Genomic DNA, 72089 nt, shown 5'->3' on the forward strand with positions numbered 1-72089 from the left:
CAGATACAGCTGCAGCATATCAGCAAGAAAGCTGTGAACACACACATACACACACAATTCCCTCTGGGAGTTTAGAGAAGCACAGGGAATCAGTGAATGTTAATACCTCCCATGTAGCAGCTTTACTAGACAGATTTTGGATAGTTGGCCTTTTTCATAGCTAATAGCCATATAAGTTCTTTCAATGGTCCTTCTGCTTGCGGTATTAGAGCTGTCTCATTGATAGGCTCTCAATTCTCAGAGAATAGAGGACTTTTGAATCTTGTTTTTTTATTAGAAGGTACAGTTGATTTATGACATCATCAGTTAATTCTCGTCTCTCAATATTTAAAGTAAGAACTTTCTTAGCTGGTTGATATTTGACAAGACCACACATTCCTTTAATGACACTGGTTGAAGACCAGTGAAAGACCTCAGTACTTCCTTCAGTCGAGATAGATGTATTATTACTTGTGTTAAGAAATTCCTCAAATTGCATCTCACAAAGTGATTATGTTTCTACTAAGGTGATAACCCTAGAAATACTGAAATATAATGGTGGGAAAGCACTATGTTGTAAATTGCTTGGTGCAAATATCACCGTAACATTTTTAACAATTATTTAAAGTCACCTTTATAGTTCTGCTCACCATAGTTCTGCTTGTTCATAAATTCACCTCACCATAGTTCTGCTTGTTCGTAAATAAGGGCAAGAGCACAGGAGACAGCTAGTTAAAAAGATGTTTTCCTCCCCACCCCCAGAGGCCTCCTAGGATTCAGGAGGAGTGACATATTCTTAGAATTGAGCAGAACTAATAAGATTATGTGGAAAGGATTGAAGATGTGAGAGGGAACTTGCCTACTGATTCCATATGCTTCCATCCTGACTTGCCTGACAGATTTGATCAAGCAAAGTTCAGGAACTCCTGAAGCTAAACTAAAGAATGTCTCCAGGGATCTGTTAGTTAAGTTAAAGTGTAGTCAACCAATACAGGAACAGTCCCCTATAAGGAGGAAGCAATTACTCTGCCATTAAACAATCCTGATACCAAATGATAACTCTACTACTTACTAATAATTTAAGACATCTAAGCCTCAGATTATCATTAGAGAGGAGCTGCTGAGAAGACTGAGAGGTATTTCATCAGGTCAGAAGACCAAACTGTTCTTCAACGAATAATTATAGGGCATTTACTGTACTTCATGGATGACACAAGGGCTGTGAAGATGCAGATAAAAGGGCAAAGCCTGCACTCAAGGGGACTATCGGGTGGTAGGGATACAGACTTATAAATCATTATAATAGAATGTGGTAATCAGTGTCATTATAATGTGTAGTGGGAAGACAGGGGGAAGAAGTCCAGAAATGCCTAGAAGAATCAAGGAACTCCTCACAAGGAAGATAACCTTGGGCTTGGGCTGAGACTTGAAGGATTCAAATAGGCATTTATTAGAGATACTAACTTAAGGATCACATTCTAGGCAAAAAGAACAATTGTGTAAATGACAGGAAGGTGTAAGAGTGCTCTTGGGCAAGAGGTTTGTAAGAGGATATTAAAGAGCAGTTATAGAAAATTTGGTTGATCAGGTAGGCAAGGGCCAGAGGATGAAGAGACTGTATGTCATGCCAAGGAACTGTTGTTTGTTTGGTTTTTTTCCCTAAAGATGATGAGAAGCCAATGACATATTTTGAGCAAAGAGCTGACGTCATATTTGTTCTCAAAAGATCATTCTCAAGAGATGTTAGAGGATGGATTGGAGAAGGGTAAAATTAAGGAGGAGAGCACAGTGAACAGGACATTCAATACTGTGGGTAGGATGCGGTGAGAGGAGTGGCAGAAGGGATGGAGACAAATACATCAAGAATTTATTATGGAGCAGAGTGAATAACTATGCAGAAAAATTGGGTATGGAAGATGAGGAGATCTAGAAGGAGATTTAGGATTGGGACTTGGACAACTGAATGGATGGTAGTTGTTCCTCACCAATATAAGAAATTTCAAAAGAAGCATATAGAAATGGGAAGATGGTGAGTTTGTTGATAAGCCTCTGGAATATGAGGGGTTCATAAGACATTCATTTAGAAACGTAAAACATCAAGAAAAGAGCCTGGCCTATAGTAGACGGTCAGTAAATTGTAGTTCACCTTCCTTTTGAACCAAGAAGAAGTCTCACTAAGCTACTGAATATATGCAAATAAAACCTAAAGAGAGGGACTTCCACAGAGGCGCAGTGGTTAAGAATCCGCCTGCCAATACAGGGGACATGGGTTCGAGCCCTGGTCCGGGAAGATCCCACATGCAGCAGAGCAACTAAGCCTGTGCGCCACAACTACTGAGCCTGTGCTCTAGAGCCCGCGAGCCGCAACTACTGAAGCCTGCGTGACACAACTACTGAAGTCCACGCACCTAGAGCCCATGCTCCGCAGCAAGAGAAGCCACTGCAATGAGGCCGGTACACCGCAACAAAGAGTAGCCCCCGCTCGCCACAACTAGAGAAAGCCCGTGCGCAGCAACAAAGACACAACGCAGCCAAAAATAAATCTTAAAAATTTTTTAAAAACCTAAAGAGAAATATTTGATCTCCTTTCAGTTTCAAAATTGATTCTTCCTATATGTTTTGCACATGCTCTTCCCTTCACCTAGATGATCCTGCCTGCACAGTCCTCCTTCAGCCTCTTTTCATCCTTCCAGTCTTGGTTTGAAGATCTTCTAAGTCAGGCCTTTTGTAATCATGTTCAGAAACAGTTACCTCCCAACTCAGTACACATCACATCTTCCTACTGATGACCTTCACAGAAAATTTCTCAATTTTCAAATAAATGATTTGTATTAGTTTATTTGCTTATTAGTTTACCTGCCTTTCCCTTTAGGTTCTATTTTAAGGTGAAGAAAGAAAGAAAAAAAGAAAGGGAGGGAGGGAGGGAAGGAAGGAAGGAAGGAAGGGAAGGAAGGAGGAAGGAAGGACGAAGGGAGGGAGGAAGGAATCAGTAGACTCTGTTTAACTTTGAAATTAATTATCCAATCTGTGGATATAAAAACTCCGTCACCTGTTCTTATGACAAATGTATGCAAAACCCACATTGTTTTCAGTTTTTGCATATTTCACTCCTTAACATCTCAGAGTAAGACAGGGAAGGAAGAGAAAGTATAAAACACAAATAAAATTGTGCAGGTCTCTTTCACAGATAATAATGATCTCCTGCGGTTGGTGCCCCACACCATGGCAAGTGTACAGATGATTAGAATTCTAACAAAAAGTATGATCCAGCAAGGAAATGGCTCCACAATACCATCAGCCAGCTGAATGTATCTACAGCAAAACAAGTCAAGAAAATCCTACTCAAGCATCTATTATAGGCAAACCAGTGTGCCATTTTTGGCAGGTGATAAAAAAATGATTTAAAGCACAGTATCTTCCTTAAATGAATTTACAATTTAGTAATGAGGATGAGAAAATTACGAATAACTAAACCATATGGCAGAATGTGAAACAAGCCATGAGAGATGTTCAAACACAACACCGATAGAAGCCATAAAATTCCTTTTCCAAGTCAGCAGTGTGCTTTCTTAAATGGCAGTGGCTTCATTTTTAATTCAAGAATAGAGGAGGGAACAAACCAGAGAGCAGGGGAGTAATGCAGGTGTTGGGAATTTGATATTCTTCTCGGAAATATAAACTACAGAATGGAATGCAATCACAGGATCAGAAACCATACAGTAGGTGCATGGCAGTTAGGACGTATTTGAAATCCATCTCTTCATCAAATTTTTGTGACTTTTTACAGCGTCTATATGAAAGTGGTTTTAATAAAATGTAACAGGGACTTAAGAACACATTGGTAAAGAATTTCATATTCTACCTATGTGGTGCTAAGTTACTGCATCTGGTACAGAGCTCTGCTTGTTTTTCTTCCATGTCAGTTTTGACTCTCAAATACACATAAAAGACCCATAATGTCTGTAGCCTGAGATATTACATTTGAGATTTGTATACTCTGTAGTCTTTTTACTGCTGACCTTATCACTTAAAGAAACAGAACCTGAAATCAATGGCCAATTCATTTTCCTTAAGGATGTAAGAGCAAATAAAATCCACACCAATTGTCCTGGTTCGTAAGCAATGGGAAAGAGTTTTGTCAAAGTAAATAGGATGTGAATACATTGAATGATGAAATAAGATTCCAATAATATAGTCATCTTTCGGACTAATTTCACAATATTAAATATCTCCCTTGAATTTTATCATGTTGAATTAATACACCAGAAAAAAATTGTAAAACCTAAGAAAGAAATTCTACAGTAAAATATTAAATCTTACTTCTTTAAAAACCTAGCAATTCTCAGGCCCAAAATTATTTTTCCACATCTTTATTGGAGTATAAATGCTTTACAATGTTGTGTTAGTTTCTACTGTACAACAAAGTGAATCAGCTATATGTATACATATATCCCCATATCACCTCCCTCTTGAGTCTGCCTTCCACCCTCCCTATCCCATCCCTCTAGGTGGTCACACAGCACCGAGCTGATCTCCCTGTGCTATGTGGCTGCTTCCCACTAGCCATCCATTTTACATTTGGTAGTGTACAGATGTCAGTGCTACTCTCTCACTTCATCCCAGCTTACCCTTCCACCTCCCCATGTCCTCAAGTCTGTTCTCTATGTCTGCATCTTAATTCCTGTCCAGCCCCTAGGTTCTTCAGAACCTTTTATTTTTTTACATTCCATATATATGTGTTAGCATACAGTATTTGCTTTTCTCTTTATAACTTACTTCTCTCTGTAGAACAGACTCTAGGTCCATCCACCTCACTACAAATAACTCAATTTCACTTCTTTTTATGGCTGAGTAATATTCCATTGTATATATGTGCCACATCTTCTTTATCCATTCATCTTCTGATGGACACTTAGGTTGCCTCCATGTCCTGGCTATTGTAAATAGAGCTGCAATGAACACAGTGGAACGTGACTCTGTTGTGTTTTTTTTGCTTTTTCCTTTTTGCGGTATGCGGGCGTCTCACTGTCACAGCCTATCCCATCGTGGAGCACAGACTCCGGACGTGCAGGCCCAGCAGCCATGGCTCACGGGCCGAGCCGCTCCATGGCATGTCGGATCTTCCCGGACTAGGGCACGAACCCATGTCCCCTGCATCGGCAGGCGGACTCTCAACCACTGCACCACCAGGGAAGCCCCATGACTCTTTTTGAATTATGGTTGTCTCCAGGTATATGCCCAATAGTGGGACTGCTGGGTCGTATGGTAGTTCTATTTTCAGTTTTTTTAAGGAACCTCCATACTGTTCTCCATAGTGGCTGTACCAATTCACATTCCCACCAACAGTGCAAGAGGTTTCCCTTTTCTCCACGCCCTCTCCAGCATTTATTGTGTCTAGATTTTTGATGATGGCCATGCTGACTGGTGTGAGGTGATACCTCACTGTAGTTTTGATTTGCATTTCTCTAATGATTAGTGATGTTGAGCATCCTTTCAAATGTTTCTTGGCAATTTGTATATCTTCTTTGGAGAAATGTCTATTTAGGTCTTCTGCCCATTTTAGGACTGGATTGTTTGTTTTTCTGATATTGAGCTGCATGAGCTGCTTGTAAATTTTGGAGATTAATCCTTTGTCAGTTGCTTCATTTGCAAATACTTTCTCCCATTCGGAGGGTTGTCTTTTCATCTTGTATAGGGTTTCCTTTGCTGTGCAAAAGCTTTGAAGTTTCATTAGGTCCCATTTGTTTATTTTTGTTTTTATTTCCATTTCTCTAGGAGGTGGGTCAAAAAGGAACTTGCTGTGATGTATGTCATAGAGTGTTCGGCCTATGTTTTCCTTTAAGAGTTTAATAGTATCTGGCCTTACATTTAGGTCTTTAAGCCATTTTGAGTTTATTTTTGTGTATGGTGTTAGGGAGTGTTCTAATTTCATTCTTTTACATGTAGCTGTCCAGCTTTCCTAGCACCACTTATTGAAGAGGCTGTCTTTTCTCCATTGTATATTCTTACCTCCTTTATCAAAAATAAGATGTCCATATGTGCGTGGGTTTAAGTCTGGGCTTTCTGTCCTGTTCCACTGATCTGTCTTTCTGTTTTTGTGCCAGTACCATATTGTCTTGATTACTGTAGCTTTGTAGTATAGTCTGAAGTCAGGGAGCCTGATTCCTCCAGCTCCCTTCTTCTTTATCAAGATTGCTTTGGCTATTCGGGGTCTTTTGTGTTTCCATACAAATTGTGAAATTTTTTGTTCTAGTTCTGTGAAAAATGCCATTGGTACTTTGATAGGGATTGCACTGAATCTGTAGATTGCTTTGGGTAGTAGAGTCATTTTCACAATGTTGATTCTTCCAATCCAAGAACATGGTATATCTTTCCATCTATTTGTATCATCTTTAATTTCTTTCATCAGTGTCTTATAATTTTCTGCATACAGGTCTTTTGTCTCCTTAGGTAGGTTGATTCCTAGATATTTTATTCTTTTTGTTGCAATGGTGAATGGGAGTGTTTTCTTAACTTCACTTTCAGATTTTTCATCATTAGTGTATAGGAATGCAAGAGATTTCTGTGCATTAATTTTGTATCCTGCTACTTTACCAAATTCATTGATTAGCTCTAGTAGTTTTCTGGTAGCATCTTTAAGATTCTCTATGTATAGTATCATGTCATCTGCAAACAGTGACAGCTTTACTTCTTCTTTTCTAATTTGGATTCCTTTTATTTCTTTTTCTTCTCTGACTGCTGTGGCTAAAACTCCCAATACTATGTTGAATAACAGTAGTGAGAGTAGACAACCTTGTCTTGTTCCTGATCTTAGTGGAAATGGTTTCCGTTTTTCACCATTGAGAACAATGTTGGCTCTGGGCTTGTCATATATGGCCTTTATTATGTTGAGGTAAATTCCCTCTATGCCTACTTTCTGGAGGGATTTTATCATAAATGGGTGTTGAATTTTGTCAAAAACTTTTTCGGCATCTATTGAGATGAATATATGGTTTTTCTCCTCTAATTTGTTAATATGGTGTATCACATTGATTGATTTGCGTCTATTGAAGAATCCTTGCATTCCTGGGAAAAACCCCACTTGATCATGGTGTATGATCCTTCCAGTGTGCTGTTGGATTCTGTTTGCTAGTATTTTGTTGAGGATTTTTGCATCTATGTTCATCAGTGATACTGCCCTACAGTTTTTCTTTTTTGTGACATCTTTGTCTGGTTTTGGTATCAGGGTGATGGTGGGCTCATAGAATTGAGTTTGGGAGTGTTCCTCCCTCTGCTCTATTTTGGAAGAGTTTGAGAAGGATAGGTGTTAGCTCTTCTCTAAATGTTTGATAGAATTCATCTGTGAAGCCATCTGGTCCTGAGCGTTTGTTTGTTGGAAGAGTTTTAATCACAGTCTCAATTTCAGTGCTTGTGATTGGTTTGTTTATATTTTCTATTTCTTCCAGGTTCAGCCTTGGAAGGTTGTGCATTTCTAAGAATTTGTCCATTTCTTCCAGGCTGTCCATTTCATTGGCATATAGTTGCTTGTAGTAATTTCTCATGATCCTTTGTGTTTCTGCAGTGTCAGTTGTTACTTCTCATTTTTCATTTCTAATTCTGTTGATTTGAGTCTTCTCCCTTTTTTTCTTGATGAGTCAGGCTAATGGTTTATCGATTTTGTTCAACTTCTCAAAGAACCAGCTTTTAGTTTTATTGACCTTTGCTACTGTTTCCTTCATTTCTTTTTCATTTATTTCTGATCTGATCTTTATGATTTCTTTCCTTCTGCTAACTTTGGGGTTTTTTGGTTCTTCTTTCTCTAATTGCTTTAGGTGTAAGGTTAGTTTGTTTATTTGAGATGTTTCTTGTTTCTTGAGATAGGGTTGTATTGCTATAAACTTCCCTCTTAGAACTGCTTGCTGCATCCCATAGAGGTTTTGGGTCGTCGTGTTTTCATTGTCATTTATTTCTAGGTATTTTTTTTATCTCCTCTTTGATTTCTTCAGTGATCTCTTGACTATTCAGCAGCGCACTGTTTAGTCTCCATGCACTGTTTAGTCTCCATGTACTGTTTTTTTTTTCCCTGTAACTGGTTTCTCATCTCACAGTGTTGTGGTCGGAAAAGATGCTTGATATGATTTCAATGTTCTTAAATTTTCCAAGGCTTGATTTGTGACCCAACATGTGATCTATTCTGGAGAACATGCCATGTGCACTTGAGAAGAAAGTGTATTCTTCCGCTTTCACGTGTAATGTCCTAAAATTATCAATTAAGTCTATCTGGTCTATTGTGTCATTTAAAGCTTGTGTTTCCTTAGTTATTTTTTGTCTGGATGAACTATTGGTGTAAGTGGGGTGTTAAAGTCCCCCACTATTATTGTTTACTGTCGATTTCTCCTTTTATGGCTGTTAGCATTTGCTTTATGTATTGAGGTGCTCCTATGGTGGGTATGTAAATATTTATAATTGTTATGTTTTCTTCTTGGATTGATCCCTGATCATTATGTAGTGTCCTTCCTTATCTCTTGTAACTGTCTTTATTTTAAAGTCTATTTTATCTGATACGAGTATTGCTACTCCAGCTTTCTTGTGATTTCCACTTGCATGGAATATCTTTTTCCATCCCCTCACTTTCAGTCTGTATGTGTCCCTAGGTCTGGAGTGGGTCTCTTGCAGGCAGCGTATATACAGGTCTTGTTTTTGTATCCATTCAGCCAGTCTGTGTCTTTTGGTTGGAGCATTTAATCCATTTACATTTAAGGTAATTCTTGGTATGTATGTTCCTATTACGATTTTCTTAATTGTTTTCGGTTTGTTATTTTAAGTCTTTTCCTTCTCTTGTGTTTCCTGCCTAGAGAAGTTCCTTTAGCATTTGTTGGAAAGCTGGTTTGGTGGTGCTGAATTCTCTTAACTTTTGCTTGTCTGTAAAGTTTTTAATTTCTCCATTGAATCTGAATGAGATCCCTGCTGGGTAGAGTAATCTTGGCTGTAGCTTTTTCCCTTTCATCATTTTTTTTAAATTTATTTTTTATTCTTGGCTGTGTTGAGTCTTCATTGCTGGGCACTGGCTTACTCTAGTTGTGGTGAGCAGGGGCTACTCTTCATTGCCGTGCACGGGCTTCTCATTGTGGTGGCTTCTCCTGTTGCAGAGCACAGGCTCTAGGCGCGTGGGCTTCAGTAGTTGCAGCGTGCAAGCTTCAATAGCTGTGGCACGAGGGCTCGGTAGTTGTGGCTCATGGGCTCTAGAGCACAGGCTCAGTAGTTGTGGCACACAGGCTTAGCTGCTCCACGGAATGTGGGACCTCCCCGGACCAGGGCTCGAACCCATGTCCCCTGCATTGGCAGGCGGATTCTTAACCACTGCGCCACCACGGAAGCCCCCTTTCATCATTTTAAATATGTCCTCCCACTCCCTTCTGGCTTGCAGAGTTTCTGCTGAAAGATCAGCTGTTAACCTTATGGGGATTCCCTTGTATGTTATTTGTTGCTTTTCCCTAGCTGCTTTTAATATTTTTTTTTTGTATTTAATTTTTGATAGTTTGATTACTATGTGTCTCAGCATGTTTCTCCTTGGGTTTATGCTGTATGGGACTGTCTGCACTTCTTGGACTTGATTGGCTATTTCCTTTTCCATGTTAGGGAAGTTTTTGACTCTAATCTGTTCAAATTTTTTCTCAGACCGTTTGTTTTTCTCTTCTTCTTCTGGGACCCCTATAATTCGAATGTTGGTGCATTTAATGTTGTCCCAGAGGTCTCTGAGACTGTCCTCAATTCTTTTCATTCTTTTCTCTTTATTCTGCTCTGTGGCAGATATTTCCACTATTTTATCTTCCAGGTCACTGATCCGTTCTCCTGCCTCAGTTATTCTGCTATTGATTCCTTCTAGAGTATTTTTAATTTCAGTTATTGTGTTGGTCATCACTGTTTGTTTGCTCTTTAGTTCTTCTAGATCCTTGTTAACTGTTTCTTGTATTTTTTCCATTCTGTTTCTGAGATTTTGGATCATGTTTACTATCATTACTCTGAATTCTTTTTCAGGTAGGTTGCCTATTTTGTCTTCATTTATTTGGTCTTGTAGGTTTTTACCTTGCTCCTTCGTCTGTAAGTAATTTTTTTTGTCATTTCTTTTTTTTTTTTTGATGGGTGGTGGTGTATTCCTGTCTTACTGGTTGTTTGGCCTGAGGCGTCCAGCACTGGAGTTTGCAGGCAGTTGGCCCAAGAGGGCAGGGGAAACCTGGCCACTCTCCCTTTTGATCCTCTGCCCTCCCAGTGGCCCCCCAGTTTCCCCCTTCGGTCATGGGATCCGTTCCCCTCCCCCAGCCTCCCCTCAGGGGCGCCAGTCCCATCCTGCTTCCGCTTCTCCTCCCCCCTCACTCCTCCCCATGCCCCACATCCTACCTGGTCACTGGGGGTTCCTCCTATCCCCTTAGGTGTCTGTGATCCCCCACCGGTGCCTGATAGGTGCCCTAGTTGTGTGGAGACACGAATTCCGCCTCCTCCTAGTCTGCCATCTTGACCTTCTCCTCCCAAAATTTTAATAATGCTTGTAACTCCCATAACCATTACTTTTAAATTAAGTTCAATGCCTGCATTCTTCCACATCTGCTAATTTCTGAGTTAACCATTTAGTGCTGTCATTTGATCACAAAACAATTTCATTTGTACAATATTAATTGTACTTACTATTTATATCAATAATATTTCTTTATTTCTATGATCTTATTACTATTTTACATTAACTGGAAGCACTTACTGGTACCAGTGTCTCCATTCTGTCAATAGATAGTAGCAATGTATCTAGAAATCTAGATAGTGTTTAGAAGTCCACTCACCAGTTTTCTTCACACTATTATTAGTGCATATAGTCCTCAAAAATCGTACATCACTGATGTAGGATATAATAGTTGCCAATGAAAGGAAATTGCCTATTCATTTGTAAAATATACAGCATAAAGAAATAATTTACCTAATAAAACTGAATACTATACTACACTGAGTTAAGATAATGAAACAGATTGAAGATACAGGAATGAGTTTTGTAGACGTGTCAATTTTTAAATGACTTTGCTCTTTAATATCACTTCTTTCCCCTCAATTCATTTTATGTCATTAAAATAATCTTTATAAATTTTAGGGGTTTTCCAGATAACATTGATTTATAATTGTATAATAAATGACTTAAAAATTGTCCTGTCTAAAGTTACAAATTTTGGAGCTTTCAACAGACTGCAATTTACCAATTCTTTTCCACTAATGATTACACATTAGTTCTGACTTGTGTTGGACCCTAATGGATATTATTTTCTAAATTTGGGGAAAGTATCAGTTTGCTGGTATTTAAAGTCATTTCCTTTTGTTCCCATACCAGCTCTAGATTCTCCTTAATAGAAAATGGGAAACTTTTTTCAATGTATTTTAGTTTTTCTTGTCTTCATTCCAAACATAGAGGCGGAACATCAAAGGTGTTTCATTTGTGAAACAAAATTTAAGGTGAAGCAGAATTAAAGGCAAAGCTAGCTCCTACCTTGGGCAAGTTCTGTGTAGAAATGTGGACCCCCTGCTCCCCAGATTTGTGCCTCATTGAAAATAAAATTTAAAAGTCCAACTATGCCAGGGAAAATTCTGTCTTTAAAAATAAAATGGCTTGCTTCAAATGGGTTGGCCTTCATTTAAGTCAATAAGTATGTTAGTTTCTTGTTCACTGCTGACAAACGCTCCATAATACTCATTGGTCCTACAACTAAGCAAAAATACCAGTAGCCTATTAAGAAAGGTAGGCGGGGGCTTCCCTGGTGGTGCAGTGGTTAAGAATCTGCCTGCCATGCAGGGGACATGGGTTTGAGCCCTGGTCCTGGAAGATCCCACATGCCGCGGAGCGAATAAGCCCATGAGCCACAACTACTGATCCTGTGCTCTAGAGCCCACGAGCCACAACTACTGAGCCCGTGTACCACAACTACTGAAGCCCACGTGCCTAGAGCCCATGCTCTGCATGCAACGAGAAGCCACCCCAATGAGAAGCCCGTGCACCACAACAAAGAGTAGCCCCCCACTCGCCGCAACTAGAGAAAGCCCATGCACAGCAATAAAGACCCAATGCAGCCAAAAATAAATAAAATAAATTTATATTAAAGAAAAAGGTAGGCAGAAGATGTGAACAAGCAGTTCAGAGAAAAAGAAATTCAAATGGATATTCAATACATAAAGTATGCTGAACGTCACTCAAAATAGAAGAAATACAAATTTAAATGACACTGAAATACCATTTTTCATCTTTCAAATGGCAAAAATCCAAAATTTTGTAAGCCTCTCTGTTTTGAAGATATAGTAAAATGGGCATTCTCACACACTGTGAGTAAGAATTTCAACTGGGAGAACCCCTATGCAGGGCAATTCGGCAATACCTACCTAATTGAGAAATACATAGGCCGCTTTACTGAACATTTCCACCTCTGGGCATTGATCCTACACATATACGTGTGCTCAGGCAAAATGAGATACAGACCTGATATTTCAGATCATCACTCATCCCAACCCTTGTTGCAGTTAGGTATGACCATGCCACTAAATTCTTCCCAGTGAAATATGGACAGAAGTCATAGGAACTTGTACCAAAGAAGATATAAGTTTGCTCTATTCGTTCATCCTCCCTCCTCACTGGAATGGCCATGACCAGAGCTACCTCGGAAGCCATACTCCTTGATTCTGTTAATGTATTTTATGAGTTTTGAAATTTGTTTTAATCAGAATCAACCCATAGCATGAAGCACTTAACCAGAAGGTACATATCATATACCTTGACAATATAAAAGTAATATTATGACTGACAAAGTGAGAGGTGAAAGAGGGAAGTAGAGCTGGAGGGAAACAGAGGGTCTAAGTTCCTTGTATTACGTGGTGGGAAGTCAAGAGATACTTTCTCAAGTTGATGAAGAAGGAGACATATGCTTATGGAGATTAGTAAAAGTATAATATCAGTAATCAAACAATTGATTTTTAACAAACCCAAACATAGGAGAGTGATGTATGGCATACGGAAGCTAATCCTCTTTCATAACTTGGAGCCAATGCATATTGCCTAATGATGATGAACCCCAAAGCAAAGAGATAAGCAAATGCATCCTTTAGAGGTAGTAGGCAATATCCCGAAGTATTAAAAACAGTCAAGAGTCATTACCTCTGGTTTGGGACAACATGGATGGACCTTTAGGGCATTATGCTAAGTGAAATAAGTCAGACAGAGAAAGACAAATACCGTATGATATCACTTATATGTGGAATCTAAGGAAGCCGAACTCATAGAAACAGAGAGTAGATTGGTGATTACCAGGGGTGGGGTGGGGGAAATGAAGAGATGTTGGTCAAAGGGGTACAAACTTCCAGTTATAAGATGAATAAGTTCTTGGGATCTAATATTACAACAGGGTGATTATAGTTAATAATACTGTAGTATGTACTTGAAAGTTGCTAATCTCCTAAATCTTAAATGTTCTAACCTTAAAAAATAAACGGTAATTATGTGACATCATGCAGGTGTTAGATAACCTATCATGGTAATCATTTTGCAATACACAAGTGCATCAAATCAACATGTTGTACATCCTAAACTTACACAATGTTATATGTCAATTATATCTAAATAAAGTTGGTGGGGGGAAGTCATTATCTCTGAGGAATGAAGTTTAGCAAACACCTGCACCTCTCTTATTCCTCCTGTTGAATTCAAATAAAATTTAATGATTTTATTTGAAATTTGCATGCACAGTATAATCCTATTTTTGTAAGAATTTTCGCTATTCTTCCAGATATCCTTCTCTCCATATCTATTAATAAGATATTTGGAATGAAAAAATTAATTATACTATAGTTTCATTCCATTTATTAAGAAAATTTTTATTTCTTCTTTGTATTTTGGATGAGTTCATTTCTTTTTTGTACTTCTCTAATTTTGACCATGTATAATTTATTAAAAAATTAACATCATTAACATAAGAGGCACAGATAACATTTTATTTTAAACAATTATTTTCATGCTTGAACATTTATCTCAATGAGGTTTTAAGTTGTTTTTGCTCTCCTGCATGTTTTAAGGGAGTTTTACTTTGTTGTTACTTTTCTACATTTACTTTTAATTTTACACCATTAATTTAAAAAGAAAGTGATTATTGTTAAAAAGGGAGATGTATAATATAATGTGTAGTACAGAAAATATTTTCATTCTTGAAATTGATGAGGAATCTAATGGTGCCTAAACATTTCTAAATATAACTTCCATTTTATCATATAATACTATAATTTTCTAATAGCTACTAATTTCTTTGCAAAAGTAATCTAGGTTATTGGTCACAATGACTATTTTAATTCACTGGGATACTTATGATTTGTGAAGGAAATATCTTAGTATTCCTTAGAACACTGACAGGATATACATTTATTATTTGAAAATAAGAATAAGATAACATCAGAAGAAAATGGAAAATCCTGAAGTTAAAACAAGATGAAACAGACTTTGACATCTGAAAGTGATCAGTGCGAGAGAAATAAAGTAAAATAGATATTCTTTTCACTGTCATCCATACTGTTATGTGAGAAAGACCAGAGAGTGTACAGATTTTTTAAAAAGAAAAGTAGAAGAAAATTCCCCTTCTACTGACTTCTGAGTAGCTCTGTGAGCTTCAGGCTAACCAGTGAATCCAAATCTAAACAGCATGGCAGGAGAAGATGGCTGGTTTCTAAACTATAGATGAATGGGACAGTGGGCAAGCCTACTGCTCATCCACTCCTGTGGCCCAGCAAAGACCACTTGCCCTATGACTATATTCTCAGACAACAAAATATCCCTTCCTGGGTCAAACGAAGCTATTAAGACATTAGCAGTATGGTTTTTGAAGATGAACAGCATGTTAAAAGGGTAAAAATCTATTATGATTGCAAAATTGCCTGGAGCAAAGTGAGAATAGAACTTTCGAACTCCCTAACCTCATGCAGTGACCATCTTGCCAAATGGTAGTTCTCTTTCTAGTTAGATGGCCCTGCAGCTATCCCAGAAATAAAAAGCCCTTAAGAAACCTGATAAAACATTCAGCTGCCATTTCAAATTTCTGAGGGAAAAATAAGCACAACTGACAGGCAAACCTAAATTTTGCAAAGACAAAAACCATTAGACTTTATCAAATTAATCAATCAGCTCTTTGGCAACATCACTGAACTCCATCTCACTAAAGCTGAGACATAGCTACAAAAATCTATTTTGATGTTAGGAGATCTTCATATAAGCACAGAATTAACATCATCAGATTTACTCATGTACTTCTAAATCATTAATAAACAAAATCTTAGACTATGAATAGACAAATAAAACTCTTCTAGAGAGAATGTTTAATCTTCACATTTTCCCACTCGTCCCTTGCCAAGACGCAATGATGAGAAAAAGAGGCACAGTGTAATTGTGAGACAAAAATGCAGGAAAACACACTAATTAGGACTAGGGCAAAGATGATTCTGGCTGTGAAAATATGAATTGAAGAATATTCTCAAAACTTTGCTCATTTTTAAAATGAGTGTAATAAAGAAATGCAAGTCAAGCTAATAGAGTTCACTCGTTCTGCTGTCTAGCTGGTGTTCGGGTAGGAGTGATTTATGAGAAGCATACCAATGGCACATAAATGTATCCTTCCAAAAATGCTTCGGAAAGCTATGAAGGACTTTGAACATGGTCCTCCAGATTTTCCAAATCTCAACCCCAAGTACAGAACCTGCTAAACAAATCCAGTTGGATTTCCTGAGACTTTTATTGTGTTAGCCTCAGGCACCTATGGAAGAAAGCAGTCAGACTCTAAGTGCCTTCAGCCCAAGCCTGTGCTTGCATATTTTTTTTTGCTTTTGAGTTCAGTGCCCATAGTAGACATTTAGTAAATCTTTGTCAAAGGAAGGACAAAATAAGGAAGTAAAGATGGAAAGTAGGGAGGGAGAGACGGAGGAAGGAAGAAAAGAAGAATGGAAGGGAAAGAAGGAATCTCTTAAGGAATCTGAAGAGCAAAGCCATGTTCAATTCCCTGAGAACTGCTCAGAAATGACGTGTCATTTACATACATCTAAATACAAACTGATGAAATGCGAGGAAAGAAGGATGAAACACATCAATTAAATGGCTCTATAAAGTGGGAAGCTGATACTGCCACCAGAGGAATCGTAAGTGTACAATTTCTGGGGCATGCTACTTCTCCAAGTTGTGTCATCCCAATAGGAAGCCTCAATACTGGCGATGAAGACCCTGAAACATATGTTTGACTAGGTCTCCATACTGAAAAATAAATCAAGTCCAAAATAAAAATATATTCATCCAGTCATCCAAAAGCCAATGCCGTAATGCAATTTGTAAACAACCGTGGAGACTCAATCTTGTCTTTCTGGTTCCAGGCTGTAGCAATGTCTAGGGAATCTGTATGTAGAAGGAGACGTCTTAATTGTGAGAAATTTTTATTTGTCAAAAATCACAAATATTAATTTAAATAGAATATTTTAAAAACTTAATTCCTAGGGGCAGGCAGAATATACAAGGAAATAAAACTACAGTGTTTTACTAAAAGAAACAGGAAAGAGGAACTAAATTTTTGGGCATGGAGATGGCAGACTAGATTTCTGCAAACTTTTTTTTTTTCTCCTCTTGAAGTGTTTTTATTTAACCTTGTAGATACGCAATTATCATAATTTACAGGACGTTTTTTAGTAATTAATTGGACTATAAGAAAAACCGTACAGAAAGTTTGTACCACAAAATTATGTCCCTAAGGGATTAGGGTCCTCATTAACAGAGAAATAAAGAAGCTCAAAAGGGTCACTGCTCAGCAACCTCTGGTACCTAAAGAGAGCAGAACACAATCTGCTATTTGTGGAAATGAGACTTCATAAAAATATCTTTCAAATATTCCCTATTACAAAAGGGAATGCCTATTAAAATGCTATTGTTTATTCTATATAAAGTATCCTTTCTAATCCCTCAAAAGCTTTTTTTGTTTGTTTTAAGATTAAAGGCCATATCCCTAAGATACACTTTGTGAAAATTATCTCAATACAAGATCTAAAGATTTCCATTATTTACTGTCCTTACTCAAAATCACCTGCATGTAGCAGATGCAATTTTCTAAACTTCATCATTGATGAGCCTATTCCAAAGCAGAATTCTTCAGCAATACAAAAGACACAGGCTAAAATAGTCCTCACAGTTATACTTTAAAATAGATATATTCAAAATATAATAATTCTCCAGACCATTATTTTTCCTAACGACTAAACTCTAAATTAAAAGAAAAAAAAAATTGGAGGTTTTCAAACCAATGATGTGTGCAGCCCATTCTCATGACACAGTCATTTAAACTTCTCACTCTGCATGAGAAAGTTTTTTATTTCTTCCCTTTGTCTTGCAGAATAATTTAGGTTCCCACCTTGGCCACGATTCACCAACTGGAGTAAGACCACAGATAAAAGTGAGAAAGAAACACAGGCAATGAAGAAAACTTCTAAAAACAGATATTCCCCAAGTATCCAATATCATGCCAGCAATGATGGAAATGACTGCCAACCCAAGATTCTGAATGGACCGCATGAAGCCATATGCAGCTCCCAGCTGATGTTCGGGAACTACAAACACCACCATTGGCCACAATGCACAGGCAAGCAATGAGTAGGAGAGTCCCAGGAGACACACAGCAACCCACCACTGCACACAGAACCCAGATGATGTTCTTTCCTGTTTTATCCACCAGAAGCCCAAATACTGGGGACATGGGAGCTGATATTGCATATACAATACTGTTAACAGCACTCGCTGCCTGGGAGGAAAATCCAAATTTCTCTGTAAAGAAAACTTTCCCAAGTCCAATGAACGGGAACACAGCAACATAACAGCCGACACAGATGATGAATATGAGCCACAGGGGGAAGGAGAGGTCCTTCACATCAGTTAACTTGATAACTTCACCCGTTTTTCCTTGCTCTTTACGAAGGATTCGTTCTGCTCTCTGATCCAAGTAAGCAAGGGCCAAGGCACAGACTAGTGAAAGGAGACATGTTATACCCCCGATCGTAAGTGTGACCCCAAGGGTTGTGTGACCAGCAGAACCCAACGAAGCTTCAACCTTAGAATACAGCCACCCCATAAGGTTCATGTTTACTGTACTTCCAATTCTAGCCATGCTAAGCTGGAGTCCAAACACCAAGTTTAATTCTTTGCCTTTAAACCAACTCACAGCATATGTATTCTGGGCAACTGCTAAGGACTCCCCACCAATCCCAAACACAAACTTTCCAAATTCCATCAGCCAAAAAGCACGAAATATTCCACCCAGAGCAAAAACAACCTGTCCAACACAAACAAAGCAACTAAAAATAATGGTGCCCCATCGTATTCCAAATACGCGGTCTACCAAAAAGCCACCAAAGAAACACAAAACTACATTGGGCCAAGAATACCAGGCATACAGCAGCATGAATTTCGTGGTACTCACCTGCATATCCCGTTTAACCTGAGTCTGAAGGGCAGCAGGATTATCATAGCAAAAATAGCCGCCGAAACCAAGGAAGCATATCAGCAACTGTGCCAAGAGCCGGTGCGCCAGGCGACTGGTGTCGCAGAGGGCCGGCAGCGCCCCGGGGGCAGGGGGTGTAACGGGGGCGCCTCTGCCGGCCTCGTTGGCGCCGCCAGGCAGCGGCGCCCTCGCTTCCTCCTCCTCCTCCTCCATCGGGCCGACAGGAGACCGAGAGACGACAGTCTGCAAACTTTTATATGCTCTTAGAAATGCCATTCTCCATTTCAATTCCTCAGTTTCTTAATTATCATTTTATATTCTCCAAGCATATACCATCTGATAACTTGGAAGAGGAAGGTTACAACTTTGATAACAAAAAGAAGTCAATCTAAAATGCAACACCACTTAAAACACAACACAATGAAGTGGAAAATTCTCATTGAGACATATTAGCTTACAGACCCCTTTTTCCTCAATATATTTGGAAAAGAATATTCAATGTCCACCTTGTTGATTTCCCTCTCTGCTAGGAATTAGCTTTATAGTATTTGTAAACTTGTTAATTTAATCCAAAGCCACAGGAAGTTTTTTTTTAATGACATCAATAGCACAAAATCTCGTTAAAAGTAACAATTTTGTTCAACCAACATTTTTTTTTTCCATTTCTACTTAGGTAGTTTACAGTACACTTGAAAATCAGTACTGTTAGCAGGGATATGGGAATGGATTGATGAGTGTGCTACAAGACAAATGACTGATTTTTTTCCCATCTATACTCAGCACTGCAGTAGCAAGGCCATTAGTCCATACCCAGAGTCTCTTTATGGCTATGAGGAAACTTGGGAGAAAGAAACTATCATCACCTTCAGTGAAGACAAGGAGAAAGAACCATGCCAATATCAACCCCAGTTCCCATTAGGCTAATATGGCAGCACTGAGACCACACATTCAGAAAGTCTCCACTTTGTCTTGAATTGCACAGGTGACCATTATGAGCTTAAAATGTGTCACTCAACCCTAGGCTCCATGACCAGACACTGTAACTGTCGTGGATGGTGTTAAACTATGAAATTTGTACCAACTATTATCATCTGAATAAATACCTTCGAATCCTGCTGAGCCCAAAAATCCCATACACTTGACATAAAATACGTAGAGAACTGAAGTGAAAATGCCCTCAACTTACTAAGTATTCTCTGATTAGCCTAAATTAACACTTCCGCCTGTTCTTGGCTTTAAAGAGAACTCTTTCAGAGTTTGCCTATTCAGATCCAGCATTAGTATTTGAAGTTTTGCCTAATTTCTCCCTGCAACTCACTTCCCTTTGCTCCCCAAACACTACTCTCACTTGACTTTTCTCCTGCAGTCCTTCACACTCCTTTGTGATTCCCTCTCTTGTTCTGACAGATTGGTAAATTTCTGTCTACACCAGTATTCTATCTTAACGTCTCTACTCACTCTACGTTCTTTAGTAATTATATCCATAGGCTAGCTCTGAAATGCCCTCTGCATAATTATGAACCTCACTTTCTATTTGCAGCCTGACCTCTCTGCTGCACTCCAGACCTGTGTATTCAGTACAGCTCTTAGACGTTTCACTTGACTCGATCACACACTGTGACACACGCAGTTCACCACTAATATCCTAACTCCTCCTCTTTGGCCAGTAACACAAGAGAAATTAGAGAAGCCACGTACTCCTTCATCATCCTCTCTTGCAACTAGGGTTGACCAAGTGATACAGTTCTAGCCAATGAGATATAAATAGTAGTTTTGCACAAAGGCTTCTGGGAAAGCAAAATCTGTTGTTTGTTCCCTGTCCTTTTTTTTTTTTTTTCCTAACGCCTGGTGATAGTTTAGTGCCTTTTCATATATTTCTTAGCCTTTTGGATGTCCTCTTTTGTCATGTGCCCATTCAACTTCTTCCCCATTTTTTCTATTATGGTACAGCTTTTAACTGATTTGCAGGAATCCGTCTGTAATGTGGAAACAAGTCTCTCTTGGATATAGATCTTGAACGTATTTTATTATAGTCTCTGGGTTGCTTTTTCACTTTCTTACTGGTGTCCTTCAATGAACAAAAGTTCCTAATTCTAGTATACTCTAATTTGTCATTTTTCTTTCCTTTATGAGTAATGTTTTTCATATTCTGTTCTGAAAATCTCTGCCTACTCCAGAATCACGAAGATATTTTCTGTTTCCCTCTAACATTATGGTGGCTTTAATTTTGTAATTAGTACTGAAATCAATCTGGAATTAATTTTATATACTGTGAGGTAGAGTACAGATGGGCCTTTTTCAGTATGTATACACCAAATATACCCAACACCAGCTAGTAAACTGCTCCTTTGCCAAGGCGCCATAATGTCATAAATCACACAATCATATGTGTGTGGGATTGTTTCTGAGCTATGGTAGTTCCTTGATCAGTCTGTCTGCCACGTACCAACACCAGACTTTGAATCGTCACAGCTTTATAGTAGGACTTGATATCTTGGGTGAACATCTTCCATCTTAGTTCTCCCTAAAGATTGCCTTGACCTATTTTTTGGCCCACTGATGTCCAGATACATTTTAGAATCAGTTTTTTAGTTTCTCCAAAAGTAAAGAAATAATCTGCTATGGTTCTGACTATGATTACATTGAGTCCACAGGGAAAACCTGGGAAAACTGCCATCTCTGGACACTGCATTTTCCAACCCATAAATGTAGTATAATCCCTCCATTTATTTGGGTCTTTATTTTGAGAATGTTTTCTAGTTTATATTGTACATAGTTGCACACATTTTGGCATATTTTGTTAAGTTTACTCTTGGGTATTTTATGCTATTATAAGTAGTATATTTTATTTTATTTTATTTTATTTATTTATTTATTTTGCGGTACGCGGGCCTCTCACTGTTGTGGCTTCTCCCGTTGTGGAGCACAGGCTCCGGACGCGCAGGCTCAGCGGCCATGGCTCACGGGCCCAGCCGCTGCGCGGCACGTGGGATCCTCCCGGACCGGGGCACGAACCCGTATCCCCTGCATCGGCAGGCGAACCCTCAACCACTGCACCACCAGGGAAGCCCTGCTATAGAACTTTTGTAGATATTCTTTATCTAATTATGGAATTCCCTACTATTCCTGATCTACTAAGATATTTTTTCTTTTTTTTCCTAAGGTATTTTATAATCATATGATTTCTCTCCCTTTTTCTGTTAATGTACTGTATTACATTGCTTGATTTTTAGATGTAAATTGCTTTTTCATCCCAAGAATAAGTCCTATTTGTTTTAATCTATTACCCTTTTTCTTCATCGCTAGATTAGCAATTGTATTCATTTGCTAAAGCTGCCATAACAAAGTATCACAAACTGGGTGGCTTAACAGAAATTTACTATTTTCCAGTTCTGGAGGCTAGAAGTCTGAAATCAAGATGTTGGCAGGGTTGCTTCTTCCTGAGGGCTATGATTGAAGGATATGTTCTAGGCCCCTCTCCTTGGCTTGCAGACATCCGTCTGTATGTTCACATGGCACTCTCCCCGTATACTTGTTTGTCTCCAAATTTCCCCCTTTTATAACGTTATCAGTCATATTAGATTAGGGCCCCCTCTAATGTCTTGCTTTTAACTTGATTACCTCTGTAAAGACCATATCTTCAAATAAGCTCACATTCTGAGGTACTGGGGGTTAAGAGGTCAACATAGGAATGTGGGTGGGGGTGGGGGAGGTGGGGAGGGAGAATGGACATAAATTAACCCAAAACAGATATATAAACATATTTTGTTTAGAATTTGTACGTCAATTTTCATGAGAGAGATTTGACTGTAATATGCCCTTCTTGTCTTTGTCTTGTTTTAATATTAAGGTTATGCTGACTTATATTTGCAAATTTCAATTTCTCTGATTACCACAATGATTGGGGATTTTTACATGTTTGTATTTTGTCTTCGTATCTTGTGGATTACCTCTTCATGTCTTTCACATCTTTTGCTTTGAGAAAAATAATATTTTTCTTATTAACTAGGAAGAATTTTTATTATAAGTCTTTCTGCCTACTGCATTATGCTATATTTTTTCCAGTAGATTTTATATGTTTTTAGGTAATTAGATATTATTAATACATAGGTATTCAAGTTATAATTCTCTTTGTGGCTTTTACTGTTTACTGTCATGTCCCCTCCTAATGAAACCCCCCCTTCATGTCAAAATTGTAACATTTTCAACACTATTTTCACTACGCATTTTATTGCTTCATTTTTGTATCTGTATCTTTAACATATCTGCAATTTCTCTCAGATAACATAACCATCTAAATTTATTACCTTATATACTTAACTCGTTGCTTCTATATCACTTAGTGGATAGTCCAACATTTTAACCCTGATTTGAAATGTTAACTTCAAAGTATGATAAATTTGTATTCAAATTATGATTTGTTCTGTACTTTCAATTCTTCTCAACTCAGTTGTCTATCACTATGTAAACCAATACCCACTTTAATTAGTGTACTTTTCTAATACATTATAATATGTTTAAGATTACATACTATGGCAATGTTACATAATTCTCGATACATTTCTTTTAAAATTTTGCCCATGCTATTCTCATGTGTTTATTTGTTCAGATAAACGATAGAATCCCTATTGTTAAGATCAGAAAAAAATAATATGCCACTGGGATTTTTATGAGAATTGTGTTAAATGTATAAACCGACGTGAGATATAATTATTATCTTTATAATTCTAAGGCATCCATCCAGGAAAACAGTATGTGTCTCCATTTAACCAATCCTTCTAAGACTGTTTACAGTTTTGTAATTTTCTTCATATAAGTCTTGCACATTTGTGGTTAAGTTTGTTCTTTGGCTTTAAATTTGTTTGATGGGGATAGAATATTTTGTTTCATTTTACTTCTAATTGGTCATATTTGTTAACTTTCAAACTGTAAATGTTACTTTTAAATTTATTTATGAATACTTTTTCTCACATCATTGAGGATAGCCGCTCAGATTGTAATGTAAAATTCCAGTGTGCTGTTTTCATATACACTGCAATATAAATGATACACCCTGGAGTTGTCTGCAGCCTCAATATTTTAATATACTTAATTGAATTTGGCTTTCTAGATAAAAAATTGTATACTTTAACATCCTTTATTTTTGATTTTAAATTAATTAGTACTTTTAAGAAGAAAGGCAAATATTCTTTGAAAGTTTAAATGTTCTGTCTTCTTTGTTATCATCTCAGTAGTTCACTCAGGATTGCAAGCTATAGAAATGGTACTGATGCCAACAAAATGGTTATGTAGATAAGGAAAGAACATTCACAGTAGAGGGACATGCAATATTTTTCCTCACACGGCGCACTTGTCTCTATCACTGTTTCCACAATCACATTAAACTCAGTAGGCTTAACGCAGAGCTAATCTTCCTCCTCACGCCAAAGAGCCACTCCTATTGGCCTATCCTTTTTCTATCAACTGGTCACAGGCACACTAAGTTTAAAAAGCTCACAGGCACCTTCTCAACCTCCAACAAATCCACATATTCAATCAGTTCTTCCCTCATGATGCATTTCAAGTCTACCTTTGTATTTTCTCTTTCACTGCCAGGATCCTAGACAAGGCTCATGTTACCATAGTCTGGCTTCTTTAATTATAACACTCTAACACAGAAACGTTATCATTCTTACTCCGCACATAAGGTTTAGCCCCATTCTCTGGGACTAATTTTTGTCCAGGGACAACGTTAGTACTCAGCCCAGTAAAAAAGCATCAAACTTGGCTTGACCATTTGTTTTTTTCTGAGTCCTCAGTAGGGGGATTCCCGTCACCGTTCCCTAATCATATTTGACTACCTTCTACCACTGTTCCTGCAGCCACTCTTCGAACTTCATTGACTTCGCCTACAGCCTAGTTTCCTAGAGTCGGGGTCCCCAGAACGCACCACCAGAGCTCCCCATTGAATGCACTGCTTGAGCTTCTGCCATCTCGGAAGCGCTTTAGCCTCTGCCAAGCACCAGTACCAATTGGCTTTGATCTTATAATTCGTTTGGATTCTTCTATAACATGACCTCCCCCAGTTTCAGGTCAGTCTTTGACCTTAGGAAAAACGTTCCAATCTTGTTCCCGTATTCAAAACACTGACCTTGGCTTTAGTCTACAGGTGTTCCCGGATCACTTAAATAACATCAGCAATCAGTGACTGCTTAAAATGAATAATTAAAGAAAGCTGACATGTTTAAAACAAATGGCCACACAGGAACGCTAACCAGATAATAGAGAAAAAAAGAGCAGTTTTCAGTTTCCTGAAATATGCATCTCTCATGATTCAACCATTAAAATCAATCAGCCGAATGCTTTCATTTATAAATGTCAAAATTGTGCAAATTTTTACTTCAAAGTAAGTGCCTCAAACAATATTGCTGGGACTTCCCTAGTGGCACAGTGGTTAAGAATCTGCCTGCCAATGCAGGGGACACGGGTTCGAGCCCTGTTCCGGGAAGATCCCACGTGCCACGGAGCAACTAAGCCCATGAGCCACAACTACTGAGCCCACGCACTGCAACTACTGAAGGCCGTGCGCCTAGAGCCCGTGCTCCACAAGAGAAGCCACCGCAATGAGAAGCCCACGCACCACAACGAAGAGTAGCCCCCGCTCGCTGCAACTAGAGAAAGCCCGCGCACAGCAACAAAGACCCAGTGCAGACAATTATTTATTTATTTTTTAGAAAACAATATTGCTATGTGAAAACTGAAAATGTCAACACTTTCCATTGTATTTTATTACTTGGAACTGTTAGTGTTTATGTCAGACATATAAATAAAACAATGAGGAACTTTTCATTTCTAGGGTGATACTTGAAAATCACACAGAATTTCATCATGCCTGCAAGAATGCTTGTTGGAAAATGACCTCAAATATCATGAGAGCTCTCTAATCTGACTCTTTGAGGTTTGTGTTCTTGCATTTTCTTCTGTGTGGCAGAAATAGCAAGTCTTCTCTAATAATTATCAACATTGATAGAAGATGTCATTAGGGCCAGGTTTTTTTTTACAGCAGAGGGAGAAGTATGTAGATGCATTTTTTACATGCCTATAAGAAAGTGGTATTCGGTAGCAACGCATAATAGAGAAACGGACAGATGACAGCCATGTAACCCTAGAGTTTGAAATAAAACTCTATACTTCAAATGATGTTTTTCCTAAAATGTCAAACATTTATTTTGACTCACAAAGTCTGTTTTCCCCCAAAGGTAATTCAAGGCTGTTAAGGGAAATGATTCTGCATGAGCTCAAAGCTTCTGATAGAGCCTTTGTGAACACCGCCATTTCTCAACGCTCTTTGGCATAAGTGAATGCACTGGCCAGTCAAGCTAGCTGTTATTGGTCCAGCTTATTAGAGCCAAGGAAATAGATTCTGAAGAAATCAGAATATTCAGGGTGCTCTGAAGAGCTTCCTGTCCAAAGTCAGGCCAAAGTCTTTGAGGGAAAGCCAAGAGTCAAAGCCAGGTAGACCAGAAAGAAGCATCAAGTCCAGAGAGAGAAGCAGGGTCACTAAAGGCAGAGAAGGAGGCAAGAGTCAGAAGCCAGATGGATATTGAATTTGAGTGTGGCCAGATGGAGGCAAACAAGACAGCTCTGGCACAACTGCCTTCCAAAGAGGGCAAGATCAACATGGATACCAGTGCTCTTCCAATAGATACCACTGATATTTGCAGAAAAGGCATTACAGCAGTAACTTCCAATACGAGAAACTCCATTTAGATCATCACTTATGGAGAAAAGGTTACTAACAGAAAAAGAAAACTGTGCCTTCCAATAATGAAAGACAGAAATATTTTTAAAGACTTAAAGATGAGTCAGTTAGACCACACAATACAATCTACTTTATCCAAGACTCTATTGACTAATACCCACCTACACATCCACAATGCAATCATAACATATGGTTACAAGAAAGACCCTCAGGCTTTACAGCATTCTGAAGTACTTTCTTAGTAAGGAAGGAACAAATTATATTTTGAATAATTTGGAAGTCAACTGCAACCTATTTTCTTAAATGAGAAATTAAGTCAATTAAACATTTTAACTGCCTACTTATTATGTACAATTGAATGATAGATATGGTACTTTTCTTCATCAGAATATTTTATTAATCACACCAACATCATAGCAGACAACAGAAAGTTTTCTGACTAGACAGAAATGTAAAGATAGGACTAAACATGAGGAATAATGCTTTATTTCTGCTCTGAAGTTATAAAATTAATACTTGACATTTGTTAAACATGTACTAAGTGCCAGGTACTATTTTATATACTTAACACATATCGCCTCTTTTAATCTGAATAGCAGTCTGATTCAGTATTTACCATTATTATTTTATAGTTGAAAATTAAGGTTTAAAGGTATTGAATAACTTGGTCAACTTCACATAGCCAGTAAATAAAGGACTTATCAGCATTAATATATAGATAGGCAAGTAGGAGATGCACATAGGGGAGAAGATGATAGAGCAAAATATTCCTGCTCATTCTTACATCTTTTAAATGGCAGACTACAGCACGCCCAGCTTAAAATTAGGTAGGACTTAGAGATTAAAATCATTAGCTAGGGTAAAGAATGGAAATAGAATTAATCTTTGGCCTCAATTTAGGCTAAACTATGTGAATTTCCCAGTACTTTAACATTTTGACCTACAAAAATGGTACTCATACGATTCAGTCTAACACGTCCTTCTACAAAGCACTTAAAAGCACAATTGTATTGCCTCAATATTAGAAGTCATATTACCCATATTACCATTCCTTGTGAAATTCCTAATTTGGATTGATATATAAATGATTCATTTGGGCATGCACAGAATATTAAAAACTATCTAAAATTTGGAAAGTATCTATTACTACAATAGTTTGATTCAAGTAGTAACTTAGTATAACAATGTTTAAAATAACCTTAACACATTTTATCCAAAAATTTCAAAATATTTTAAAACCAATACTTCGTAAATCCCAGATCTCTGTGATGTGGGTAAGCTCTTATAATTATTCTTAAACAGCTTAGAAGCCAAAACATAAAAAAAATTTAAGTGGCTTCTTCCTGCCATTCAATGAGTCAGCAGTGACAGTAACAGCCTGAATTACAGGACATTATTTATTCTGCGCCATACCATCAACTTCACAATGTCACATCAGGGGACATATTTTGTTTGGCTTTCATATAATTGATATCCCTCCAACACTATTCTACCTAAGTGAAAATATTAAAAATAATTTGGTGATTATAAGTAATGAATGAACCAGATGAAAACAATAAAACACTGGCAATTGAGTTTGGCTCATCTTCATAGTGGCACCACAGCTGGCGTCCAGCAACACCATGCTCTGCTTCACTGCAGAGTTACAGCCACCTGCAACAGCGCCGTCTCATTTTATTCACAATCTTCCAACTGGCTCGCTTCCCTTTTAGACTTGGTCCACAGTCAGTCAAGTGAAATCTCTTGATTCCACTAATACTCACAAGTCATTCTGCATTTGTGAACTGTCAAGTGTCTGAATTGTTTCGTAGTCTATTTGGCCAATATTGCATTCTAAACTTAGTACCTCATTAAATGTTATTTGAATAAAGGAATCCCTCGTTCTGCAAAGAGGAACTAGAATACGGAGATGCTAGCAGGCCACAAAAGTTAAGCAACTGAATTTGTCATCTGTTGAAACGCCTGATCAAAATCCTGAGAAAAGCTCTACTTCATGGTGACTTCGCCAGCCTAAGTTTCACTCACGGTAAGAGGTTTTCACGGAGCAGAAAATGCTTCTATTATACATACAACTTTCCCTTCGCATGGCCCTGATACACAAAAATTTCAGTTACCCCAATTTAGTTAAAAAATACCAGTCCTGGAAATCACACGATCCAAATTTCAATTACCACAGTATATTAACTGTGAGAAATTGCCGAAAGTACAAACCAAGACGCTAGCTCTTCAGTTCCATAGATCATTCTGTAAGTAACAGTTTTATATCATGATTAATGACAAATCAAGTCCCTTCTTTCAAAATCTGTCAGTGATTAGTCACTGAGCATGTATTATTCAGTTCACACACAGACAGCAAAGTGTATAGTTCTGTTGCCTCCTTGTTTCCCCATGATAAACCCACATGACATTTTTTTTAATGGATGATCCAAATAGAGAATTGGGCAACAAAATGTAAGTGCAACAAAGAAACAAAAAATGATAACCCTAGAAGTGAAATTCAAATAGAACATAAATAGATTTATAGAAGAAATAGTTGACTGTGGGAATGATATCACAACCATTGAAGAGACTCTCGTTATGCAGTAAGAGGAACCTGGGGAAGGTGAACTTAGTGACATAATTAAAGGCAGTGGTTGTGATAAGAAGTATGATATTGTTCCATAAGGAGTGATGCCAGCAACAAAATCTTCACAAGAGTTCCAAGGAACTCTTGGAGATGTTTCATGACACTGAATGAACAATGGATAAAACACTGGAAGCTGATCCAATCTTAGAAAAAGGGTATGATAATTCATCAAAGCATAGAAAAGGTTCTTATTCTGTGTCATAAGTTACATGACAAGAAGAAAGCAAGCACTATTCAAACTATTCTTGCTAAGTTGTTGAAAAAAGAAACACTTTAATTCTCACTGTCTGGGTTTTAAATAATGGAGAATAATGGAGTACTACACACACTAGTTTTATTGTTATTTTACTTCTCTATACATTTATAACTGAAAATAAGAGTTTTAATATTTTGGTAAGAATTTTCAAAGGCCAGAGAATAATTATCATTTTCCCCACTGATTATTAAGATCATTTTGCAGGCTTTCAAACCACACCATCATTTTTATGGCCCTGTACTACTCTGCAGAGATACAAAGTGAGTACAGAGTATTTCCTATAGTTTTTTAGGGGTCAAAAAATCAATCTGCTAAGAACTAGAAATTTTGGACTAAAAGTTTAAATGGATACATTTAAAAATTATCTGCTTGAAGGCATTAGAGAACCATCAAGGGAATGAGGACTTTTTTTTCGCACAAGAGTAGAGATCTAGGTAAGAGGAAGTTCCAGGGAGCTACCGAGTCTCTGGACCACCAAAAGTGCTCAGGACATGAGTATCAAATGAGTTGGTGAATGAAAAATAAATGAAGGAAGGAACTCAGCTTCTAACTATTATTATTACCCAGGTTAGGAGAGCAGTGTTAACAATTATTCTTTGTGTGATATGGGAATCTCCACAAGGGTTCTCAACTTACCAGGAATAGAAGCAGCTGGTAAATTACCCTACTGACAGCATCATCAATTTGGGGCGGGGGGTGGGGGGCGAAGTGCCACAGAAAGCTTAACTAAAGTGTCAACAATAAAGAGAGAATGACAGGTTGAGTCCTGATTTCTCATCTGATATTCTTATTACTGTCTACCATCAGTATGTTTTAAATAAAGAATCAAATATACTACATTTTGAAGACACAATTCACTAAGCAATCACCCATATGTGCACGTAGAATAAACTTACCTATCAGAGTGGAACCTGCCATGATCTTCCTCTCCTGTTCCAATCCCTTATTAAGGAGATATGTTGAAATGCCCTTTGTTTTCTGCAACACTGCAGGGAAGACCATAGCCTCTGATGCCCACCACTTCTAATTTGAGTTCAGCACTCTCTTCCTGTGACTCAATCGTAAGTTCAAAGTCTGGACCTCAGAAAGAAATGAGCAGCTATTAAATTCTGGCTCTCAATTCCCTACCCTCCCTGTACAAATTCTGAGGCCATCTGTCTAACCTTTAAGCAAACCAATCCTTAATGGTTTAATTTAATTGTTATACAAGTCCATATATGCTTGAGCATATAAGTGGCAGGTGCATATGAGTCTAAGGAGGAGGACTGCAAAACACATTTTGTTTGTTTGTTTGTTTTGTTTTTTGCAGTACGCGGGCCTCTCACCGCTGCGGCCTCTCTCGTTGCGGAGCACAGGCTCCAGACGCGCAGGCTCAGCGGCCATGGCTCACGGGCCCAGCCGCTCCGCGGCACGTGGGATCCTCCCAGACTGGGGCACGAACCCGCGTCCCATGCATCGGCAGGCGGACTCCCAACCACTGCGCCACCAGGGAAGCCCAAAACACATTTTTAAAAAAATAAGTTTATTTATTTTTGGCTGTGTTGGGTCTTTGTTGCCGCATACAGGCTTTCTCTAGTTGCGGTGAGCGGGGGCTAGTCTTCATTGTGGTACGTGGGCTTCTCACTGCTGTGGCTTCTCTTGTTGTGGAGCACAGGCTCTAGGCGCGTGGGCTTCAGTAGTTGTGTCTCACGGGCTCTAGAGCGCAGGCTCAGTAGTTGTGGCGCACGGGCTTAGTTGCTCCGTGGCATGTGGGATCTTCCCGGACCAGGGCTCGAACCCATGTCCCCTGCATTGGCAGGCGGATTCTTAACCACTGTGCCACCAGGGAAGTCCCTGAAAACACACTTGAAATAAAAACATGATAAGAATTCATGTCAATTTTAGTTATCACTTCAGTAGTAGTCAAGAGATTTTTGGAAAAAAATCACTTCCATATGATATCACATTTTGACACACAGTGATAAATTGCGGTTTCATAGTCTACGTACTTTGATGATACTCTTTGGTTAGCTTAGAAACAAAGCCAAATAACTTTATTAGGGAGAGAAATAAGGAAGGATTTTTCCCTGTAAGTTCCCATAGTTGGACTGCAACATTTATCTGAGAAAACCCTAGGGAGAAATTAAAGGAGCACAAGTATACTCCTCTAATAGAAACAATAAAGGTTATATTAAAACAACACATCTGGGACTTCCCTGGTGGTGCAGTGGTTAGGAGTCCACCTGCCAATGCAGGGGACACTGGTTCAATCCCTGGGCTGGGAAGATCCCACATGCCATGGAGCAACTAAGCCCGCGAGCCACAACTACTGATCCCGCATGCCACAACTACTAAAGCCTTCCTAGAGCCTGTGCTCTGCAAAAAGAGAAGCCACTGCAGTGAGAAGCCCGCACACTGCAATGAAGAGTAGCCCCCACTCTCTACAACTAAAGAAAGCCCGTGAGCAGCAACAAAGACCCAACACAGCCATAAATAAATAAATACATTAAAATTTCTATAAAACAACACATTTTAAGTAAAATATATGATATATAGTATAATATACAGAAATTAGTATGTCATATAAAAACATTACAAGAACAAAAGTTTTATTTAGAATTTTTAACAGATGAAAAAACTAACAAATAATTGTGTTCCTTTTAGGATTTTACTTGACCAACCCCATTAATTTGGATTCTATTTAAGTTGTATTCCATAGATCTTGAGTTCTAACAATGACAGAATAGGTTGATTCAGACCAACTCTTCCACTAAGGACAACCAGAAAATATGAATAAAATACTTAACAAAAAATCTGTATCTATTTAAAGGCATTAGAAAGCTACCAAGGCAGTGAGCATTTATAGAACTAAGATCCAGAAAGGAGGTCAGCCTAGAATCTGGGGCCTCACAGAGAGGTAAAGGGGATTGAAGCAATATTTGAAGAGATAATTCCTAATAATTTTCCTAATTTGATGAAAGTCATCAAGCCACAGATTAAAGAAGTAATATGAATTTCTAGCAAGACAAATTCAAATAAAACCATACCTAGAAATATTATAATAAAACTGATGGAAACCAAGACAAAAAAGAAAATCTAAAAAGTGTCCAAAGGGAATATATTATTTTCAAAGGAGTAAAAATAAAATTGAAAGCTGACTTCCCAACAAAATGAGGGAAACCAGAGAACAATGGGATGATGTGATCAACGGACTGAAAGAAATGACCGCCAATTTGTATTTCTATTTCCAGTAAAAACATTCCTCAAAAATAAAAGATAAAGACATTTGCAGACAAAGAAAACACAGTTCATCATAACCAGGTCCTCTCTCCTAAAGAAAGAAGACCAAGGGTGTGTTTATCAGCACAATAAAAATGATGCCAATGGAAGGCTCAAAGATGCAAGAAGGAAAAGAAGACATTCAAAAAATAAGAGGTTATCATCAAAAATTTTATGTCAGTACATTTTAAAACTATATGGCATGGACACAATTTCCTTGTAAAACAAAACTTACTGAAACTGCCACAAAAAATAGAAAACCTGAATATTTCCCACCATTAGGAAAATTTCTGGCTCAGATAACTTCAACCAGTAATTGTAGCATACATTTAAGGATAAATAACATGCATTTCAAAGTATTTCAAAGAACAGGGGGAAAAGGGGAAATTCTTTAACTAATTTTATGACCATCAGAATCCAGATACCTAAACATAACAGAGGTTTTACAAGAAAGGAAAATTAAAGGCCGATTCTTCTCATAAATACAGACATAAAAATTCTAAACAATGCATTAATAAATCAAATCCAGGGACCTCCCTGGTGGTGCAGTGGTTAAGAATCTGCCTGCCAACGCAGGGGATGCAGGTTCGAGCCCTGGTCCAGGAAGATCCCACATGCCACAGAGCCACTAAGCCCGTGTACCACAACTACTGAGCCTGTGCTCTAGAGCCCACGAGCCACAACTACTGAGCCCACATGCCACAACTACTGAGCCCACACGCCTAGAGCCCATGCTCTGCAGCAAGAGAAGCCACTGCAATGAGAAGCCCGCGCACCACAACGAAGAGTAGTCCCCGCTTGCCCCAACTAGAGAAAGCCCACACGCAGCAACGAAGACCCAACGCAGCCAAAAATAAATAAATAAATAAATTTATAAAAAATAAATAATCCATCAAATCCAGCAAAAGGATAAGCTATTAAGAACACAATGAATTTATTAGAAGAATGCCAAGTTGGTTTAACTTTGGAAGTCAAACAATATAAGCTACTATATTAAAAGAATAATTACACAGTTTCTCAACACATGCAGGGAAGAAAAAAAAACTTACGACCCAGAAATAGAGGGACACATACCTAATTAGATAAAAGTTACTTTGGGAACAGTCATTATATTTAGTGACACAATGATGGAAGATCTTCCTCTGATACAGGGATAAAATAAGAATGCCTGTTAGCACCTCATCTAGTCCATATTATACTGGAGATTTTAGTCAGTGCTAAAAAGGAAAGAAAAAGAAAAAAAATCACAAGAATTGGAAAGAAATGAATAAAATACTTGCTATTCAAAATAATGATTATTTAGAAACTCCAAAAGAGTGTGTGTGTATATATATATATATGTATATATGTATATATGTGTGTATATAGATATATAATCAGTATCAAGTATACACTAGTATAACTATAATTTAGTAAGGTCCCGAATATAAGATTAATATTCAAAAGTCATTTGAATTTCTATAAACCACCACAAGTAAGTATAAAATAAAATTTTAAAGCCAATACTGTTTGCATTTCCACATAAGATTTAGAATAAACTTGTCAATTTCTGTAAACCTTGTCAATTTTAAAGCCAATACTATTTGCATTTCCTCAATTTCTTGGGATTTTGATTGGGATTGTATTGAGTCTATAGATCAATTTGAAGACATTTTATATGTTAACAGTGAGTTTTCTAATCCATGAACATAGGACATATTTACATTAATTTAGTTATTCTCTAATTTTGAAAGTAATGTATTATTATCACTATACAAAAAGATCCTATTTTATAGAGGTATTAATATTTATATAGAAGCATTTCACATCTTGGGTTAAAATTGATCCTAAGTATTTTATATTTCTTGGTGCTATTTTATATATTTCTATGAATTGCATTTTTCAACTGTTCAGTCTAGAGAAATAAAATTATCTTTACATATTGACTTATTATTCTGAAACACTGCCGATTTATTAGCTCTGTTTGCTATTTTGTAGATTTTGACGATGTTCTAGATAGTGTAATGATTTTGAAAAAGGCATCAAAACTGTTCAATAGGAAAAAGATATCATTTTGACGAACAACCCTAGAATAACTGAATATATATACTGAAAACATATCATGAAGCTTTGCTCTACCTAATACAATACACAACAACTAATTCACTATTGACCACAGACCTAGATATATAGGTTAATACGTAACTTCTAGAAGAAACTATTAAAAGATATTTTCATAAACTTGAGGGAGTCAGTGCTTTCTCAGATAGGACAACAAAACCATTAACTATAATAGAAGAAATTTATAAACTTGACATCATTTTTAAAAGACTTCTCTTCATCAGAAAACATCACAAGAAAATACAGAAGGCACACCCTGGGAGAAAATATTCACAAAGCACATATCAAATAGAATCTGTATGGAGAATATACGAAGCATTCTACTGTCCTAAAAATCAATGAAAAACATTGAGAAAAGACAAACAATTTACAAAGATATTTACAAAGGTATATGGCAAATAAGCACATGAAAATCCTGAATATCATTACTGAAGAAACGGAAATTAAACCTACAATGAAATACTACTCCGGATCAGCTAGGTTGGCTAAAATAAAAAGGGTAATACCAGCACAAATCCCCAACCTGAAAACTACCAAATGCCCATCAACAGTAAAATGGATAATTAAATTGCAGTATATTTCATAATGGAGCACTATACAACTATCAGCACAAATGATCTACAATTACATGTACTTATATGCACGAGTTATTAATATTATATTGAGCAAAAGAGTAACTACCAAGAAGAGGACATATTATACGATTCTAGTTTTACAGCAACACTAATTTCTGCTGGTAAAAATCAGGATAGGGGATACACTTAGGGCTGTAGGTGCTGAAAGGGAGAACAGTGAGGTCTTGTGGTAGAGTTCTCTTTCTTGGCATGGGTGCTGGCTACACAGGCGTCTCCAGTTTGTGAAAGTTCCCCAAGCTGCACATATAAGATATGTTCAGTTTTATGTATGTATGTTTTACCTGAATGAACAGTTTTAAAAACTGTTTTGAACCAATACTGCTTTTAATGGCACAATAAAATAGAAATAAATCAAAATGTACGTAAGACCTCTACACAAAAAATACTATATTACTAAGAGAAGATAAAGATCTAAATAATTGAAGGAATACACCATGCTCATCAATTGGAACACTAATGTTGAAAGATATCAATTCTCCTTCAAAATGATCTGTATTCAACAGAATTTCTATTATAAACCTAGCATCTATGGAAATTTATTTGTGGAAATTAATAAACTTATTCTATACTTCACATCGAAATGTAAAGGGTCAAGAAAACGCAAGAAAATCCTCGAGGAGTCAAACAAGTTGAAGGAATTACTTCACTTGCTATCAAGACTTGTTATGAAGTTTCAGTAATCAAGAGAGTACGTTATTCTCCCAAGGATAGCCTATAAAACAATAGAACTTAATAGAAAGTACGTAACACACACATGTATGGACACCTGCGTAATCAAAAAGGTAAAACTGAAGAGCGGTGGGGAAGGGATCATCTTATAATAATAAATGACACTGTGTCAATTAATTAAACAGATTGTAAATCTAAATGTAAGAGATAAAATAAATTTCAGAATGCATCTTCAGTATCTGGCAAAGATGTCTGAAGTGGATACATAAAGCACTAACGATACAGTAACAGATTAATAAATTGGACTAGATTAATATTAAGACCTTCTCTAAATGAAAAGACATTAGGAAAGCAAAATGTTAAGAGAGACTAGGGGAAAAGATGTGCAATACACATAACTGACAAAGAACTCATACCATAATATGTAATATATATGGAATCTTTATCATATAAAAAGAATTCCTACATATAAAAAAGATACGATCTAGAAGCTGATGTTAAAATGGGAAAGAGACATGAAGAAGCCCTTTCAAAATGATCCCAGAGTAGTAAATAAACATAAAAATGTTTCTCAACTTCATTCGTAATCACTGAAGTGCAAATTCAGACTACAGTGGCATACTATTACACACCCACTAGAAGCGCCAATATTACAAAATTTGACAACTCTAAGACACATGTGTGTGCTAACTGGACTCTAATATGCTACAGGTGGGAGTATAAATTGGTACAACAATTTTCGATACCTACTATAGCTGACCACACTCACACACTTTGATCCAGCAATCACACTCTTATTGATATATCCAACAGAAACAGGTACATAAGTGCCCCAAAAGACATGCTCAAGAGCATGTGAAACAGCAGTATTCATAATAGCCAAAGATAGGAGACAATCCAAATGTCCTTCAACAGTAAAACTGACCGTCAATCATGGTGTAATCATTTAATGGAAAACTGCATAGCAAAGAAAATTAATGAACTACTTACACATGCAACATCATGGATGACTGTCACAAACAAAGTTGAGCAAACAAGGCCAAACAGAAAAATGTATATATCTACCATATCATCCGCTTTATAAGATAAAGTTCACAAATAGGCAAAACTAATCTATGGTGTAAGGACTGTGCTAAATTATTGGTGGGTATGGAGCAACTAATAAATAAGAAGGGGCCAAAGGTGGGTTTCAGAAGTGCTAGTAAATTATTATTTCTTGACTTGGGTAGTGTTTACACGTGTGTGCCCAACTTGTGATAATACACTGAGCTGGTCACCTGCTCTCTTTTCTTTCCCGCCCCCTCACCCCAGCTGCGCCATGCGGCATACAAGACCTTAGTTTCCCCGACCAGGAATGGAACCCATGCCCACTGCAGTGGAAGCGCGGAGTCTTAACCACTGGACCGCCAGGGAAGTCCCGGGACACCTACTTTCTTTTTGCATATTATAGTTCAATAAAATCTTTTTAAAATATAATTCCTAAAAGTTAAAATATACGGTTCTCAGGTGTCTACCTTTGCAATTATTAGTAAACGCAATTTTCACAGCGATTCGTTAAAAAAGCAAGAGAGGTGTTTAACATACCAAAAAGAAGAAAGTATTTTTAAAAATGTTTGTAGTCCCCATATGGAATAAAATACTAATTAGTAACTACTCTGATGTGAGTAATTTAGCACAACAAAAGATAAAAACACTTCATATGATGACTAGTTACTATGTTTTTCTGAAAGTAATAAAGCTTCATTAATTTTAGTTATATTTTAGGAATCAGATTTGCCATTAAATCAAGCTGGCCTCTCTCATTTGCCAGGCTTAAATTTTGATGCATTTGGGTATTTCTACACATCATTAACATGGCGAATGGAACCAACTTTGGTAAAATTCAGACAAATTAGTCTGTCTGTGCATTTCTGACATTAAGTCCTATTAATATTTTTCTCCTGATTTACTCTCTTTCTTTTCTAAATCTTTGGTTATCTTTGTGTGTATATCATTTATATGTGGGAAACTGTTAACATTTAAAATGTCATATTCAGATCACACATGAAGTTACTTGTTCTTTGTTAAAGTTACAGAAGACAGAACACTGAACTGAAAAGCCAAAGGGTGTGCTCTGCCATGAAGCATCTGGGTGATCTTGGGTGAATCACTTCACCACATCAGGCTTCGTGACCCCATGTGTTACCTGCCAGTGTTCAAGGAGCCTACATTCTGGTTTAGCCTTTTGATATCTGATAGCAAGGATTTACTAAAAGACATTGTAATTATTCCTCCCCTGTTCCACTCGACCCTATCTTGAGTGACAGGACCAAACCCTCCTGCTTGCTTGTACTACTCTCAACTCAAGCCAAGTGACCCAGTCTTTCTCCAGGCTGAGTTCCTAAGGGATTCTCCCAAGCAATGAAACCAACAAGTGCAGTGTCTAAGACAACATAGATCAACTACATTATTTGAAAACCCCACTGATTTGAGCAGAGAGAGAAGGAGAGGCAGGTCTGCAGTACCTAGAAACCTCATTAAGTGTGCTGGCTTATATTCATCTTTTTGTACATAACTCAGATTTCCCAACTGACATCACTTCTCTGTCTCCCATACAAATCCTTGCCAAACTTGGTCCTAGACCTTACATCTAGATTAAAAAAAAAAAGAGAGACAACACCTATCCTCACTTCTCAACAAACACAATTTAAATGTGATGTTTTTCCTTTAATCATGTTGCCATTAGCATGAGGAGTTGGACCCACTGCCACTGTAACAAAACTGGAACATACACAGTTCACCCACTATCTGGTTAATAACTCCATTTAGTTTGACCTTTATTGTGTTTTTCACTGCCTTCATTCCTGTGGCCAAAAGAATGCAAACTATTCCACAGTTTTGCTTGTTTTTTCCTTCCCTCCCTCCTCCCAAAGGTCAGCCTAATCTCTAAAATTTATTTTAAATGTATAAAGTCATTCCTTTTATTTTTATAAGATATCATTTATGTTATTCCCTTCTCTTATACAATAGCTTGCCCTTTTAAATCTCCCTTATTACTTCCCATTCTACTTCCCACTCAGCATTCTCATATTAAAGTTTTTATTCCTCTATTTTTAGAAGTCTGTATTTTACAGCTTAATGATCTATCAGCAGTCCAGTGTAGGAATTATCTAATTTATGATAATTGATGTATAACATATTTTATAGACACTATTAGATCATAAGCTATAGTTTATGCATTACAATTACATTTAACAGGTTGTGAATTCTCTTGTTCTTTACAGTATCAACATGAAACCAGAACTTCTTCTAAACTTGTTCTAATTGACTTTAATCATTCTATCCCTTTTTAATGTCAAATTTTCACTTCTTGGCAAATTGCAGCCCTCTTTCTACGCTGACCACTTTGTCTTCTCTAGATGAATCCTAGCTTTCTCATGATATTAAGATATTCTAAGCTTATATTTATTTTTTCTGCCCCAAATGAGAAATTCTTCCTTTTAGTGGAATATAATGCTGGGTTCAAAAATAGGGGAAACTAGAGTGCACAGGAGAATGTTGCATTTAATGACCTCAGTAGCCAGGACGGTGTCAGAGATTACTTAGGTCACTTTACTGAAAAACGAAGAGTTCCCTTGTCAGAAGGTCAGGAGTTCATATTGATTTTTCCAACTTAGTTCTACCTTTGCTTATCTTTAGACTCTACTCGGAGAGCTTATTATGTCACTATTTTTTTCTCTGTTGAGTGACGTCTTTTAGAGTTATCCACTCTTAAAGATGCCATGCTATATACTGTGTATATGATTAAAGTTATCGTGATTTCCCCCATCCCGTGTGAGACTTTAAATCTCCTTTCATGAGTATTTCCTCCTTTCATGAGTATTTCTTTTTGCTCATTTGGATCAGTGACCAAACTATTCTGAAGTTGGCTCGAAACTGTACAGGTCTAGATAAGCTACTGTGCCAGGTTCACCTGAGCCCAGCCTCTCTAAAAAGACAAAGAAATCCAAACTAGTCCCAGAGGAACACGAAAATATTAAACGCATACAGCACTTAGACCAACAAATTAAACCCATGCACTCAGTGGAAAATAACAATAAATAATTGAGTTTCAAGGTTTTTGCATAAAATCTTCCAGTTTTCACTCCCAGGAACCAAAATACATGCTTGAAACCCCATATCTGAGATCTACTATTTTAATCTACTTTCTAATTTCCTTTCCCTTTATCAATGTTCATTCGGGCACAAGAATTCTAGTGAACTCTGATTCTTACAGAAAACCTTAGTTACATATTTAACACTCCAAGTCCTCCCAACCCAGACAAAAGATATCTGAAAAAAATCCACATTAATACTGAGAATTATCAAATTTGCTAACTACTACAATTTGTAAATGCCTATTTTCCTGATTAGAAAGTTGACATATTAGCCATCCAAAATACTTTTATAATGAGTATGTTGTGTCCCACAAGATTTAGCTCATAAAATACAAAAGCACAAATAATTATAACACATTTCAGTTCCCCAATAGCTCCCAATTCCATTGTCGCATTTCCAGATTGTTTTAGTCTCCATAAAACAAATGCTGAGCATTGAGAAAACTACATCTAAAGGAAAGCTAATTGATTGCCCAGCTCTGAGTTCCTAGGTTTCCTTCAGTCGGAGATGATAATGAGTATTAGAACCTGTGAGAAAATGTAGAAAATCTACATTATTTATTACTTACAACAGTTGACCAAAGGAAGTTGGAGAATTAGCAGATCTGTAGTATCTGTCCTATGTACACCAGTTCCCGTAAATCCTTTAATCTATGATCCAAATTATATCCCTCATCAATTTTTTGGTCATATTAACCCCTTCCAAATGTCTCTGGAGACTTACCCACCCGAGTGAAATTAGCTAAACACGTGTGTTCCTGCCTCTTGTTAACCTTTACTTCATTTGTATATGATTGTTTATATTATAATTCTATCCCCATCTGATGTGATCCCACCCTTGACTAATCACTGTTATATGAACTAGTGTATTTGAGAGCTAGGCTATACAGAGGAAGGGAGGAGAGAAAGGCAATACTTCTTTTTTCATGGACCCAAGTTTCAGCTCCATAACTATTGTGACAGTAAGGACATTATAAGAAATCCCAAATCTAAAATTCAAAACCCCTTAGGTCCGGGGCTTCCCTGGTGGCGCAGTGGTTAAGAATCCGCCTGCCAATGCAGGGGACACAGGTTCGAGCCCTGGAAGATCCCACGTGCCGGGGAGCAACTAAGCCCGTGCGCCACAACTACTGAGCCTGCGCTCTAGAACCCGCGAGCCACAACTACAGGAGCCCACGCACCTAGAGCCCATGCTCCGCAACAAGAGAAGACACCGCAATGAGAAGCCTGCGCACCGCAACAAAGAGTAGCCCCCGTTCGCCGCAACCAGAGAAAGCCCGCATGCAGCAACGAAGACCCAACGTAGCCAAAAATTAATTAATTAATTTAAAAAAAAATCCTTAGGTCCAAAATTCTTGGAAAAAATATAATCAGGGGCCTCCCTGGTGGCGCAGTGGTTGGGAGTCAGCCTGCTAATGCAGGGGACACGGGTTCGAGCCCTGGTCTGGGAGGATCCCACATGCCGCGGAGCAACTAGGCCCGTAAGCCACAATTACCGGGCCTGCGCGTCTGGAGCCCGTGCTCCACAAGAGAGACCGCGATAGTGAGAGGCCCGCACACCGCGATGAAGAGTGGCCCTCACTTCCACAACCAGAGAAAGTCCTCGCACAGAAACGAAGACCCAACACAGCCAAAATAAATTAATTAATAAACTCCTACCCCCAACATCTAAAAAAAAAAAAAAAACCTCCCATTCTACACATTGTTATAAAAAATGTATATATATATAAAATCAGGATTCCCTGGGTAAGATAATGGTTTTTTTTAATGATTAACTAATTCATTAATTAATCTTGACTGTGGTAATGCATGAAGTAACCCATGTACGCCACAGTTTCCTGTGGACTAATACCTCACACATTCTGTCTTACCTGAAACATTTCTTAGGTATACCAATAATAATAATAAAACAAGAATTGTCTCAGAAAATTAGACAATGTACAGAGATATTACTAATTAATAGCCTCAAAGAACAGTTATTTTGTTGATTTCATTGAGTCGTTAAATTTGGTTGGTTGAGGTTTTTTTCTCACTTCAGTCTAAACCTGAAATTTATAGACATGATCTGAATTTTTTTTTTCTACGTTGTTTAAACTTTGGCTGAAAAAGTTTCTATTTCCGCCAGCTGACAGAATTACATAGTGCCCATTCATCTTCATTATTGCCTTTGTTTTAGACGATAAATTCTATACCACTTCTGCTGCTCCCCGTGTCACAGCTTCTTTGAAGTAATCAGTATTTGGTAACACTACTTAATTCACCTTTTTTTGTTTAATAGCTTTATTGACATTATAATTCAATTATAAACTTCACCCTTTTAAAGTATACAATTCAGTAGCTTTTCCTATATTCACAGAGTTATACAAACATGTCCACTATCGAATTTAAGAACATTTTCATCACCCCCAAAATGAAGCCCTGTCCACACTAGCAGTCGACCCCCCCTCAGCCCTAAGGAACCACCAATCTACTTTCTGTCTCTGTAGATTTGCCTACTCTGGATATTTAATATAAAAGAATTCATAACATGTGGTCTTTTGTGACTGGCTTCTTTCACCTAGCAAAATGTTTTCAAGGTTTGTCCAGGTAGCATTTATCGGTACTTCGTTCCTTTTTAGAGCCTAATAATATTTTATATTATGCATATAACACATTTTGTTTATCCATTCATCAGCTGATGAACATTTTGGCTGTTTTCTTTTCTGGCTATTATGAATAATGCTGCTATGAGCATGCATGAACATATTTTTGTGTGGTCATATATTTTCATTTCTCTTGAGTATATACCTAGTAGGGGAACTGCTGGGCCATATGGTGACTATATTTCACATTTTCAGGAACTGTCACATTTTCCAAAGGGGCTGCACCATTTTACATTTCCACCAGCAATGTTCCAATACTTGGTTCATCTTTAATTACCATATTAAAACGAATTATTGTCTCATTCATCAATGTTGATTTCATTAAAATCAAAATATTGCTTCGTTTTTACTTTGGTGCTTTTATTTCTTCCGTGCCCTTTTCACGTTCTTATAGCATGAAAATAAACCCCAGATTTGAATGCATACAGCTTAACGTGCGCATCCAGGCTTTTTGGTGCTTCTCACTTTCACAATCTGTCCTCAGCCCCGGCAAGCTTTCAACACTGAATGTTTCAGTTAGTGATGAATTTCAGATCCCTGGGACTACAAACAGGGAACCATAGTTTAAATTATATTCTGTCAATATGTCTGGTTTATGGATGCTTATGTTCACATTTAACATGAGGTCTCAGAACCTGGATCTCAGTAACAATTGTTCCCACTGCTTAAAAGCAGCTTGTTTCTTGCTATTGTAAAAAGAATGCTACTCAAAGCCGTAACTGCTGCTTGTTCGGTTTCCTTTGTTTCCCTTTTAATACTGAAGGTGGGCACGCTCAAAGGCGGATATTCATTTTATAGTTTGACATTCCTGTTCACTTTTAGCCCAAAAGCCGTGATGAGCGAAGGTATCACTGGCACAGTTTTAACCACATAAATTGGATTAGTGCCGTTCTTTGTTCACTCTGCCTAGGCTGCATAATCTGGACTGTTTTTCTGGTGCTTAGTATTTGCGGAAAAGAGGCTAAACAGCATAATATTTTTCTACCCTTTGAGCCAGTTGAGCCACAAATATTTTTGATTGTGAACAAATACTTTAGCTTTCCATCCAGATTTTCAGATCGACCCCCTCACTTCTAGTGTTGCTAATCAACATCTGGGCCAACAGAGAAAGTGTGCTTCACGCATACAAACGAAATCACATTCATTTGTCTGCAAAGAATATAACTATGTTGATGCCATGGAAATACACCGTTTATTAAGCAGGTCCCTTTGCACCTGTTTGGTGATCAGCCCAGTTTAATCCACGCTCTTCACTAAATATTCATGAAGTTGAGCGGGCAAAATTTTTCAAATCCTTGGCAGCTTCGAGAAAGGACTCCTCAAAGAATATTATGAGAAGTTAACACAGTTAGAGCATCCTAATTGTGTATGTGCTTACTGTCCACACTGTCGAGAAAAGACAAGCACAATTACTTTACCATCAATGGCAGACAGACTCTTAAAAAGAACAGAGAAATTAAAATGTGAATTCGGTGGATAAAGGAAGAAGGCTATTAAGAATACAGGATGTTTATGCTTTCCCCGCTCACTCCGGGTACTCAACCCTGGCTACATATTGCAATCACCTGAGGGACTTTTCAAAAATACCATGACTATAAGGTGCGTGTATATTATGCTTCAATAAACCATTAAGAAAACATAACCAAGGCATGGGTTACGTCCCCAATCAGCTGAAACCGAAGAAAACCTAGTAACTGGATCACAGGGGTGGGGAGTCTCAGTGCTTGTCAAACTGTGATGTGCACATGAAACCCCTGGGGATCTTGAAGTGTAGAGTCTGATCGAGTAATTCTGAAGCATAGCCCGAGATTCCAGATGACTAACAGACATAACTGTAATTTCTAGTGTTTCACCACCCATGCTTTGAGACACGAGGCTCTAGTCCAGCGGCTCCCAGACTGGAACGTGTGTCAGAGGTCCCTAGAGGGCTTGTTAAAACAGAGGGCTGTGTCCCACACCCTAGAGTTCCTGGTTCATCAGATCTGGGACGGGGCCTAGGAATGCGCATTCCCAGGCAGTGCTGATGAGCCCAGTTTGGGAGCACCCTTTGAGAACCACTGCTCTAGGCCATATCTAAACCTTACCACGTTCAAAACTAAAAGTCACTAAGACACAAAAATAGCTCTCACAAAGTACAGATACTCAAGTAGGAACCCTCCGAAATGCATCAGCTAGCTCAGCATAGATTTTTTTTTTTTTTTTTTTTTTTTTTTTTGCGGTACGTGGGCCTCTCACTGCTGTGGCCTCTCCCGTTGCGGAGCACAGGCTCCAGACGCGCAGGCTCAGCGGCCATGGCTCACGGGCCCAGCCACTCCGTGGCATGTGGGATCCTCCCGAACCGGGGAAACCCTCAGCATAGATTTTGAACAGGTTGAGTTATCTGATTTCCCAAAGCCACAGAATGAAAGCTTCAATTTGAAGCAAAGTTAATATCCTGCTGGAAACAGTGTTACAGTTGTCAAATCAGTAGTGAGGGAGGAGCAGAAACATTAAAAAGCAGGTGTCAGGGCTTAATGTGATCATTTCACTATATATACAAATATCAAATCACTGTGTTGTATACCTGAAACAAATACAATGTTACGTGTTAATTATATCTCAATTTTTAAAAAGTATGAGCATTATAAGGTCTTTGATACATAGTGACAGTGTTTTTTCCACAAAGCTTTTACTAATTCACCATCTCACTAGCAATATATGAGTGCTATCTTATTTTATCCCCATCAGTATGTCAGCACTATTACTATACTTTAACATCTGTCAATATTATAGGAGAAAAAAATTTTAAATTTTTCCTTTGATTATTAGCAGGTTGAACAATTTAATATATTTATTATTCATTTGTATTTCTTTGGTGAATTACTGCTCTATAGGTTTTGTAATGTTTCACATTGGACACTGAAAACTGAAGATTTTAAAATTATTTTCAAGGGACCATTTTCAGATAAGATATGCTTTGCAATAACAGTGAGATTGGTTTACCACACCACTACCTTCCTCTGCACACAGGAAGTTTTATTTTCTTCATTTCACTTAGATTGGGGTGTTATGACTGCTAGGTCACCAACTGTAACATGAGTAGAAGTCATGCATCATTTCTCATCTGAGGCCGTTAAAAGTGCTGTGAATTCTTCTCTCTCTCTCTCTCATCCATATAGCAAGAAGGGAAGAACTCAAGGTGGCAAGACTGCAATAAGCAAACCTGAAGTTGCCATGCAGAGGCCTAAATAATCAACATGGAAGCCGTCCCAGACAGCCTTCTTAGGGGAAAAGCTACAGAGAAAAGGCAACTGACCTGCAAAGACTGTGATGTGAGTAAAAATAAACATTTTACATTGAGACCTTAGGTAACCTAAGAAATATATCAGAGCACAGCCTAGCTAATAAAGGAGACGAGTCCTGAATCATTGGTTCCAAACTGGGGGGTGGATTTTGCACACCACAGGGGCTACTGGCATTGACATCTTTATGTGTGACAACTGGGGGTTCTACTCCTGGCATCTGGTTGGGAGAAACCAGGGATGCTACTAAAGCATCCTACAATGTACAGAATAGGCCCTACAACCACAGTTTATCCCACTGAAAACGTTGATAGTACTGAGGTTAGGGCCTGCCCTGACTCTATCATATCTGCAGGTAATAACTTCCCAGTTTATCTTTGGCTCTTAAGTTCTCTTTGTAGTAGGTTTTTGAAGTATATAAAACTTTTCCCATACTGTGTGTGTGCGTTTATCCCCACTGAAGGAACAATATATGGTCATAATAGATTACTTGGGAAATAGAGGACATCCTAGCTAATGAGCCAGCGTAAGAATAAGGTGAAAAAAAGTGACCTTTATGCCCAAAGGGAAACAGAGTAAGGAACATTCTTCCTCAGGAGCTGAACTAGAAAATAGTTTCAAATGTATGACATGAATTTCAGACTGAAGAAAAGTCACTTAGGGACAATGCCGCTCTGGCTAAGAAAATGAGGGCTGTATGGTAGGAAATAAGTAAAGGAAGACCCAGAAAACGCCATCAGTACCTCTGAACTTGGAACAGTTGCAGGGGGAAAGGGGAGGACTCTGTTACAGCACTTTTTTGCTCTGAGGACAATTTCATTCAGAGCTTATTCTAGCGGGAGAGACTCACCAAATAGAAAACATTCTGGCAGTGCTTTGACAGAGACCCATCTCCTTACCAGGCACTTAGCATCATTCTGATGTAGAGAAGCACTTCCTGGAATTAGGAGGTTGCCCTGACCTAGAACGGCAAGTATGGGAGGTAAGTGTGAGTTACAGGAGAGAGAGGAATCCCTCTCCAGGGAACCACTTTTACCTTGGTGTTCGGAAAGAACACAGTAACTGAGAAAAGCATGTAGCAATTGCAAACTGAAAGCATATATGCTGTGTTCTGGAAATCTAGTGCTGAGTAAGAAATGGCAGCACATTTTTTTGGTTGAAAACATTTATTCTGCTCATGAATTTTCAACCTGGGCAGGGCTCACTTGAGAGAGCCTGTCTCTGCTCCACACAGATCAGCCTGCAGCAGGAGATAAACGGGATCCAGGCTGAACCGCTGGAATTTGTCTCCTGAGGATAGACACGTCACGATAAAGATAATGGCAGGAGCAGAGAGGAGCTGAGCCCTGCTTGGGTAAAAAGATAAGGAGGCTACATATTTCTCATTCTTGAGGTCAAGCAGACCTCCCGAACTACACATGCACAGAAAGTTCCTCAGGGGTCAGAGAAAGGAGAGGGCGCTAGCCCATAATATAGCCTGCCAACCTCCCAGAGACCCTCGCGCTGGAATCCATCCTGGCTAACAGATGCACACGCGCATCTGGGAGGGCCCTGAGTCAGACAAGATTCGGAAATGGAGCCAGACAAGCAAGATGACTGGCCAGAAGGAACCCAGAAAACTGTCCCCAAAGGCACACAACTCCCGCTGAGCCCGCCTGTGTGTCTTTCCGCACGTACTCTGCTCCTAATGCTCTATCTGCTTTACAAATTGCTGTCTCTTTGCTGAAATTCTTTTTCCAAAGAAGACAAGAGCCAGGGCCCTGCTTCTAGGCACTAGTCCCCGGTGGTCTAGTGGTTAGGATTCGGTGCTCTTACTGCCACGGTCTGGCTTTGATTCCTGGTCAGGGAACTGAGATCCTGCTTCAAGCTGCCGCGCAAAGCTGCCGTGCACTGCTGCCACCCCAGATCAAGCCGGAGTAGCTCCAAGGCTGGGAGCTGGAAGCATCTGAAGGCTTGCTCACTACCACATCTAGCGGCTGATGCCAGGAATACACAGACAGCTGGGACTGGGACAGCGGTCTGCTCCTGCCAGCCCTGTGTGACCTCTGGGAGCTGTTCAGCTTTGCAGCTTTCTGGTTGATTTTTACTCAGCTTCATGGAATTTCTCCCCCCAGACAGTTTAGTTCTCCGGAAGGGACTCCAGGGGACTCCTGTGCAGGTTTCTGAAGCATTTTCTTCATGAAGCTTCTTCTCCTCACTCATACTCTGCCCTACAAGCTCCAGCCACCTCGGCCTTTCTGTCTCTTCAAATCATGGAAACTTCCCTGCTCTGGGATCCCTGTCACTAGAAGGTGGGACAGCAAAGGGCAACAGGCCAGGGCAGTCACAAGGCTTAGGCTTATGTCAATTTTTTCGCTTTTCACAGAGATCACAGTCCTGAATTTACTGTCGTCCAATGTCCAAAGACTACTGCCACATATATTTTTCCAGTTTTGTAATTATTTATGCAGAAGGGTAATTCCAGTCCTTCTGACTCTACCACGGCCCACAGCATCAATTATGTGTGATAACTTTTAAAATTGAGAAATAGATACATCAAGTCCATTATACTATTATCGCTACTATGGTATATCTGTGATTATTTCCATGTAGCAAAAAAAACAATATAGAAAGAGGAGAAGAGATGTAAAATTTTTCATCTTAACCAAGCTGCCATTCCCATGTTAATACAGGAAAAAGACAATTTCCGTATTTGATATTCAAAGGTACCGGGGGTAACTGCCACAGATTCCTTGTCTGAAAAGAAAATCATACGTATAACTGACATTCCACAAATAAAGAATACAATAATTCAAACATGAAACTGAATTCAGTGATAACTATTGAAGATTTTATATAAAAGAATGAAGAATGGAATCTTAAAATCAAAAGATCACACCACCAAAACTTTGAAGCGGTTCTAATGCAAAGGTTCAATAAGCTTTCAAATGTAAATAAAGAATTTCTCAGGCATCCAGCAGAAAAATCAAGTCACCTATCAAGGGGGAAATACAGACTTTCCTCAGATTCTCCACAGAAGTAGTCAATGCCGGAGGGCAATGGAACACCGTCTACTAGTTCTGAGGATCAAGCCTACGATATCTAGACACATTGTTATTTAAGAAGATCAGCAACAGAAAGACATTTTTAAACATTAAAAAGTCAATTCCTAAAGACATTTTTTGAAAAACTACTCTACAAAAAAGTTCAGGAAACCAAGAGATAAAAAGGACTGATGGGGAACATTGAAACTAAATATAGAAGCTTAAATGATCAGAGCAATTACTAAACACACTCTCTCTGTCACCTTCTCTCTCTCTTTCACACACACACACAAATACAAGTATATATACATATATGTAAACACACACACATATATATACATACACATATGTGTATATACACATTAAATATTATAAAGCACTGTGACTTCTCAACTTGGAGGTTAATACATGTGAAAGATAAGTCATATTAAGGTTAAAGTTACCCTTAAAAACCCTAATAGAGTTCAACATACATGGTTTTGTGCCTACAACCTAATATGTTAAATATTCTAAATACTAACACTTACTTGAAAACTACTCCCTAGACACATGGAGGAACAAAAGGAAATCTATATGCAGATAACTGGGTATTCAAACAATTCTGCCTTTAAGCGAGTTATCAAATACTACTGTGAATGAGCGATTGGGGAGAGAATTCAAAACTATTTCTGTTCTCCTGCAGTGTTGATTCCACTGTCTTAATATTGTGCATTGATTCACTATGCAGCTCTCTGGGAATTCAAAACAATAAAATCCAGGGGTGAATGGAAAAGGGATTGAGAATTCTAAAGAGTTTCTTCTTGCCTACAGAATTTACTTCAATTTGTTTAAATATCTAGCATCTGTAAACATAATAAATATTAATAAATTTGCTTGTGATTGTAAAGATTAAAGGTTAGCTTGTAAAATCAGTGTGTAACTTAAAGATTCTACTGTAAATCTTTGCAAAGTAAAACATAAATGCACTACAAAAATCAAAAGGTGGGGGACTTCCTTGGTGGCGCAATGGTTAAGAATCCACCTGCCAATGAAAGGGACACAGGTTTGAGCCCTGGACCAGGAAGATCCCACATGCCGTGGAGCAACTAAGCCCATGCGCCACAACTACTGAGCCTGTGCTCTAGAGCCCACGACCCACAACTACTGAGCCCATGTGCCACAACTACCGAAGCCCACACACCTAGAGCCCATGCTCCACAACAAGAGAAGCCACCGCAATGAGAAGCCTGTGCACCGCAACAAAGAGTAGCCCCTGCTCAATGCAACTAGAGAAAGCCCACGCACAGCAATGAAGACCCAACACAGCCATAAATAAATAAATAAATTTATATATATATATATATATATATCAAAAGGTGGAATAAATTTTAAGAATGTTAACTACATTATCTTTAATAAAAGAGAGTAAAACTAATACCACCTAAAAATGAAACTTAGCTTATAAAAAGGGCATAATGGAAGCTAATTATTTGCTTTATACAACCTTTTGTCTAGGTCTTAAATGGATATTTTAGGAACTGGTGCATCTTGTCTTGAAGTATACAAATAATAACTTCAGTTTCACTTCATTTTCCTTGTCTTTAATTAAATTAATCAAATCAAATTTAATAGTTTTATTTAAATTAGCATATATAATATGACCCAGTTTTTATAAAATTATTTCTCTATCCATTTTTCTATCTGTATGTATACAATTTGTCCCTCAGGATCCACAGGGGATGAGTTCCAGGACTCCTCCACAGATACCAAAACCTGTGGATGCTCAAGTCCTTCATATGAAATGTTGCAGCATTTGCATATGTATGCAAATATACACACATCCTCCCACATAATGTAAATCTCTCTAGATTACTTGTAATACCCAATACAATGTAAATGCTACGTAAATAGTTGCCGGTGTGTGGCAAATTCCAGTACTGTTTCTTTGGAACTTTCTGGAATTAAAAAACAATTTCCATCTGCAGTTGGTTGAATCTGCAGATGTGGAAGCCATGGACACAGAGGGCTAACCTAATATAAGAGATGTCTGTAATGATTCCCAAAATATTAACACTGATGAATTCTGGTGACAATTTGAGTTGATTCAAATTTATAGATTATTATTTCCTATATTGCTTGAATTGTTAATGTACATATTTCATTTGATAACAAAGTCAGATCTCAAAAAAAAAACAATCAAATCTCTCAGAGCAAATGAGAGAAATGCCACCATCCTGTATTTTCCATTGTCTTCACCCTCCACTTCCATGCCAACTGCTACTCTGGGGTGTCAAAAAGAAAAGCCTCTCTTCTCCTTTAGAAAAAAAAATCTCTCCTCCATATAAATGCCATCTAATAGATACCCAAAGAGATCTAGTTCAGGACTAGCCGTGACGTTACAAAAATTTTATGCCCACAAGACAGGTCTGTTTAGATCTGTCTTCATAGAACATGTTTGATATTTTGAATTTTATAATGCAAGGACAAAAAGCTTAAAAGCTGACATTTGCCATTTACCCACACCTGGTTATATCAGTTCTGATATAATTCAGTGTGTTGCCTTGTTTGATTGCAGGTTAATATAGTGTATGCAAAAATGACCAGCTAATTATTCCCCAAAGTTACATAGCTTTTACTCTGTTGTCTGCAACCAATATCATGGATGCTTTTTAATGATGACGGTTTATACTTTTTAAGCTTCACTTTTCTTCTTGGCCTTGTCATTTTGAGGATCATTAGAAACACACTTTAGTGGTGTTTACTACACTATGTGTTAAGGACTGAATGTCTGTGCCCTCCCCCCAAATTTGTATGTTAAAACCTAACCCCCGGGCCTCCCTGGTGGCGCAGTGGTTGAGAGTCCACCTGCCGATGCAGGGGACACGGGTTCGTGCCCCGGTCCGGGAGGATCCCACATGCCGCGGAGCGGCTGGGCCCGTGAGCCATGGCCGCTGAGCCTGCGCGTCCGGAGCCTGTGCTCCGCAACGGGAGAGGCCACAACAGTGAGAGGCCCGCATACCGCAAGAAAAAACAAACAAACAAACAAACAAAAAAACCCTAACCCCCAATGTAACGGCATTAAGAGGTGGAGTATTTGGGAGATGATTAGGTCATGAGGTGGAGCCTTCATGAATGGGATTAGTGCCCTTATAAAAGAGACCCAGAGTGTTCTCTCACTCTCTCCACCATTTGAGGATGCAGCAAGAAGAAGGTCATCTATGAACCAGGAAGGGAGCCTTCACCAGACACCACATCTGCTGGTGCCTTGATCTTGCGCTTCCTGGCCTCCAGAACCGTGAGAAATAACTTCTGTTGTTTATAAGCCACCCAGTCTATGGTACTTTACTGTATCAGCCTGAAGTGACTAAGACACACCACACACCTTCAAGGAGAACCATTTCTTTTTATGATTAACTCCTCAACTGTTTATTGCTCTCTCTGGATTCTCTTGTTTTAGTCTTCAAAACCTGGCTTTATCTTTGGAACATAATAGTAACATGGTCAGAAACATTTAATATATTCAAGAGTAGAGCTGGTCTCTTCATTTAGAGTGTCCTTAGAGAATACATTTTTAAAAAATATATTACCCCTTAAGTACAACTGAAACCCTTTTTTTTTTCATAATTCACATTTTGCTGGACCCAGAGGTGCAAATTTCCTTGTCGGCACTTGTGATGGTTGGTGAATGCTGAACAACAAGGTAACTGGCTCAGCGAATCCCTGCGGTAATAACTAACAAAGTCACTATAGACCTTGTGGATTTAACCTTATTGTTGGCTTTTCATGGTGACCCTAAGGTTTCTATATGTTGTATGTGTAGCTCACCACAAGCTCACTGTGCTGGGGCTTGTTGGGGAAAAAAGTTATGAACATACAGCACACACAGAGGATATACATGCATGGAGACTGTCGAGAATTTGGTGGTAAGAGTTATATTAGACAGACCACATCCAGGATGATATGTCCAGCTCTGCATTCCACAGTTTACCAGGAATACTGAACTATAGAAAGTCTATTCACATCATCCTGGAAGGTGACCAAAACGAGGGAGATCTAGAAACCATGCCAGGAAAGGAAAGATGAGGGATATGGAATGACCCCCCAAGTAAGAAGAGCCAAGGGAAAACCATGGGAAGCTGGCACATGGGGTACTTTATAGGAAGAATTCGAACCAATATGTGAATATTTTAGAAAGCAGACTTCAAATTAGTAGAGAAAAAACTATTAAGACTAATATGAGAATGGAGTTGCATATAAAGAAATGAAATTCCCATCATTGGGATGCTTAGAAAGGAAGCTGAATGACCTGCTAAGCTCTCAGAAATGTAGCATGAAGGATGCCTCAAGTGAACAGGCACGGCCCCCTAATTATTCTGTAAATCTAGGAATCTTACCACTCTTTTAAGAGAGAAAGAGAACTCCAGTTTTCAAAAGCATAATAAAGAGTGAGCTTTCAGGAACGTGTCCAATTATGAACAGGGATTGTGAAACTGGAATCCAGATCACATAACTGCAAATATGTGCCACTTGTGTGCGTGCGTGCGTGCGTGCGTGCGTGCGTGCGTGCGTGCGTGCGTGTGTGCGTGCGTGCGTGCGTGCGTGCGTGCGTGCGTGCGTAACTGAACCAAATTGTGTGTGTGTTAGCAATATATTAAAACATTTAACATCATAGTCACAGGAATACAAAGAGGAATTAGTACCATACCTCCCTGTATCTTAATATGACATAACTCAACCTTAACTGATATAGCTTTTCGAGACTTCATTAAATCCGGTCTTCCTGAGTGAAATATCTTCTGGATTTATCTCACAAGTACAAGGCACTTACATTTAAGAAAGTCTACTAACAGATCATTTAGATTATGCAAAGCCAGGAGTCCACTGCATGTAAGATTGACAAGGGCAGGCATTTTTGCCTGTCCCCTGATCTCTAGTGCCTAGAACACAGACTTTCACATAGTCGGTGCTGAATAAATATTCACTAAATGAATGAATGGATGGAGGTTGAGGCAAAATGAAACAAATATTTTTAGGTTCTCTCCTGGCTTCCTCAAGAGAAGGAGAGAATGGTCTTGACTTAAGGAGGTAAGAAACTGCTCTTGCAGAAGGCAGGAGGAAAGGGTATGGTCATCAGAGAGAACTACTCTTAGACAGGAAAGAGGAAACGGCCCTTAGATAGAGGACTACTCTATCTAAGAGCATGGCAGCTGCAGAGGGCGAGGCGACAAGACGGGATGCGCTTTCATTCAAAGCTCCAACAGTTCTTTGAATAAACCTAGGACTTAAAGTGATAACTGAACTACAAAGGCATTTTAAAACTAGTGCTAAAAGTCAATGGATTTCAAACAGTGTCTGGCAGTATAAGTTTATTTAATATATATATATATATATATATATATATGTATGTATGTATGTATGTATTAGCAAAATCCAGAGAAGAAACTGTCTGCCCTGAAGGATTCTCTTGGAATTTTTTTTTCCTTCTAAAAAGAAAAATGGATGTTTAGTCAGCAGAGCTAGGGCATTTATAACAATGTCCTTTCTCTAACCATTGATTTGTTTTCATTAGGTAAGTAGTTCGTTTTCTAAAGCTTTTTTCTCCCCTTTTGCTCTTGGCCTCAACAAAATTGGTAGTTCTGGCACTGTCATTAATTCTGTAGTTGCAAAATTCCCTTAGGGAAACACAGTAACTTCAGTTTATTGAAAATACTAAGGGAAGGATAGTTTATTAGGTATTCGGATGATTGGATGTTGAGAAACATATCATTTATCATTTAAAGTATCTCTGGCGCAAGGGCACTGTTAAGTGTGTGCATATAAAACAGAGCATCTGGATTAAAACAGAAATGGCAATGAGATTTACTATCTTCATTATACAAGACAACCAGATATTTGGGGACACATGTCTGAGTCAGTTTTTCATATTTTATCAGCATGTTTGCCAACCTACAGAAAGAGCGTAGGTGCTCCCATCCAATCCTAGAAGCTTAACATTTTTTCTTCCATCTTATATTTTGGTAACAATTGGGGATGACTGGGGGAAATGTCCCATGTCACAACTGTATGAGATTAAATCAGTAACTGACACAAACATGTCTAAACTGCCAAATCATAAGTAATAGCTCAGCCACAATGAGGACCAAATTAGATCACTCAATACCTATGCAATTTATCATAAATATCACCTAAAATGTCAAGTCCAAGAATTAGATTTATCTAGAAATTAAGAGCTGGGAGGGATTTGGGGGATTAAACCTGATCCATCAGTTTTGTGGAAGATGAAATCAAAATGATGATAGTAACACACATTCCCTGTTCTCAGGGAGCTATCAGTTTCATGAGAAAAGGATCCCTAAACAGGACATTATAATATAGTGTAATGGAGGGCAAATAGGTATAAGCATGGAATATTGGAGGATTACATAGAAATGACATTATGTCTTGCTTTGGGGACTATGTGAGGATCAAAAATAACTTCCCTGAAGAGGTGACTCTGAAGCTAAATCAGAAAGAGTTGTGCAGGTCACGTGGAGCAGAGCATTTCTGGAAGCGGGGATAGAAATCCCCAAAGGAAAGAAAAACCACATATGTTTTGGGAGATACAAGCAGTCTGCTTGGATTGTCAGCACACAGAAATAACGGTAAGATGGAGGAGTCTGGGCATCAGGATAAAAAATAAAATTTCCATCTAGAGTATGTATGTGTATGTATGGGTGTGTCTATGTATGGATGTGTGAATCAAAAGGTCACGACATAACACTTAGCCAGACTATAAGCAATGCACTCTGTTTTCTATTCCTATTGCTTATGTTTCACCCAAAACATAAAGGTCACGAGACACCACGGTGTCGTGATTTACCGTTTGAAAGACACTCATGTAAAGGTTGAAGGGTGATAAGCAAAGGTCAGAGCATAATAAGCTGGTTAGATTAGACATTACGGATTGGGGAATGGGGAGTCATGGAAGGCTTCTGAGCAGGGAAATGAAGTATTATTTGGATTTAGAAAGATCATTCTAAACTGTTCCAAAAAGGATTGGAAAGGTTATGGGAAAGAAGGTCAATGTTAGGAGTTTCTTACACTACTATGTATAAAACAGATAACCAACAAGGACCTACCATATAGCACAGGGAACTACTCTCACTATTTTGTAATAACCTATAAGGGAAAAGAATCTGAAAAAGAATATATATATATATATATATATATACACATATACACACACACAAACATATGTATATAACTGACTACATATATATATATATATTCAATATATATAACTGAATCACTGTGCCATACACCTGAAACTTACACGATATTGTAAATCAACTATACTGCAATAAAAAATTTTTTTTAAATGTTAGGAGTATCTTGAGGTAATTTAAGCAATTGCTAATAGTAACAAAATCAAGATAGTTGTTTTGAGGATGAAGAAGAACAATTAAGAAGTTGTGGGCTTCCCTGGTGGCGCAGTGGTTGAGAGTCCGCCTGCCGATGCAGGAGACGCGGGTTCGTGCCCCGCTCTGGGAGGATCCCACGTGCCGCGGAGCGGCTGGGCCCGTGAGCCGTGGCCGCTGAGCCTGCGCGTCCGGAGCCTGTGCTCCGCGACGGGAGAGGCCACAACAGTGAGAGGCCCGCGTACCGCAAAAAAAAAAAAAAGAAAAGAAAAGAAAAGAAGTTGTAATTAACATACATCGTTATTGTTTGGAAGAGGGGATAAACGAGAGAGGAAAGACAGGGTTCAATTCTGAGGAGTCTGTCGTAGGAAATATGTGGCTAGTAATATAATTCGCTGAGGAGAAAATTAAGAAGAACCGGCACAAAGAACTGAGAATAATGATTCACTTTGGGGCATTCTGAGTTTTAGATGTGTGTTGAATATCCAAGTAGAGATATCGAGCCAGAAGTTAAATATATGATTCTGAATAGAAATGAGAGTCACTGCTGGACAGATGTGGGAACTAGCAGCATACACAAAATAATTGAAGCCATCATTTAAAAAACCCATTTATGAACTGTAAATATTTATAATATTATTTTTCTGACCCTCAAAAATGCATAAAGCACCACTGTCATCTGTGGGTGGTACATTAGCATCATTGTTACATACAAATCAGGACCATGAGACTCAGTTTAAATAATGTGCACAGCTGACGTTGTGCTGCCAGAACTGAAGAATGAACCCGTTTTTTTATGCTGCATCTTTCAAATTTTCTCCATCCTACCAGGATGCCCCTCGCCATCGTGCCACCTGCTTTACTTGAGGTCATTAGAATAAACAAACCTCTTCCTGTCCAAATGATACCTACTTCATCTGCATTTATAAGTCATTAATTATTAGGTTGTTTGCTTTTTGTGTGCAAGAGTTTGAATTAATCATACTCTGTAATTCATTGAACATGATCATCATTCATCCCTAGAAGACCAATCTCTTGTTCTGTGTATTGATCCTCTTTTATCCCAGTATACTATTTCCATCTCCTACCACTGACTCATTTCCTAATATGTTAGATATTCATTCTTTTTTGTGTATTGTATTATATGCATGCATGTTCATTTTTTTTCTCTTTTTTTGTTTTTTTTCTTTTTATTTTTTTTTGTTTTCTCTTTTTGTTTTAACTTAGCACTATCGTTTTTAAGAGCTACTGATCATTTTGTAGCCATGGGTCTAGTTGAGTCTAACTGCTACATGTACCACTGCATAGAATGCATCAACCACATTGTACGTATCACTTCCCTCTGAGGTCTGCATCTAAGTTGCCTCCAACTTTTTTTTTTACAGCTTGATAGAAATATAGTTGATATATAACATTATGTAAGTTTAAGGTGTACAATGCGGTGATCGGATACACGTATCTATTGCAAAATGATTATCATGATAAGCAGTTATCTCCAACTTCCTGTTACCAAAAACAATCCTGTGACAAATTTCTATTTAAATATTTTCTTTATGGACTTGCATGAGAATTCTCTGAGCTATATATCCTGGATAGAGATGCAAGGACATATGGTATATAAACACTTAATTTCACTAAATGTTATCAGATTGTTCTTCAGAATGGCACAAACTTTAGGAATTTTATTTAAGAAGCTCTTTCCACCCCTAAGTTCCCAAAATACTCTTCTATTTTTTCTTCTATTAACTGTATAGTTTTACCTCTCATATTTAGTGATTAATCCACCTTGACTGTATATATTTATAATGTTTTACATAAAGTAAGTTTAAAATAAGCTAGTTTTAATGCCATCCACCAGCCAATCCATCAATCCATACTTGCTCCACTGATTTCCAGTCTCACTGTAATCACATATTAATTTCGCGTATCAACAGACTCGTCTTCTCTGAAGCATGACTCCCAAGCCTTAGAAAGCATCATCTACTAGGTTTATTATTTAGTTCAATCAACTTATCTCAATTTTTCATAATTTCACATTTTCCTTATTATGACCCCTCTTTGGAAACGGTGAAAACACCTGATTTTAAACAATAATAAATGATTCAACGCAGTTGTGTCATGCCTCCGTGAACCTTTGAATTTGGCAAAGGCCTCTAAAACGGCACAGATACAACACATTCCTGAGAAACAGCACGGGAAGGGAATATGAGAGCTGACACAGAGCTCTGGGCGACAATAATCCCAACTGTTGCACTGATTTAAGGGGTGATTTTCAGCCAACGACTTTCTTCCTGGGTAAAATTAATACTATAACTGCCACCTCCATATCTAGAAAAACTTTCAGATTCAATGACTGATACTTATGGTAAAATAGCATGAGACATTTACTGGTATAAAATCTCATGATTTTCAACTTACGAATATAGACATTCTGAACAATTAGCGAAGATGTTTTATGACTCTTCCTTCCCCCTAAAACAAATCCCAGTAAAAATAAACACATGAATTAATTTTTGTACATTATGTTACTCGATGTTTTCTTTTATAAAAGTCTACATCTCTCAAAAGAAGCTTTTAAAATTCTAATTTAACTAACAAGATGTCCCTGAGCTATGGATAAACCTTCAAAGCAGAGTTTTAAATATTATGCTATTAACGGATTCACTGTCCTAAAACTCTTCCGGACCAACAGGAAACACTGAACCTTCCCTTCCTTCTCCTCTCACCACCAGCGGCCCCAGCAGTTGCTAGTTCTCTTGAGTATCTCTGTTTGTAAACACTAGTATAACGGCTGTTAATTCTCCAATACTTGCAGAAGCCTATGCAAATTTATTCCAGATGAGGGCGGCCAATAGCTACTTCTAATGCTTCTGTTCTCTGTTATCATGCTGCCCACCTCAGCTCTAAGTAACAATTTGAACTTTACATTTGCCAAATGATGCTAGAAACATCTGTTGACTGATTTCCCCCAAAATAGCTCTGGGTGTCCAACCTTAGTCACCCCTCTTCCAAAAGGTCAGCCCATTTCCGCTTCCACGCATTGCCACATTCTCTCTCCCTGTCGGCATCATTTCAAGACAAATTATCCCTTCCCCTGCTCTCTTTATCGTAATCCTTTGAGTAATTTTCATCCAGTTTTTGAATCTTTTAACGTGATTGATAGTATTCATTTGAAGAGGAGTCTCATCTCCTTTTTTTATATTTCTCAATACGTCAGTTTTAGGAAAGCAAATGTAAAAGATGACATGAGCTGATTAACTTCCCACTTCTGTTACCTCTTTACAAACATTTATGCATTATTTTTCTTAGAGAAATTCTATCACATGATAATTAATTCAAAACCACTCTCATTTTCTCTGTTTCATATCCTTACTAGAACAGTCTTGAGTCACTATTTCCCCCAGCCAAACTTCCAATCTATCAAAATATTTATAAGTCATTATTAATATAATAAGAGTTATCTTCCTCTGAATGATTTTTTCTTAGCATCATTCCTCTGGAAACATTAGGAGTTTTTCATTTCTGTCCTTTTCATGGTGCATGTTTTGGTTTCCTTAAGCCTTAAGCACAGTTATGTCTGAAAGCTACAGCACTCTAAAATGCTGAAAACAGCAGAGGAAAGGCAGAAAAACAGATCCGCTTCTCAGCATCCTGAACAAATTCACTGATCTTCAGAAGGCATGGTAGTGAGCAGATAAGGATTAAAGGGTTTGGGTTGCATTTGTTACAAGTAAAGACGGGGCCCTGACTACTGTAATTAATGTCAACATCCAAAAGAAAAAAGCAGCAAGTTATTTGAGAGACTGATTCAGCATTTTAGTTGTTATGTCTCCAGTAAGGGGGGAAAAAAAAAAGAAAGGAAACTAAGTAATTAACTCTTGTGGAAAAGGAACAAATGACTCAGATGATTATAAAGGGAATATTTAGGAAGGAGGGTCACAGGAACTCTGACAAAAACACTTGGAAGAAAGGAGAAGAAGTGGAAAAAGAGAAGGAGAAAAATGGAAAAGGCAGAGTGTAACAGAGGGAGGGAAGAGGAGAATGAAAAGGAGGAAGAGAGAGAGGTGAAAAGAGAAACAATAATGCAGGGTTGAAAAGCGTATTCTTGGAACCGCTGAGCAAATCACACAGTCTTGCTCGCCAGACAAATTTCCGGCACAGGTCCTATGAGGAGAGTCTTAATTAAACATACTCAGTCACATTCTAAACATACATCATTGACTGTGTGTGTGTGTGTGTGTGTGTGTGTGTGTGTGTGTGTGTGAGAGTGTGAGTGAGAGAGGGAGGGGGAGGGAGGGAGGGGGAGGGAGGGAGGGAGGGGGGAGGGAGGGGGAGGGAGGGAGAGAGGGAGAGAGGGAGAGAGGGGGAGAGAGGGGGAGGGAGGGAGGGAGGGGGATGGGGCAGGGGAGACGTCAAGACAGATGCAGCTCACAAATTCTATCATACAATTCCATTTCTCAATAATTTAATCGGAGTGTAATATCTGAATGCTTAAGGGATTTATTTTATTAAAATAATTACTAGCACTATGACCTTGACACAATGCTTGATCTCTTTAAATTTCAATGTCTTCACCTATAAAATGGGGATTATTATGACATCTATCTTGGAATTTTTGTGAGGCTGAAATTAGCTAACATATGTAAGTAATTGAGAACAGGGCCTGACATACAGTGAGCGCTTTATCAGTGTTAGCTACAATTAGTAGTAGAGTTAGTAGTAGTAATAGCAGCATTGAAGAAGCTGTGGATGAACTGGGGCTTAGAACTGATTAATATTCTTCCCAGAGAATCGAGAGAATGATGTATACAAGAAGGATCCGGATAGGAGGCGGAAGATGGCGGAAGAGTAAGACGCGGAGATCACCTTCCTCCCCACAGATACACCAGAAATACATCTACACGTGGAACAACTCCTACAGAACACCTACTGAAGGCTGGCAGAAGACCTCAGACCTCCCAAAAGGCAAGAAACTCCCCACGTACCTGGGTAGGGCAAAAGAAAAAACAGAGACAAAAGAATAGGGACGGCACCTGCACCAGTGGGAGGGAGCTGTGAAGGAGGAAAAGTTTCCACACTCTAGGAAGCCCCTTCGAGGGCGGAGACTGCGGGAGGCGGAGGGGGGAGCTTCGAAGCTGCGGAGTGCACAGCAACGGGTGCGGAGGGCAAAGCGGGGAGATTCCCGCACAGAGGATCGGTGCCGACCGGCACTCACCAGCCCGAGAGGCTTGTCTGCTCACCCGCCGGGGCGGGCGGGGCTGAGAGCTGAGGCCGGAGCGCAGGGAGAGGACTGGGGTTGGCGGCTTGAACATAGCCTGAAGGGGTTAGTGCACCACAGCTAGCCGGGAGGGAGTCCGGGGAAAAGCCTGCACCCGCAGAAGAGGCAGGAGACTTTTCCTTCCCTCTTTGTTTCCTGGGGCGTGAGGAGAGGGGTTTAAGAACGCTGCTTAAAGGAACTCCAGAGACGGGCGCGAGCCGCGGCTAAAAGCGCGAACCCCAGAGACGGGCGCGAGCCGCGGCTGAAAGCGCGGAGCCCAGAGACGGGCGCGAGCCGCGGCTGAAAGCGCGGAATCCAGAGACGGGCGCGAGCCGCTGCTGAAAGCGCGGAATCCAGAGACGGGCGCGAGCCGCGGCTGAAAGCGCGGAATCCAGAGACGGGCGCGAGCCGCGGCTGAAAGCGCGGAATCCAGAGACGGGCGCAAGCCGCGGCTAAAAGCGCGGACCCCAGAGGCGGGCGGGAGACGTTAAGGCTGCTGCTGCCGCCACCGAGGGGCCTGTGTGCGAGCACAGGTCACTCTCCACACCCCTCTTCCGCGGAGGCTGTGCAGCCCGCCACTGCCGGGTTCCCGGGATCCAGGGACAACTTCACCGGGAGAGCGCACAGCGCGCCTCAGGCTGGTGCAAAGTCACGCCGGCCTTTGCCACCGCAGGCCCGCCCCACACTCTGTGCCCCTCCGTCCCCGCCGGCCTGAGTGCGCCAGAGCCCCCAATCAGCGGCTCTTTTAACCCCATCCTGTCTGAGCAAAAAACAGACGCCCTCCAGCGATCTACACGCAGTGGCAGGGCCAAATCCAAAGCTTAGCCCTGGGAGCTGTGAGAACAAAGAAGAGAAAGGGAAATCCCCCCCAGCAGCCTCAGAAGCAGCGGATTAAAGCTCCACAATCAACTTGATGTACCCTGCATCTGTGGAATACCTGAATAGACAACCAATCATCCCAAATTAAGGAAGTGGACTTTAGGAGCAAGATCTATGATTTTTTCCCCTTTCCTCTTTTTGCGAACGTGTATGTGTATGGTTCTGTGTGAGATCTTGTCTGTATAGTCTTGCTTCCACCATTTGTCCTAGGGTTCTATCCGTCCATGTTTTTTTTTTAATTTTTTTCTTAATAATTTAATAACCTTATTATACTTTACCTTCGTTCTTTCTTTCCGTCCTTCCTTCCCTCCTTTAGACAACGAATCATCCCAAATTGAGGAGGTGGTCTCTGACAGCAAGCTTTAGGATTTTTCCCCATTTACCTCTTTTAGTGAGGGTGTATGTGTATGCTTCTGTGTAAGATTTTGTCTGTATAGCTTTGCTGCCAACATTTGTCCTAGGTTCTTTCCGTCCCCCTTTTTTTTTTTTTTCTAAATAAGAAGTTTTTAATTCAATAACTTTATTATACTGTATTTTATTTTTACTGTATCTTCTTTCTTTCTGTCTTTTTTCCTTCTTTCCCTCCTTCCTTCCCTCCTCCCTCCCTCCCTCCCTTCTTTCCTTCTTGCCTTCTTTGCTTCTTTCTTTCTTCCTTCCTTCCTACCCTCCTTTCCTTCTTTCTTTCCTCATACTTCTACTAATTCCCTCTACTTTTTCTCCCTTTTATCCTGAGCCTGTGGATGAAAAGCTTTTGGTGCTCCAGCCAGGAGGCAGGGCTCTTCCTCTGAGGTAGGACAGCCAACTTCAGGACACTGATCAACAAGAGACCTCCCAGCTCCACATAATATCAAACAGCGAAAATCTCCCAGAGACCTCCATCTTAACACCAGCACCCAGCTTCACTCAACGACCAGCAAGCCACAGTGCTGGAAAACCTATGCCAAACAACTAGCAAAACAGGAACACAACCCCACCCATTAGCAGAGAGGCTGCCTAAAATCATAATAAGGCCACAGACACCCCCAAACACACCACCAGACGTGAACCTGACCACTAGAGAGACAAGATCCAGCCTCATCCACCACAACACAGGCACTAGCCCCCTCCACCAGGAAGCCTACACAACCCACTGAACCAACCTTAGCCACTAGAGACAGACATCAAAAACAGGAGGAACCACAAACCTGCAGCCTGCAAAAAGGAGACCCCAAACACAGTAAGATAAGCAAAATGAGAAGACAGAAAAACACACAGCAGATAAAGGAGCAAGATAAAAATGCACCAGACCTAACAAATGAAGAGGAAATAGGCAGTCTACCTGAAAGAGAATTCAGAATAATGATAGTAAGGTTGATCCGAAATCTTGGAGATAGAATGGACAATAGATTGGACAAAATGCAAGAATCAGTTAACAAGGACCTAGAAGAACTAAAGATGAAACAAGCAACGATGAACAACACAATAAATGAAATTAAAAGTACTCTAGATGGGATCAATAGCAGAATAACTGAGGCAGAAGAACGGATAAGTGACCTGGAAGATAAAATAGTGGAAATAACTACTGCAGAGCAGAATAAAGAAAAAAGAATGAAAAGAACTGAGGACAGTCTCAGAGACCTCTGGGACAACATTAAACGCACCAACATTCGAATTATAGGGATTCCAGAAGAAGAAGAGAAAAAGAAAGGGACTGAGAAAATATTTGAAGAGATTATAGTTGAAAACTTCCCTAATATGGGAAAGGAAATAGTTAATCAAGTCCAGGAAGCACAGAGAGTCCCATACAAGATAAATACAAGGAGAAATACGCCAAGACACATATTAATCAAACTGTCAAAAATTAAATACAAAGAAAACATATTAAAAGCAGCAAGGGAAAAACAACAAATAACACACAAGGGAATCCCCATAAGGTTAACAGCTGATCTTTCAGCAGAAACCCTACAAGCCAGAAGGGACTGGCAGGACATACTGAAAGTGATGAAGGAGAAAAACATGCAGCCAAGACTACTCTACCCAGCAAGGATCTCATTCAGATTTGATGGAGAAATTAAAACCTTTACAGACAAGCAAAAGCTGAGAGAGTCCAGCACCACAAAACCAGCTTTACAACAACTGCTAAAGGAACTTCTCTAGGCAAGAAACACAAGAGAAGGAAAAGACCTATAATAACGAACCCAAAACAATTTAGAAAATGGGAATAGGAACATACATATCAATAATTACCTTAAATGTAAATGGACTAAATGCTCCCACCAAAAGACACAGATTAGCTGAATGGATACAAAAACAAGACCCTTATATATGCTGTCTACAAGAGACCCACTTCAGACCTAGAGACACATACAGACTGAAAGTAAGGGGATGGAAAAAGATATTCCATGCAAATGGAAGCCAAAAGAAAGCTGGAGTAGCAATTCTCATATCAGACAAAATAGACTTTAAAATAAGGACTATTAAAAGAGACAAAGAAGGACACTACATAATGATCAAGGGATCGATCCAAGAAGAAGATATAACAATTGTAAATATTTATGCACCCAACATAGGAGCACCTCAATACATAAGGCAAATACTAACAGCCATAAAAGGGGAAATCGACAGTAACACATTCATAGTAGGGGACTTAAACACCCCACTTTCACCCATGGACAGATCATCCAAAATGAAAATAAATAAGGAAACACAAGCTTTAAATGATACATTAAACAAGATGGACTTAATTGATATTTATAGGACACTCCATCCAAAAACAACAGAATACACATTTTTCTCAAGTGCTCATGGAACATTCTCCAGGATAGATCATATCTTAGGTCACAAATCAAGCCTTGGTAAATTTAAGAAAATTGAAATTGTATCAAGTATCTTTTCTGACCACAACGCCATGAGACTAGATATCAATTACAGGAAAAGATCTGTAAAAAATACAAACACATGGAGGCTAAACAATACACTACTTAATAATGAAGAGATCACTGAAGAAATCAAAGAGGAAATCAAAAAATACCTAGAAACAAATGACAATGGAGACACAACGACCCAAAACCTGTGGGATGCAGCAAAAGCAGTTCTAAGGGGGAAGTTTATAGCAATACAAGCCCACCTTAAGAAGCAGGAAACATCTCGAATAAACAACCTAACCTTGCACCTCAAGCAATTAGAGAAAGAAGAACAAAAAAACCCCAAAGCTAGCAGAAGGAAAGAAATCATAAAAATCAGATCAGAAATAAATGAAAAAGAAATGAAGGAAACAATAGCAAAGATCAATAAAACTAAAAGCTGGTTCTTTGAGAAGATAAACAAAATAGATAAACCACTAGCCAGACTCATCAAGAAAAAAAGGGAGAAGACTCAAATCAATAGAATTAGAAATGCAAAAGGAGAGGTAACAACTGACACTGCAGAGATAAAAGAGATCATGAGAGATTACTACAAGCAACTCTATGCCAATAAAATGGACAATCTGGAAGAAATGGACAAATTCTTAGAAATGCACAACCTGCCAAGACTGAATCAGGAAGAAATAGAAAATATGAACAGACCAATCACAAGCACTGAAATTGAAACTGTGATTAAAAATCTTCCAACAAAGAAAAGCCCAGGACCAGATGGCTTCACAGGCGAATTCTATCAAACATTTAGAGAAGAGCTAACACCTATCCTTCTCAAACTCTTCCAAAATATAGCAGAGGGAGGAACACTCCCTAACTCCTTCTACGAGGCCACCATCACCTTGATACCAAAACCAGACAAGGATGTCACAAAGAAAGAAAACTACAGGCCAATATCACTGATGAACATAGATGCAAAAATCCTCAACAAAATACTAGCAAACAGAATCCAACAGCACATTAAAAGGATCATACACCATGATCAAGTGGGGTTTATTCCAGGAATGCAAGGATTCTTCAATATACGCAAATCTATCAATGTGATAAACCATATTAACAAATTGAAGGAGAAAAACCATATGATCATCTCAATAGATGCAGAGAAAGCTTTTGACAAAATTCAACACCCATTTATGATAAAAACCCTGCAGAAAGTAGGCATAGAGGGAACTTTCCTCAACATAATAAAGGCCATATATGACAAGCCCACAGCAAACATCATCCTCAATGGTGAAAAACTGAAAGCATTTCCACTAAGATCAGGAACAAGACAAGGTTGCCCACTCTCACCACTATTATTCAACATTGTTTTGGAAGTTTTAGCCACAGCAATCAGAGAAGAAAAGGAAATAAAAGGAATCCAAATTGGAAAAGAAGAAGTAAAGCTGTCACTGTTTGCAGATGACATGATCCTATACATAGAGAACCCTAAAGATGCTACCAGAAAACTACTAGAGCTAATCAATGAATTTGGTAAAGTGGCAGGATACAAAATTAATGCACAGAAATCTCTGGCATTCCTATACACTAAGGATGAAAAATCTGAAAGTGAAATCAAGAAAACACTCCCATTTACCATTGCAACAAAAAGAATAAAATATCTAGGAATAAACCTACCTAAGGAGACAAAAGACCTGTATGCAGAAAATTATAAGACACTGATGAAAGAAATTAAAGATGATATAAATAGATGGAGAGATATACCATGTTCTTGGATTGGAAGAATCAACATTGTGAAAATGACTCTACTACCCAAAGCAATCTACAGATTCAATGCAATCCCTATCAAACTACCACTGGCATTTTTCACAGAACTAGAACAAAAACTTTCACAATTTGTATGGAAACACAAAAGACCCCGAATAGCCAAAGCAATCTTGAGAACGAAAGAAGGAACTGGAGGAATCAGGCTCCCTGACTTCAGACAATACTACAAAGCTACAGTCATCAAGACGGTATGGTACTGGCACAAAAACAGAAAGATAGATCAATGGAACAGGATAGAAAGCCCAGAGATAAACCCATGCACATATGGACACCTTATCTTTGATAAAGGTGGCAGTAATGTACAATGGAGAAAGGACAGCCTCTTCAATAAGTGGTGCTGGGAAAACTGGACAGGTACATGTAAAAGTATGAGATTAGATCACTCCCTAACACCATACACAAAAATAAGCTCAAAATGGATTAAAGACCTAAATGTAAGGCCAGAAACTATCAAACTCTTAGAGGAAAACATAGGCAGAACACTCTATGACATAAATCAAAGCAAGATCCTTTCTGACCCACCTCCTAGAGTAATGGAAATAAAAACAAAAATAAACAAATGGGACCTAATGAAACTTCAAAGCTTTTGCACAGCAAAGGAAACCGTAAACAAGACCAAAAGACAACCCTCAGAATGGGAGAAAATATTTGCAAATGAAGCAACCGACAAAGGATTAATCTCCAAAATTTACAAGCAGCTCATGCAGCTCAATAACAAGAAAACAAACAACCCAATCCAAAAATGGGCAGAAGACCTAAATAGACATTTCTCCAAAGAACATATACAGACTGCCAACAAACACATGAAAGAATGCTCAACATCATTAATCATTAGAGAAATGCAAATCAAAACTACAATGAGATATCATCTCACACCAGTCAGAATGGCCATCATCAAAAAATCTAGAAACAATAAATGCTGGAGAGGGTGTGGAGAAAAGGGAACACTCTTGCACTGCTGGTGGGAATGTGAATTGGTTCAGCCACTATGGAGAACAGTATGGAGGTTCCTTAAAAAACTACAAATAGAACTACCATATGACCCAGCAATCCCACTACTGGGCATATACCCTGAGAAAACCAAAATTCAAAAAGAGTCATGTACCAAAATGTTCATTGCAGCTCTATTTACAATAGCCCGGAGATGGAAACAACCTAAGTGCCCATCACCAGATGAATGGATAAAGAAGATGTGGCATATATATACAATGGAATATTACTCAGCCATAAAAAGAAACGAAATTGAGCTATTTGTAATGAGGTGGATAGACCTAGAGTCTGTCATACAGAGTGAAGTAAGTCAGAAAGAAAAAGACAAATACCGTATGCTAACACATATATATGGAATTTAAGAAAAAAATGTCATGAAGAACCTAGGGGTAAAGCAGGAATAAAGACGCAGACCTCTTAGAGAACGGACTTGAGGTTATGGGGAGGGGGAAGGGTGAGCTGTGACAGGGCGAGAGAGAGTCATGGGCATATACACACTAACAAACGCAGTAAGGTAGATAGCTAGTGGGAAGCAGCCGCATGGCACAGGGATATTGGCTCGGTGCTTTGTGACAGCCTGGAGGGGTGGGATGGGGAGGGTGGGAGGGAGGGAGACGCAACAGGGAAGACATATGGGAACATATGTTTATGTATGACTGATTCACTTTGTTATAAAGCAGAAACTAACACACCATTGTAAAGCAATTATACCCCAATAAAGATGTTAAAAAAAAAAAAAATATTCTGTGATAAACCACAATGGAAAAGAATATGAAAAAGAATGTATATATGTGTATAACTGAGTCACTGTGCTGTACAGCAGAAATAAACAAAACATTGTAAATCAAAAAAAAAAAAAAAAAGAAGGATCCAAGAAGAGGAGTCAGGGGATAAGGATTAGAGTTGGAATTTTCCACTATGTGGGTGTGTGACCCTTTAATTTAATTACCCCGAGCCTGGCTTTCGTCATCTCTGACAAGAATGCATTGGGCTGATTTATACCGACGTTCTTCAGATACTAATCTTCAATGGTAGCTTTTATCTGTGATTTAAGTTGTCCTGGCCTCCACTGTGTAGAAAATCTATCATGAAAGGGAGGGCTCAGCCACTTTCATGCACTCCTCTTGTGATCACGCCAAATTAGTTCTTACCGTGATCACTGCACCAAAGCCTTCTGAAGAGGGTAGTGCCCAGACAAGGTATGAAGAGAACTCAGATATTCCCACTGAAGTTATGGGCCAAGCGTTTCCAGGAATCGCCACCTCACGCTCTCAGTCCCCCTTGGGGTGCATCCACTATAAGATTCTGAACCAATCTTCAGAAGAGCTAATAATTGAGTATCTTTTTCCAAGTGCCTTAGATGAGTCAGACCTGACTTAAAATTCGATTGTCTTGGGGTTTGGGCGAGCTCTCGTAAGTCACCAAGTTGTACGTGCCAACCCCTTTTATCCATACATCACTCTGTCTGAGGCTATGAAGTCTGTGCCATCTCAGGAGTTCCATTCTGGTGTTCCAAATTACTTGTTAAAAAGGAGGTAAACCAAAATGAATCCTATATCTACTCCTTCGAGTTAGCTTCGAATAGATAGCTATGGGTAGATAGGTGATATTAAAAAGCCCATCTGTAAGGTTAGAAAGAAGGAAATGACTAGATCTAAAATTATACCATTAGTGCAAAAAGTCAGCTTGACAATGATTTTTAGTGACAGCGTTTATTGATGAAAACTAGCGGTACCAAAACCATGGAGAGAAAATTTAAGTGAAACTTCGAAAAAAAATAGAACAAACTACTACAATCCTGGAGTGGTGCTAGAGATTTGACTACCATGATCTTAGAGGCCACCCGATATCTAATTATATGAAATTTCCATACTTAAGTTTAAAGGTCATAGTTTGATCTCACTCCTATATATACACACATACATATATATATATGTTTTATATATATATATATATATATATATGTCTTATTTTAACTAGGCTTTCCAATACATATTTCCCATTGGACCTGAGTTGAGAAACAAAAATTTTTAATAACACTATATAGAGCTATGACTAGAAACGTATTTTCTAGCCCTCATTTCCCTGAGTTGTTCACAAATGGGTAACATTACTAAGTTTTTCTTATTAACTTTTAATATTACAACCCTAAGTTATATTCCCATGAACTTCACAAATATATTGTATTTGTTTTCTTGATATTACACATTGAAATTCAGCATGAGTTATCACTTAATTTTTCACTTTGCCCTTGTTGACTCTTTTATTCTTTTCCTCCATCGGTACTTCAAACTCTGAAGATGCATATATTGATTCCTTAATACTTATATAAGTTTCTGGGAACCTTTATACATCAGACATCTTAGCCTTCTCTATGTTCTTTTCTTGACTAAGTCTGAAATTTGCTTCACCATCTCTTAAACTTCTAAAGCTTAATAAAGTAGAAAACAGTTTTATGAACTCACTGTACCCCTTCAAGATAATCAATATTAGGAAGTGTATTTAACTGTCAGTAAGTAACTTCCAGAGAATAATCAGCACAATGGCTCGTTCATCAATGTAAAAAAAACATCTAGAGGAGGAAAAAAGAACATCTAAAGCACCTGAGATTCTGCTCCTGAAACATCTTTTTTTTTTTTCCCCCCCGACACATACCCCTTAGTTGGGCTTAGCTGTGGAGGGTTTATTTGCTTTATAACAAAATACTGACACCATTACAAGAAATGTGGTTCATTCTGTCAGCTATTTCTCAGCATAATGGCTGCACAGATGACAAAGAATTGCTCACACTATTAACATCATGGTTTATTATCATCCTTTGATGGGGGAGTTCTACCACATTAAAAAAGTAATAAAGCTATTTTTTCCCAAAGAATAGTATCAGAGTTGGGGGAAAACATTTACTTAGCAAGCCTATATTGACACTACTTATATACCAAATATAGGTCAAAATGATAAACCAAATGTTTTAAATGAAATTAATCAGAAAAATATGTTTGGTCACAAGGAGAGCTGAGCAAATGCACACAGCTAGCTCCAAGCTACTCTAAGTGCGTGTATCACTGACTGTGGCAAAGCAGCATCATGTTTTGGTCTTAAGGATCACAATTTTCCCTTTATTAGATTTAACAGCAAAAATATTCGCTTTCTTCTCTTTCCAAAGCAAGTCAGAAAAAGTCCATTATATTTTATATTGTCTCTTCTTTAGAGCACTCGAATTATGAAAAATTAAACTCTTCCTTATCAAAGTTGTATGTCACCGTGTAGATCACAGGAAAAGGACAAAAAGTAGACGAAAAATCACACAATGAACTTCATGAAAAATGACTATAGGCCTTATCTTATAGCTCACTGTCAAAGAAGCACTTCTTTGTCAACTTAGTTTCACTAAAACTGGGATCTAAATTTTTTTCACGTTCAGAAGGAAGTTCTTTAAAGAAAGACTTATTGGATGCTTCCTCTATCCTGCAAAGTACTGTTAGTACTACACAGACACAGGCATGCACATAATATCTCAATTCATCCTCAGAAAAATATTATTCAATTGTAATCTCCAGCCATTTTCTTATCCTTTTATTTTATTTTTACATCTTAGATGTGACAACTGAAGCTCAGAGTTGTCAAATAACTTCCCCAAAGATACACAGCTCGGAAGTGAAGAAAATCGAATACAAATGCAGCTCTAATTGCAAAGCATTTGTTCTTTCTATTATATCACGCTGCCTCCATAAGCTCCCTAGCTAGCTGTAGTCTAATGGGTTGCCTTCAAATTGCTTGGTTTCTATTTCCAATTTAATTTTTGCACTATCACTGTTGTACTTGCTTCCTCCCTTCCCCCTCCCTAAACTCCTGGCTTACACTATGCCTTCATGGGCTAAAAAAAGATCCTTCCAAAACATATTCCTAGAGGAACTACTCTGTCCTCAACACTGCATTGGGACATTAGGATAGAGTAAGGCATGATTCATGGAACCCCAGTAGGGAAAAGGGTAAAAGGAGGAACAAACACACAGTAATAATCATATCCTAACTAACCTCTAATTAATATATGAATTAATATCTATGTGTCAAACA

The 72089-nt window shown here is 38.6% G+C and overlaps 1 pseudogene; it reads right to left on the reverse strand.

Annotated features, from left to right (window-relative positions):
* Window positions 1-17284: 17284 nt before the first annotated feature.
* Window positions 17285-18707, reverse strand: LOC115848448 (lysosomal dipeptide transporter MFSD1 pseudogene; annotated as a pseudogene).
* Between the last annotated feature and the right edge of the window lie 53382 nt (window positions 18708-72089).

The sequence above is a fragment of the Globicephala melas genome, chromosome X (genome assembly GCF_963455315.2).
Source record: "Globicephala melas chromosome X, mGloMel1.2, whole genome shotgun sequence".
In the NCBI taxonomy this organism is placed as follows: domain Eukaryota; kingdom Metazoa; phylum Chordata; class Mammalia; order Artiodactyla; family Delphinidae; genus Globicephala; species Globicephala melas.